Genomic DNA, 69,546 nt, shown 5'->3' with positions numbered 1-69,546 from the left:
TTTAGTGTCATTTCACATTGCTAATTAGAAGCATCCAGTGACCTGATCGGAACTCGTGCAACCTAACACAATTATGGTGCTTCATCTTCTTGATAAATTGCTAACCTTCATCGTCATCTGCTCACAAACAAATTCATAAGGAACGCATTTTTCATAACAAGACAGCTCAAAACTGACTTCAGCGAAAAGCTTCCTTCACCGAAGTACACAAATCTCCTGATCTTGGCAAGGTATGTGATAGAACGTAATCATAGGGGAACAGCACGAGCAGCGTTCAGCTCGGCAAAAAAAAAAAAAAAAAAAAAAAAAAAAAACGACATAAGGAATCGAAATCTGAGCTTAAAAAATTGCAGTTGCCTTGTGGGTTACCAGGAAAAAATCATGCGACTCATAGAAGATCTGAAGGATATGCTCACGCTTCTCTTCCAATGATAGACCTCGCTTCTTCGACTGAAAAAAAGAAAAAGAAAAGAGTTGGCTAGAAAATTAATGACAACCACAAACAGAAAAGGATCCTCGAGACAATGCCTTATCTGAGGTACAGGAACAGAAGGACTAGGAAAGAAAGCTTCAGAGCTAATGAAGATGAAAACGATAGAGGCACTAAAGAACTTATTTCCAAAAACAAAAGCAGAATCCCCTGCTTTCACCAACTCAATCAGGGAAAACAGAGGGTTCACATACAAGAATGAAGTTTGAGATAACTGGGAATTCGTTCCCTGATACCGCTCAAAAAATCAAAACGTAAACCCTCATATTCTGCGATTCTCGGAAATTTCCAGAAGGAAATGTAGACGGTTCAAACTTCCTGCTGGCAAGAAGAAAGACGATCCACCACAAAATGAAAAATAAGCAGAAGAGAATTTGGAAGACAAAGCGAAGGAAAATTAATGAGGCTTACCATATTTTCAGAATTTCCCAGACAGGTAGAGAGAGGAAAGCGAGCGGGAAATTTCGCTCGGCCTTGTGATTTGGAGGATGGGCCAACAAAAAAATGGGGCCCGGATGGACCTCAGACCCAGATTCGGCATCCGTTTCGGCTGGCTTTTTAGATTGTCCCGTTTCGATCACGATGCTCTCTCGATCGTGATCCTCGATGCTTAATTAATTTTGCAATATCTGATCTGTTTCCAACCCTTGGCCGCCCGTGATACGATCCAAATCATTTTCAATAAGAAAATTCGGATCGGCTGTGCAGGATTCCTTTACCGAATCCAATGAAGTATGATTTCTGTGGTTTTTTATATTTTATGGATTTGAAACAAACATCGAATCTGATTTTCGGCAGAGTCTGATTAATCAGATGTAGTAACTAAGCAGTTACATACGCGCGACCCGGATCCAGTCCATTTAATCGCACCCATAAACAAATATTTGTAAATTAAGTCTTTTATCTTTATATCTGCTAATCTCTCTCTCCTGTTTTTCCTTTTGCAGCCAGCGCTATAATGCAAAAGAGAAATTGGAGATCTGACCCATTCTTGCCGCGAAGGTTTCCATGTGTCCAGTCGCCAGTACCTGGCTAGATAAAAGCTGGCCGAATGCAAATTTTTATGGGCAGGCCTGTCCGCTGCGCTTAGAACCAGTGGATCTCCAAAACAGAAATCGTATCATAATTGTTTTGAAGTAAACATGTAAAAAATCTATATAGTAGACGCTGTATGTGTAGATAGACTCAATTTAAGGTGATCTAATAAATTTGGGTTTGTATCATCTCATTTGGTATAGATTATTTTTGTAAAAACCAAAGAAGATCCATATCCGATTTGTGAACCTTCATAAGTCTAGTTGTGGTTCAAGGCACAAAGGATAGGAAGAAATTCCATTGTGTGATCTCCTTTACCCCATCTGAGAGGATTTAATGTTATACCCTGCAGCCTCTTGAAGATTCACTGGACCCTCTTTCACTTGTGCGATCGATATCGGTATGCTTCCGCAAACTTCTTAATGTCTAACGTTATCGATCCTTATATGCTTTAGCATGTACAACATGTTTGCTTGTTTATGCCTTCAAAACATACAGCAAAGACATGGTTTACTAGAAATCTTATTTTATTACACAAGATAGTGTATTGTCTAAAAAGTCTCTACGGCAGCAGCAGGGGAGCACTTGGCCACACAGCTGAAATGTTGGTGGAAGCGTCTAAGGACACAATAAAGTTGATGTTGCAAAAACCATTCTTCGTGGAGAGGGAAGGCATTGACTATGGCGTTACCTTGCTGAAGGATGAGAAAAAGAATCCATGTCCAGGAGAGCTGGATTCGTTGACAGTAATATGGAGCCCAGTTCCTTAGATTGCCTTTTGCTTTGCAACTGGTGCTCAGTCCCGATATCTATGGCCTCCTCCAGTTCTCTCACAATTTCAGTCATGGTAGGCCGCGTGATTCCTTTCTTTGCGGTGCATGCAATTGCCATCTCTGCGACTTTCCATACGGAATTGATATCATATTCGCCCTGCAACCGACGGTCTACTATGCTCGCAACATCTCCGCTCATGATTTTGGGCATCACAAATTCAAGATTATGGACTCTCTGCGATCCTCGAGTGAGTACAGCATTCTGGCCTGTGATGAGCTCAAACAGGACGACTCCAAAGCTATAAACATCGCTCTTCTCCGTAAGTTTGTTTGTAGAGTAATACCTGGAAACGCAAACGAGAAAAGTTCCGGGGTCTTAGAAAAAAATAATACAGTATGCATCCAAATATGGATTCTTCTACCCTTGCATTATATCCTTTAGACTATCGTGCCTTTTTCCATCTACCAAATAAAAAATCCTCCATATATTCAGCATGTTTCTAGTTGGCTGTGTACAGAATGGGGCAGTTCATAGTTAGTATGCACAAGCATCTGTTACAGAAATTATCAATGGATTGATGGGTGTAACAATATGAGAAGCTACTGCTGGCAAAGGCTGGGAGATGACAAGGCTGATAGCAGTGGCAATCGAATCAGGTTCATATACGCAATCTGACTCATTTTCATCTTTAATCAAGGCCCCAGAGTGTTCCGTTCCACAAGACCAAAGTCTTTATTTACTTGTCCTTAAAAGGTAGGGGAAACTAATTTTAGATTTTTTCTATATTCTGAGAACCTGAGATGCTCTCAAGGGAAGGGTCTCTACAGATAGATGTTCAATATAAGCGAGACAGATTTGCAGTAGAAAAGTTGAACATACTCAGGGTCTATGTATCCAGGTGTTCCAGCAACTACAGTTGATACATGCGTTGTCTCTTCTGTAATGCATATCTTGGACAGACCAAAGTCTGCAATCTTGGCTTCCAATTTGTCATTTAAGAGGATGTTTTTCGTCTTGACGTCTCTGTGTATTATTGGTGGTCTACATCCGGCATGCAGATACTCCAATCCTGCGCTCCAACAGCTCCACAGTAAATATTAATTAATTAAACATATAATGAGAAGTGCTACAAAATGGGATCTGGCTCCGAAAGCGAACCCTTTGCAACGCTGTGAGCGATTTGCAGTCTTTGTCTCCAGTCCAACATATCTGATGTTTCTATTTCATCTGAAAAAGGCGCCCAAGTTCTAGTTAGATACTTGCTTTACACAATATATAACACACACATAGACACATGCATTTGTGAGAATGTGCTAGTGCATGTCCTAAAGAGTGTTAACCGGGAAAAGCTGTTATAAATTGCCTATGAAATTAAACAAAGAGTCGTGGTTTTTGTTATTCAGAGTTGTGCCCTGGCGTTTTAGCAAAAAGCTGTATAACAGGATTTGGCATTTTCTTTTTATTGTGTTCTAAAGCGGCATGAAATAAGCTAGTAATCTCACACCAAATCTTGGTCAGGTGGAAAGAAATGATCGCTTTTAGACCGTCCTTTTAGCTCCTAGATGCAAAGCTGTTTCCTCTCTGTTTCTCTCTGTCTCTCTCTGTTCTGCCTAATTTTCCATCTGTGTGGTTCTCCACCCAACTCTCGTTGGACGATTGTTTCTGTTGTGTATTTTGGCATCGTTTAACTTAGTTCGTTTTCTGCTCTCTCTCTCTCTCTCTGTGTTGCAGATGTAAGCTGTGAGTACTTTGAGCGGAAAACGTATACCTGAGAGTAACATCTGCAGGTCTCCGTTCTTCATGTACTCGTAGACCAGGATCATTTTCTGATCTTCATCACAGAACCCAATAAAAGAAACCAAACACTTGTGGTGAACTTTCATTAACAGCTCAACCTGAAATAAGATGCAAACGATGACCTCCAAATACTTCTTGTTACATAAAAATAAAGAAAAAATGTCATCTTTTGTCACACTATAATTAACCTCGGCAGTGTACTCCTTGATTCCTTGTGAAAATATGCCGGTCATTAATTTAACTGCAACTTCTCGGCCATCCCAAAGTCGACCATAAAAGACAGTGCAGGATCCCCCTTTGCCTATCACCCTTTCGAAGTTATTGGTGATTTCCACAATTTCATCATATGCGAAAGTGCACATTTTCCCACTAGGTCGTGAAGATTTTCGCCCTCGATTATTGTCTTCATCACAAAAATTAACTGTTAACTTTATGTATATATTGAACACAAAATTACAGTTCTAATTTTCATCATGATACGTTTTAGAAAATTCATTAAGGTTTATGAACATATAACTGAAGGTAGAAACAGACCTCGCCTCTTTCTCTTTGAGTTGACCGTGATGAACGCCAGTATTATTACACCTACAGCCACAACTGACGAAGACGCCACTGAGATTATAACTATCAAATTTCTCTTCTTATCACTTGCTTTTCCCTGGTTGCAGGGATCTTGTTGGCATATCTGGGGATTGTTGTCGATCCTTAGGAAGGCGCGGCCAAAGACTGTCTTTAGTATGCTTCAATTTAAGAAATAGAAGAGAAGAAACAAAAAAAAAAAAAAAAAGGTGAAGCCAGGGAGGGCAAGCCACAAAATTTTATCTGACCTCAATGTGAGCCCAGTTGCCTCCTTTTCCTTCAAACCACTCGGAATTGATCCCGACAAATTATTGCTCGACAAATCTCTGAATTCATTAAAAAAATCATATAACCTAGAAATACTTGTTAATTTGATTATGCACCTAGACAGTGTTATTGAAAAATACTCACATATCGGACAGGTACGGCAAGTCTGCTAGAAAAGATGGCAAAGATCCACGAATATTGTTCATTGATAAGTTCCTAGATTCATCAAACATAGAGATGAAATAAGAGATATGAGATAAAGTCGTAAGAAAATAGAACATTTTAATTCCAAACGAAGACGCGGTGTCTTACAATTTTCTGAGTGCTGTTAATTGCGAAAGATGGACGGAAATTGCACCACTTAGTCCAGCATTAGACAGATCCCTATAAATAACAGTTTCTGTAAGCACATCAGTCGAACCAGGCACGCACTAATCGTTCTTTGAAGGTGGGACCGAATGATCTCACATGAAAATAGCAAGCTTCTTTACATTTCGATATCAAACTACAAGTGTTACTGTTTATAGGTGGATCAAATGGTCTTTGGTCTGTAAACTGATCGTTGGTTCTGTGACCGGAGATCGGAAGGAGATACTAGATCATGTGCTTCCTCCTCGAACATATTAATTTCTAAGGAGTGGAAGTAAAATCTTACAGGGCTTCTATTCTTGGAGACGATTGATTGTCAAGGCTGCAGGTCAAGCCGTCCCAAGGAGCATCGAGAGGTAAGCATGGATCGGCGTTCCAATTCTTTTTTATCTGGTAGTAATCTTGCACGGCCTTGATAGCAAGAACTGTGTATAAAAGAAAAAGCTTTTCCGTTAAAATCCGATAGGCTGAAGCTCAAACAGACGCTCTACAATTTTATGGCAAGAGAGTCGCACCCTTGATCTAGGGCTTGTGGGTGATTGACTAAAAGAGAAAAGGAAAAGGGAAAGGTCAAAAGAAGCGCACCGTCTTGAGGAAAAGTTGCAGCGCCACCGGGCTGGACGAACCTGTAAACCTCAAAGGCGTTGAGGATGGGGCCATAGTCTGAACCTTGGCTGGCCTCCACCGTGAAAGAGTACTGGGCAAGGTGGAAAGGCCTTGTCGTGAAAACGGTGAATATGTCACGGTTGTTGAGGCTGAAGGGCCCATACCAATGGTCACCGTTCAACTTTATCGTCAAGTTCCTCTGGAGCGTCGACGCTAGCACCTCACCAAATCCCAAAACAAAATGGTAGCTGTCAGAGGGCTCACCTGACCAGGTGATGAGTATGGGATGTGCAGAGGCGACTGCAGTTCGCATTACTGCGGGCGGCAAACTGAAGCGAGTTCCCTGCTCGTTTAGAGTCGCAGCGGTGCTGACGGGAGTTCCGTATCGGGAAGAGCTTGGTGTCCAAATACGATCGTATGCATCATCGGGGAACCTGCCGGTAACCATCACGGATGAACCATGGTTGATCCAAATTTAAACAGAGCAGAAAAGCAAATCCAGATCATTATGTCAATGATGATTCTTGATCAGATGCGAGTTGCTTACCTCACAGATGCAGTTCCACCAACGTCTACCCTCTGGAAGGTCACAAGTGAAGAAGTGGCATTCACCTTGTAACCATTGATACCGCTGAGGGGACGGAGCTCCAAACCCGAAATAAAGGGCACGCCCATTGAAGTATTAACAAGGCACACGCTCATGGTTGCTGTTGTTGCACTGCTTAGCATCTCCGTCCAGTACATATGAGTTGCGTTGTCTAGCTTGACGGTATCCCAAAGATCAACTCCAAGGTAGAGATCGAAGCTGGGGGCCGTGTTGGCTCCGTCATAGTTGCCATACATGAAGGATGCCCGAACCAGATAGTTGGTGCCCTGGGTCACAGGCAGACTGTAGCAGTTCCTCTTGTAACGAGGGAAGTATCTAAGAGTCCGGTAGATCGTTGGCGCATCGTTGGGGATGCCAGAGTCGAGCTGCTTCTCGAACCCGTTGCTTGTGAATTTACTGTCGGAGACGTACTCGAGAGTGGTTTCACTTCTGTAGGTTGCATTGGCCGGAAGCCCGCAGTCGATGTTGAGGAAGCCTGACACAATAGATGTTTTAGACACTTATAAGAGTGGCATATATTCTTCCGGCGGGCCGGAAAATTAAACTAAGTATTTGCTCTAAATTTGGGTCAGATTTCATTACCACTCCGCGAACCTGGATTTTTGAAGATTTTCACATTTAAAATGCAGATCTCTGTTTTGTTTGTGCATGGTTTTATAACATTTAAATCCAAGTCAACATCTAAACACTGTGTCATGGAATGACCCACCACGCGTCATTCTTAAAAAAATTGGACACTCTCCGGCAGCATCAGATGCTGTTTAGCAGTAGCATGTTCTTGTAACAGGATTGCACAGACAAAAAAAACTTAACATTTATGACAGCGTTTAGCAAGTAAAATACTGTATTTTTTAAGCATGCGTTTTTATAACATATGATATACAAAAAACTTGTGTTCTCCTAATACATTACATACATATGATCTAAGCTGTTTAATTTGGACCGTAGGATAATTTTCTTTTTCTTCTTCAAACCTGCCGGTAAAACCTTCGAATCACTCTGACAGTTAAACCATGCTCTACTGTTAGGAAGATTGCTGATTGGAATGAAGCTATGAAATAGAATTCCATTTGTTTCACTCTGACGGTGCGGACAATATTCCCATGTGTTCGATTGGTTTTTTCTTTCTCTGTGCTCCCTAAAAAAAAAGGTAATCAAGTTATGACATGGTTCAGGAAACCAATAACAATTGCGATTCCCCTTGTTGGCTGCATCACAACTACACATGTTGAGAAATTAACTGACACTGCTTTTATTTTGTCAACATCTAAGCAGCATATTCAGTTATTCAACTGATATGATTCTTTTTTTGGTTTTAAGGAATTGCAATATTTTCTTATTCTATTGTCTTCTAAATCCATTCTGCGCTTTGCTAACTTGCCTAATCTAACCATCCAAACATAACTAATTCGCCCTTTCTCCAAGGTGAAAGATGGATTTTGAAGATTCTATTTTGTTGATGAAAACAAGCTTGACATTCTACATGTCAGAAGGTAGCTAACATCCCATAGTGTCAGATTTACAAGAATTCGTCCACCTTGGCCTGGCTCTATTTGGATATCAAACTATTAGTTGAATTATGTTTAATGACAAACCAATCATGATCCTTTGCAATGCAGCAATACTCCTTAATTTCATATTCATTTCCAACTGATGATCACACTCCAAAAAATTTACTTAGTAATACTTATGCAAGTTAAATAGCGTTATCCGTGAGAAATAAGCGCGTATGTTGATTGCTGGTTTGAATCTATAATTGTCTGATCTGGAATTTCATTTGCAAGGTTGACAAAGTATTACTTCTTCACGTCGTCAAGATATAAGTTTGTCGTGTGGCTTCATATTTCCGTTAAGAGTGGGCGCCGGGCCAAACAGGGGCCTGGGTCCAGGCCGAAAAAACCGGGATTGGTGGGCTGGCCCGGGCTAGGCTCGATCCGGCCTGTTAATATTTAAAAAATAGCTTTTATTTTTAATTTAATAATATATATTTTTTATTATTGAAAAATGCATTTGATATCAAAAAATACTTTATAATTAATTTTTTTTATCATAACGGGGTCTAACCCGACCCGGCCCGATGCCCACCCCTGATTTCCCTATCATTGTTTCTTTGGCATGTTGGAGAATAACCGACATCATTAGCTTTTTCAATATGTTATTGGTATTAAAGGCCAATTGTATGCTCGAAATGTTAAACGGGTCGAGTTCAAAGAACTCTACTCTGTTTAGACTTGACTTGGCTCAACTGCACAATAAATGTTAAATTATAATGACAGAATAGTTAAACAAGTAGCAACGACTAAACGAGCTAATGGAATTAAACTAGCTAAAAGAAATGAGATATGCTTAACATAAACGAGTTAAATGGATCGAGTTCGATGTTGTATCTCGAACTCGAATTTTCCAAGTCGAGTGAAACTCGAGTTGACCCAGCTCAAGCTTGACCGTGTGCAGCCTTGAGTCGAAAATTGGTCAGGTCGCCAATTCAGTCAATCTACCGATTCGAACCATTCAGCCGAATTGGTTATCAATGGGTAAACAAAAACTATTATACCAATTTAAAAAACTGAACTCCGTATACCAGACCACAAATTAAGAATAGGAAAAATAATATAAATGATTTAGGATAGATGATGCCCTTGGATTAACTGAATCGATTTACCTCCGACTCAATTCGAAGATTTTTACCCATGGCTGGCCTGGAAACATGCCTGGACCAAAGAATGCCTATTATGTGGCGTACCTTCATATGAAGCGAGAGGAGCACCAACGGGTACGCCGGTCAAATTGATTTAAGATTCACGCCTGATGCATGTCAGATAAATTTTCCTATCAAAAAGCTGAGACGCATTATTTGAGTAAATTGAGACAGAGAAGCTGGTTGCCAGTTTTTGATTCATGAGATAACTAATCATCCTCCAAAAACTTCATGAGCTGCCACATTTTTAAAGATAATTGAGATAGACAAGATGGATTTCTAAGGAGGAAATTTCATCGTTCCCTTGATTCATGAGAAAAATCACCCATATAAAAGTTGAGGCACCTTCGAGAGATGCCGTTCACCCTTGGGAACACAAGAATCACGATAACAGAACCCTAGCAAAACGCGAGTTTGTCCATTATCTCATAGTGGACGCAGTCACACAACAGAATCCTAATTATACGGGACAAGAAAAAGGAAGTAGAATTATGACAATAGCGTACGCGCGCTATATTCTCAATGGTTTCGGCAGATCTTCAATCAGTTGGCCTTCCAGTTAAGCAGCAAATTCTTTATAAGCGAGCGAGGGAGAGAGAGAGAGAGAGAGAGAGCCTGATCAAGAGTAGAAAGGAGAAGATCTAACCGACAGTACAGTGCGGAGGGATGGGAAGGGTCTCCTTACCTTTCTGGGCAGCAGCTAGGAGCAAAGTAGAGGACTGGCAGAGCAGAAGGAAGACACAAAAAGGGTTGATCATCATGAACATCGGCAGCATCAGATGCTGTTTATCTGATAACTTTCCTGTATGAACAGAAGTAACATCTTATAACCGACAGCCATTGGCGGCTAACATCTTATAACTGAAAGCCATCGACAACAGCTTGGAACAAGTCAAATGAGTTTTAAAAGATGGTTGGATGGACGTCACCATTCTGAGCGCCGCACGCAACTCGTTCTTCTTAATTTAACTTCGTCACATGGCTGTCAGGGGCATCTCTCTCTCTCTCTGTGTGTGTGTGTGTGTGTGTGTGTGCCTTTGTATGTGTGTTCCAGGTGCAAAATGTGACTGCTTTAAGAGGAACATGGATACCTGAGAGTAGCATCTGTAGTTCTCCTTTCTTCGTGTACTCATAGACCAAGATCACCTTCTGATCTTCATCACATTAACTCAATAAAGGACACTAAAGACCTGTGGTGAACTTTCATCAACAACTCGACCTGAAATAAGATCCAAATAGTGACCACCATGCACTCCTCTTTGTCACATACAAACAAACAAATGCCTTTCTCTCTCACAAATTAACTTCGCCAGTGAACTCCTTGATTCCTTGCGAAAATCTTCCAGTCATTAATTTAACTGCAACTTCTTGGCCATCCCGAAGTCATCCACAAAAGAGAGTGCAGGATCCCCCTTTACCTATTACTCTCTCAAAGGTTGTGGTGATTCCACTACTTCATCATAAAAGAAAGTGCAGATTATTCCACTAGCTCTTGAATTCCCTCTCTAGATTGTTGCCTTCATCATGTTCATGATTCTACTTCAGCAACATTTGGACCTACAGCCTCCTGGCCTGTTTCTCCTTGGCATTCAACAAAGAATATAAAATTCATCTCTTTTTCATAACATGGCATGGCACTTACATGGTAAACTTCAGAGTTCATATGTGGTTCTATCTAAAATAATTGCAAAGAATCAAAATATTTACAAAATGAATGTTAACTACGTCTTAGAAAAAAGGAGAAGAAACATTAACTACGAACCAGTATCATACAAAGTGGCACTCTTAAATGGCATACTTCTGTTGCATAAGCGATGAGCTTAGTTAAGCTGTTCGAGCTCTAAATCGAGTTTGTTTCACAGTAAATTGAGATTGGTAAGAAGGTTCGTGAGCGAGCCCTAATCACCATGCTTTACAAGGACAACAGTTTTTAATTTGATAGCTTTCCTATTTTTCTCTTATGTTCACCACCTTTGGTGGTAAAGTTTGATGAAAATGTTAAAAAGTTACTTCTTTTCTTTGTTAAACATACTTGTCCTTCCAGACTCATTTATGTAATCAAACAAGATGTAGAACTCCCAATATGCTGTATTAACAAAAGAAAGGAAGATGCATGGGGTCAATATAGAAAACTTAAAACGGCAAAAAAGACTCTAACAATAGCTAGTGTTATAAATACAACATTGGGGAAAAAAAGTCATGCACAAAGTAAAAAAAAAACATACTACAGAAAAATTTGGCAAGGCATTAACTCAAAAGAAACATAACTCCAAAACCAAAGCATGGAGGAGAAGATGAACGCCAGTGTACTTACTTACAGATGACATAAAAAGTAATTTGAACAAATGCAATCAAGAAAATGTGAGAGATATGGACCTCGTGAATGTGCAAGCGGAAATGATTGATCGTGAGAAAGAGTCATGATAAGTGAAATCAATCGACAAAGGAACAGATGTGAAGGGAAAAACCTATTGAAAGAGAAAGGGAGGCAAATCCTTGCAGTTGGGAGAAGTGAAAACATGAATGGATATAGACAAACACAAAGAGAGACCGAGAAAGGAACAAAGGTAAAGATGTAACTGCTGACCTGGCCTACTCTCCAATGGTTTAGGGTAAAGGTTATTCTCAAATGGTTAATGTGAGCAGTTTAAGGATCTAGGTCATTGAAACCCCTAACCACAAATTTAACCAACAATACCCTAAAATTGGTGCAAAGAATGGAATCCATGGCTTCTTTTCAATATTAATCCTCAAAGTTATGTGAAAGACAGGGTAGAAAGCAAACACATATATAAAAAATATTTTAAAAAAAGAGAATATCAACTTAATTTATTTGAAGCTGACAAAGATGCTTTTCCACAGGGCACCTCTAAGAGAATGAAAGAGAGTCATCTTCTTCATCTTCCTCCTCCTTTTGGGAATGGAGAGAGGAGGAGAGAGAATGTGCCTCTGTTCGAAGGATAATCAATGGGAAAAATGGTGAAACAACATAAGAAGAAATTGTCATGGGTTTTCTAATGACAGAAAGACTTAAGAATTGATTCTGACTCTACATCCCTCTGATCAATTCATCTCCATGCACAGTTCCTGTTCATCATAATGTATGAAATTTCCTGTAGGATCTTCTAGAGGTGGTTCAATCAGGGGATTAGATAAAGTGCAAACCGATCCACGAAGTTGCATATGTGCTGGATCAGAGAGAGAGAGAGAGAGAGGCATGCAATGGTGAAAAAAGTCAAAGAGAGGTGTGGAGGGTTAGGGTTGAAGGTGTGGAGGATGAGGGTTTAGAGTATGAATTTTGGTGGTGTAAAAGTTTCTTGGAATTGATTGAGAGGTCATAGGAATGGTTCTAAAACTGGTTTAGTGGACCTATTCCTACATCTAAAGATTGCTGTAGTGACTCAAAAGGGAAGGAAGGAGTTGACTATAGTGCGACTTTTGCTCCTGTCAGTAAGATGAACTATGTTTGCACCTTATTAATTGTTACAGCTACAAAAATTGGCACACCATGCAGCTTGATGTCTAAAATGCATTTCTCTATGGATATTTATAAGAATAAATCTATATGGAGGTACCTCAAAGTATTGAAAACAAACATATGTGTGCAAAGTCAAAAAAATCATTGTGTGGTTTCAAACAGTCTCCTCATGTTTGGTTTTCTAAGTTGATTGATGCCCTTATTAAGATTGAATTCATGAAAAGTATGGGCTCACTATACTATGTTTACTTTTCAAAAAAATTCTAAAACCACCATCCTCCTTGTCTATGTTGATTAGGCCTGGCTGCCCTGCCGGGACGCCACCGGGTACCCAGTACCCGGCCCGGTCGGGCCCGGGCTCGATGGTGCGGCCCGGCCCGGCTCGATCCAGCCCTAATCCTTGATAGCCATCCCCTCCTCCGCCTCTCCTTCTCCCCCCCCCCCCCCCTCCACCTCCTCCACCTCTCCTTCTCCTCCCCCCCTCTTCCGCCACCTCCCATAGTGGTCCCAGCACCATCGCCGTCAGCGGCATGGGCCACACTTAGGTAGTAGCTAGATTATGTGCTGAGGCTAAATCTAGACCAATGGCTACATGTACTTGCAAAATTGTTTGGTTGAAGGCTTATATAAATGATATGTGCATACACATCACATATCCAGTTGAGTTAAAATTTGGCAACATGAAAACTACATATATTGGGGTCAACCCTGTATATCATGAACGAATTAAATGATTGTCATTTTATTAGAAAAGAAATTCAAAATGAGGTCATCACTACACCTCAAGTTCCAAGTGGACTGCAACTTACAAATATTTTTACTAAGTAGTTGACCATTGAAAGGCATAGATTTATCACAAGCAAGTTGGAGCATATTGATATGTGCACACCAACTCGAGGGGGCGACTATTAGGAAGGAATCTGCTTGATTTTTGGTGGAGGATTTGATTCCTTTTTTATCACCTTGGAGATGCCGCTAGAGAGGGGAGAAGAATTTATTATGATCTTAAAGTTACCTATTTCATTCTATCCTTACCTCCTCTCCCCTGCCGTGTGGTCTACCAAGGCAATGCCTTTTGTAATTTGGTCGTGTGGTTCACATGGCTGTCAGGGGCTCATTCTACCGTGGCCGTAGGTGTCATGCCGAACCACGCAATTGCTTGAGTGTTCTCCTTTGTTTCTCTTCTTGCATGTTCAACAACATTTACAAAACTTATATTCAGAGAACACAATGTTTTTTCTTATTGATTAGATCGTTTTTATGTCAAACGCGTCCCATTTCGGTCATTATTTGTGAGATAAGGCATGACCGAATCAACGTTGACCATTCACAATCTGAGCAACTTTACCAAGTGCCAGGCAAAATGAGCACTGTTAAGTTTCCAATTACCAACTAAAAGTTATACTGTGACTAATTACCTGTATATATATGCAGGGTCTTAAGGCTAAAGTTTAATACAAAAAACTTGGAAAAATAATCCCCATGTTTTCGTCCCTGAAATTTGTTGGAACATGAACTCCCTTCTTTATTAAGTTTCTTTTAGTGATTATTCAAAAAATAGAGGTGACAATGGCTCGGATACATTTGATGTTCAGTTCAGTTGTATATTCAATTAGTGCGGCATTATACTAAATCCCGATTCATCAAATCAGATTGGGCACTGGATTTTCTCAATGATATACACTTTCCTTGGTATAGGTGGGGATTGTTGTCGATCCTTGGAAAAAAGCGTGGCCAATGAGACAAAGGTTTTTAGTGCACTTCAATTAAGAGATAGAAGCTACAAATAAAGCAAGCAGTATCCAACCTCAATTTGAGTTCCCCATTTACCTTCATTTCTTCCAAACCACTTGGAATTGATCAGACAATTATTGCTTGACAAATCTTTGAATTCATGAAAGGAAAAAAAAAAAATCAGGTAACTGAGAAAGGCTGTTAATTGACAACCTTGACCGTAATATTAAAAAATGAATTCACATACGGGACAAATATGGCAGATTTTCTAGAAAGGATGGCAACGATCTTTGAAGCTGCATGACAATTTCCTATTTCATAGATCAGACAGAAGTCATGGTGTTAATTAGCCCTCAGCAATTCTGCTGCTTCCACCCTCCTTTAAACTCCTCCTTCCTTGAAAAGTACGTACTGCCATAGAAGTTCCCATAGATGGAGACTGAATGGGATGTGGAACAGTCGGTCAAAGCTAGCGAACGTGAATTGTGGTGCAATACATTCAACCCGTCTTGGACGATGATGGTAGACCTGGACTTTTTCGAGCTTGTGGATAAACAGGCGACTGGAACAATAAAAGGAGAAACTTGTTTACAGTAACATACACAAATCTGTCTCCTCAAAGTTGTGAGAGTGAGTTGCGTGCGCCACATGTGCTTTTAGGCCGATGTTTGAGAAATTCAAAGAGTGCTCTACGGTGCTGCCGATGTCTACGATGATCAACCCTTCTGGTATCTTCCTTCTGCTCTGCCACTCTTTTACTCTGCTCCTAGTTGCTGCCCAGAAAGGTAAGAACGCCCCTCCCATCCCTCCCACTGTGTCGATTAGAACTTCATCAAACTCTCTCCCTCTCCCCTTGCTTATAAAGAATTTGCTGCTTCACCGAAAGGCCAAGTGATCTTCCGAAGCCACTGGCGAGCGCTAGTGTTCTAATTCTTTTTTTCGTTATAATGGACAAACTGAGATCGAGCTAGGGTACTCCTAACGGCATCTCTGGAATGACTGGCCTGCCTCAAGTTTTTATAGGTGATTTTTTTCCATGAATGAACGAATGACGAATATTGGTCCTCCTTCGACTTCATAAGAGCGCCACATGGTAGTCATTCTTTTAGTTAAAAGATCTATATGGTATGGTTTTTAATAATTTTCCTATTTCTTAATTGTTTGGCATGTATATATAGTTTAATTGAATTTCGGCCTTGAGTTCAAATCTGGTTATAAGAATGTATTTTGCATGTGAAGCCGATTTTATCTAATAATTAGAATGGAGTTTCTTGATCAATTTTGATTAAATGAATGGAAATCAGATCGACGATAGGATCTTCTCCACTTATTCACGTCTAGAGCTGTTCATGGGTGAGTTCAAGCCGAGTTGAGTCCGCTTGAACTCCACTCAAGTGTTTTGAAAGGAACTTGAAATAGGCTCGAGCTTGAGTCCGTTCAAACTCGACTCTACTGGTTTAAGTTGTCGAGTTCATTTCTTAACTCAAACTCAACTAGTTTAATAAACGAATCTTAACTCAAACTCAACTAGTTTAATAAACGAATCTAGTTTGAGTCAAGTTTATTGAGGGAGTTCGAGTCGATGTAGAGTTAACTCGCTTGGGTGCACAGCCCCATTCACATCCTCAATACGACTTGTATATATATGAAGTCAATAACAAACAGGGAGTCAAAAAGGGTATAGTTTCCCAAACTTTAACTTTTTTTATCTTCATTCGTAAGTAACAGGTTTTCTCAGCATCGATTGCGGTGTCCCGGACGGTTCAACCTATACCAGTGACATCGGTCTCTATTACGTCTCAGACGATGAATTCATAGACAGCGGAGTGAACAAGCAAATTGACGCTGCACTAAAAAATATTCCGAAAATCTACCAGACGCTCAGATATTTTCCTGATTACAAGAGGAATTGCTACACGCTGCCAGTGGACCAAGCAACCAGCTATTTGGTCCGGGCGTACTTCATGCACGGCAATTACGATGGAATGGCAAGTAACGCTGCGCTTAGCTTCGACCTCTACCTTGGGGTTGACTTCTGGGAGACCATCAAGTTGGACAATGCGACTCATATGTACTGGACGGAGTTTGGGAGCCGGGCGAACACGACGACCATGAGCGTATGCCTTGTGAAAACCACCGCCGCCGTCCCTTTCATCTCCGCTTTGGAGCTTCGACCTATCGCAGGGCATAACCTCCTTTATAATAACTACACAGACTTGGGCTCATTCACAACCTTCATGAGGGTGGACGTTGGAGCATCAGCAGAAGTAAGGTAATCTGCAAAGGGTTACGCATATAAGGACTTTCGATTGACATGACCAAAAGTTGTACTATAAGCTAGCCTCCTGGTTTAGGACATCCGATCACGAGTGCCCTTCCACAGGTATCCAGACGATGCATTAGACCGCATTTGGAGACCAGACAATGGCTTATACGGGAACCCAATTGGAACCAAGGCCATGCTAAGAGAAGAGAACGGGACGTTCTTCGTTTTGCCGTCGGCGGTGATGCAGACAGCAGCCAACTCCTCCGGCCCCATAGTCGTCACATGGCCCGGAGGGTCCGATGCTCTCTACCTTCCGGTATTTCACTTCGCCGAGCTGCAGCGGATAAACGGCCACAGGAATCTGACGATAAAGAACAACGGTGATACCTGGTATCACAAGATCTACCTCGACTACCTCAACAGCTTCTCTGTGTTTTCGACCAAACCTATATATGCAGCAAACTACTCGTTTACGGTCGAGGCAAGTAGCGACTCGAACTGTGCCCCCATTCTGAACGCGTTCGAGGTATTCAAGGTGGTTCGGCCCAGTGGATCGGCAACTCAAAGCCAGGATGGTAGGTTCTTTCTCGAAGCTTCCATGAGAAAATTAGTACTTGGCTTCTATTACAAGGCGAGGGCCATTGGTTCAAGTTATTAAATGTATAGTTCCTATCTAATCTAATGGCATATTTTGCACATTACCCGTCGAAGTCAGGATATCAAAAGTGCCAGTTTGGATACAGTGATCAGAGTATTGGCAGCCGCGGAAAGTTTGACAAAATCATTTTGTTTTCCGTTTTGTTTCTTACTTTCGGTTTCCTGTTTCCAGTTGACGCCATCAATGCCATCAAGACTTACTATGGTGTAAAGAGAAATTGGCAAGCCGATCCCTGTTTGCCTCGGATTTCTCCTTGGGATGGGCTGAATTGTAGCTACGAGAACTCTTCAGCAGCAAGAATAGTGTCTTTGTGAGAGTTCGTCTCTGTCTACAGAATGTTAATTTGCTGGAGCCTGGTTCTTCTTCACTACTACCAATGTTCATGACATAAGGTTTCATTTGCAGGGACCTTTCGAGAAGTAGGCTACAGGGTCCAGTTAGCAACTTCTTTTCTCAATTGACAGCACTGCAGAAATTGTAAGTTCACCAATGAACCTGATGGCCGTTTTTGCTCTTAGTAGTTTGTGATTCAACGTCACCATCATTATCATCATCATGACCCCTGCCACTCCTCCTTTAGGAACCTGTCAACAAACAACCTCGATGGACCAATTCCATCCTTCTTGCAAGAGCTGGCCAATTTGACCATTCTGTAAGTAGGCTATTGCCCGAGAGGAGCAAGATAGTTCTTAAATTATTACTGCTATATGAAACAGATGCGCTCTAGCATAATAAAAAATATTTAATCTACATGAACTATCTGTTCATTCAGCGATTTGTCAAGCAATAGTTTGTCCGGATCAGTTCCCAGCACATTGCAACAACGAGCGGATATTGGGCGCCTCAGATTAAGGTTGGATATGTGCTGAAAATGAATGCTTGGAATGCCATTTCTCTTATTTGAATGACATCAAATAACTTCCTTTTCTGCTTTCGTCAATCTGATTGAAGCATCGATAGCAACCCTCATATGTGCAAGCAAGAACCTTGCGACCAAGGTGGAAAGGGTGGGAAAAAGAAAAACATTATAATTGCGGGCGTAGTGGTGGCAATTTTGGTGGCGTTAATATCACTGTCCTCAGCGTTCCTTACGATGAAGAAAAACAGAAAGCCGCGAGGTGAGGATCTCCCTCCGTCTAAAATTTGCTGAATTTTGAATTATTGCAATCGTTTCCTTTGATGGTGAATAGAGCGAACGCAGTCCTGCATGAATTGCACCATTTTGGAAAATGCTCAAAGTAATTTTTTCCTGTATTACGTAATAAAAGCAACTTTTGGGAGCCAGATGATGTGCCGATCTCACAACATAAAAGAGAAGGAAGAGGCCGCACTTTCTCATATGCAGAAATTTCGCACATCACCAATGATTTTCAGAAAGCTATAGGCAAAGGAGGATCTGGTAGTGTTTATTATGGATGTCTAAGAGATGGCAAGGAAGTTGCAGTCAAGATAATGACAAGATCTCTTCCACAAGGAATCAAGGAATATACTGCTGAGGTCTGTATGTTTCCCTCTTCAAAGCAAAAGAAACAAGCTTCATTGCGAATCAATAGGGAAAAATGTATTGATAACTGCCGACAACTAACTGTTACTTGCCACCGCAGGTCGAGCTCTTAATGAAAGTTCACCACAGGAACTTGGCATCTTTTGTTGGTTTCTGTGACGAAGATGAGAAATTGATCCTAGTCTATGAGTACATGGACAGAGGAAATCTTCGGGGGCTACTCTCAGGTACTCTTAAATAGAAACAGCATATTCTGCTCAGGCTTGTTAAAACCAGCTAATATGTATACTTATTGATGAGGGGAAAACTCATCCAACGAGTTATTTAAGCATGTCGGAATTTGTTGTCCTTGAAGATGAATGTTTACAGTCCCACTTGTTCCCCATAATAAAATGTCAGATTATTATCCCCTGTTGCGCTTGTTCTTCAGCCGTCTCCCCAATTTCAGCAGAAAAGGCAAAAGAAAGAGTGCGGATACGGGTGTGCCATAGAGATATTTAACTTTAAATCCTTCTGCAGATGAAACATGTACACCAGACTGGAAGCAAAGATTGCAAATAGCTCTCAATGTTGCTACAGGTTTGACTAAAATATATCCAACTCTTCGCTTTCATTATCCACATTTGGATATACGTGTAAATTGGAATATTTTGGAGTGCAGGCCTAGACTATCTCCATTCAGGATGCAGGCCGCCCGTGGTACACAGGGATGTCAAGACCACCAACATCCTATTAGATAGTAATCTAGAAGCAAAATTGGCAGATTTTGGCTTATCGAAAACCGGTATTAAAGATGACATTACACATATGACAACTGCAGTCGCAGGGACGCCTGGATATATAGACCCTGAGTATGTCAAATTCTCTCTGTCGCTCTCTCTCTCTCTCTCTCTCACACACACACACACACAAACACACACACACAACTTGGATATTGATTGCTCAGCTTTCTCCTTTCTGCTGTAGGTACTACAACACAAATAAACTTACAGAAAAGAGTGATGTGTACAGCTTTGGGGTAGTCCTGTTTGAGCTCGTCACAGGTAGACAAGCTATATTCGCTCTGGGATCAAGCCGAGTTCACATCCTTCAATGGGTGACGCCTAAAATAGTGAGAGGAGAAATTGCCAGCATAATAGATCCCAGGCTACAAGAATCGTATGACACCAATTCCATATGGAAAGTTGCAGACACGGCACTGTCATGCACTGCGGATAAGGCAATCGCCAGGCCTACCATGACAGCGGTTGTGAATGAACTGATGGAGGCCATGAACATCGAAACTCACCGATTGAAAAGAAGTTCATCTATTGGATCAATGCCAAGATCAGTATCATTAAGTGGTGGTGCTGATCTGGACTTGGATTCTGTAGTTTATCCTTCAGCACGGTAATGCAACATCAGTGCTTCAAAGGAAATGCGCCTTGTCCAAGGTTTTATGAAATTATATTTGAGTAATTGTTTGCCTGGAAGTACCAGGACAGTAATTTCTGCATCCAAAATAATCTGATTCACAATAATTTGGACTAATAGGAAGAAGGGACAGTTGCTGCAGGACGAATCCGTCTCTTTTGCAGCGTAATCAGGGGCTGTCGTTGATGTACGTAGTATTACAATAAAATTTATGAGGTGATAACTATTTTCTTAGTATCTTTAAAACGATCTACGCGTAAAATGCTTTACTCAGTACATGCTTTATGTAATTATAAACACGTTTGCAGGTTTTAAGCCGAAAAGTAAAGAAGAACAAGGTCTACATAAACCGTGTCGAATTAAATGCATCACAACAATTGACAGCTGTATCCAGGTTTCGGCAAACTTGGTGAGCAGTGATGTTCTAAATCAGCCATTTTTTTGTTATGCTTATTCTGCGGTAAATTTTTTGGCAATGTCTAGTTTCTGATTCTCAATTTAAATCAGATGCACTTACAGCCCTTAACTGGCGAAAGTAGCGACTTACTTTTGCCGATATATAGACATTATTGGACAGGGATAATAATCAACCAACTTAACTGCACATATCTAAATTAGCTTCTTTAGTCCGATATAAAAATGAATTTTTTGTCCAAGCATGGAACTGGATGAACACATAATTTGCCATTTCAATTCATTCCTGCACAGTGCATGCCATTCCATCCCTTCCCCTCCTTCCAACCCACCTCCTCTGCCACTCGCATTAATTATTGTTTGAACCCCCCGTGACCCCCATAGCAATTCACTCATGTCCAAGATATAGGGCATTGTGTATCTTGGATGGAGATGGTCTGTGTTGTTTCTGGATTTGTATCCATGATTCTGTAAGTTTCAATTCAGCAATTCTTTCTGTGTTGTATCCACATGTCGTTTGTCTAAGGTTGAGTGGTAGGTCTGTAGTTATATTCGTCTATGTACATATGTGATTCTTGATTCATTTGGAATAAGAGGGAAGGAGGCCCATCACCAGCAGCCTTGCACCGGAACCCGCCGTGAATTTTGTCAAACACTTGAGTCTCACTTCTTCAGCAGCCTGAAATTTTGCTCTCACCTTTTCATTAAGCTGTACGAGAATGTCACTCTCTATCCATCTTGGGTTTGCATGAACAAAAGGCTAACGAGGAAATGAAGAGGAAGTCGTGCGTTAAGTGGTTAATGGGTGATGTACTAAATTCTTTCACCAAATGGCTTGTCATACGCATCGAAGCAGCAATATGATGTCCATCACATTGATGGATTAAGTTGATGCTACAGAAACAATTCTTCGTGAGTGGGAATTAAAGGCATAGACTGTGGCCCCCGGAACTATTGTTGATTACCTTGCAGAAGGATACGAAAAGGGATCCATGCCGAACAAAGCTGTTGATGAACTTGTCGTCGTCCTTGAGTGAGTATAGCATTCTGCCCTGTCATGAGATCGAAGAGGACGACTCCGAAGCTATAAACATCGCTCTTCTCCCTAAGTTCGTTTGTTGTGTAATACATGAAAAAGCAAAATTAAAAGCTTGAGAGACACAGATTAGCAATACTGCAGTCTGGATGGAAAGAAACATGATGTGCATCTAAATATGGGCTCGCCGCTTTTGCGGAATACAATTTAAAGTTTAAACCGTCGTGGCCCCAATGTCGAGCAATTACCTGCACATGTGTACAAGCATTCCCGTTCCTAGAGAGAGAAGTAAGATGCCTATCTTCTTTTATGATAAGAGAAATGGTTCATGGAAACAAAGCAGAATTTGCAGAATAACACCTGCTATTCTCATCATAGAAAATGACGCTCTCACTCTCGTGCCTGCTTTTGGATATATCACGGGATGAAATTCAACATTCATTAACACTGGAACTCATATACAACATAGATTAATTATACATTTCCCAATCAGACTGGCTATTGTCTTCTAAATAGAGATATTACTTTTTTATGACGCAATATAAACATAATTTTAAGATAATCAAAATAAAGCAAAACAAGGAAGTATGTCAAACCAAAATCAACTCAGCTGATAGCCCTTGCAGGCCCAAATTGACATATAGACACAAGCTAAGTTTCCAATTACGATAAATAATGTTAGGAACAACACACAATAAACACTCCTCTCACTCTCTCAAGAGGGGGTTAGAAGCAACAAGGAAGAAGACAACGATTTACGTGGTTCGGAGCAATAATCTCATACGTCCACGGTCGCACAGATCTCTTGTATTCTCTCTTCTATGAACACACAGAACAGACACTCTCAAGCGGCGGCCATCCTCAAAACATAAGGATTAAGGCAAACCCGCATTTGTACAAAATGACCCATATGCCCTTACATGAGTGTCCAGTATGGATCAACTTCCATACACCAACAATCTCTCACTTGGAATTTGATCCATCCAAGTGTTTGTACATCACATACTCAACCTGTGCAACGTCTCCTCATCAATCAACCTTGGAGACAAACTGAGGTTAAACATAACCTCAACTTCTCAGCAGTCACTGGCTTTGTCAACATGTCTGCAGGATTCTCTGTTCCACGAATCTTTTTAAGAGATAGTATCTTCTCTTCCAACAAATCTCTAATGAAATGATACTTCAACTCAATATGCTTTGTTCTAGCATGGAACACTGGATTCTTGGCTAAATGAATTGCACTTTGACTATCACAAGAAAGAACACTCTTATCTTTCTTTACATGCAATTCTTTTAGAATAGTCTTTAACCAAATCATCTCTTTGCTGGCTTCTGTAACTGCAATATATTCAGCTTCTGTGGTAGACAGTGCAACAACCTTTTGAAGCTGTGAAACCCAACTGACACAGGTTCCTCCTAGGGTATAAATGTACCCGGTAGTACTTCTTCTACTGTCAAGATCACCACCCAAATCTGCATCTACAAAGCCATGCAAAAGTAATTCATTTTTCTTAAAACAAAGGCTCATACCTGAAGTTCCTTTCCAATAACGTAATATCCACTTCACAGCCTCCCAATGTTTCTTCCCAGGCTCAGCCATGTATCTGCTCACTGCTCCCACTGCTTGTGCTATGTCTGGTCTAGTGCATACTATAGCATACATCAAGCTACCCACTGCTGAAGCATATGGAATCTTTGACATTTCTTCATGTTCTTCATCTGTCTTGGGTGACAAATCGTTGGACAGTTTGAAATGACTAGCAAGAAGCGTACTAACAGGTTTAGCATCTTGCATCTTAAACCTGCACAAGATCTTCTCAATATAATTTTATTGAGACAAATTTAACGTACCTGTCTTACTGTCCCTACTAATTCTCATCCCAAGGATTTGTTTCGCAGCACATAGATCTTTCATTTCAAACTCTTTTGATAGTTGTTCTTTCAGAGAATTAATCTCTTGCAAATTTGAGCCTGCAATAAGCATATCATTCACATATAATAGTAAAATGATATAACAACTATCAAGGTTCTTAAAATAACAACAGTGATCCATATCACACTTCTTAAAAGCATTTCTCCCCATGAAGTTATCAAACTTTTTGTACCACTGTCTCGGTGCCTGCTTTAAACCATAGAGACTCTTCTCTAACTTGCATACAAGACTTTCTTTTCCTAATACTTGAAAGCCTTCAGGTTGCACCATATAAATGTCATCCTCCAAATCCCCATGAAGGAATGCAGTCTTTACATCTAGTTGCTCTAAATATAAATTTTCAGCTGCAACTAAACTCAATACCAATCTTATAGTAGTTAGTTTTACAACAGGAGAGAAAATTTCTGTATAATATATACCTTCTTTCTGTTAAAAACATTTCACTACTAACCTTGCTTTATACATTTTCCTTCCATCTGCTTTTTCTTTAATCCTGTATACCCATTTGTTTTGCAATGCCTTCTTCCCACAAGGAAGCTCAGTCCACGTTTTGTTAGCATGTAGAGAGTCTATCTCCTCTTTCATAGCTAACTCCCACTTAACCGAATCTGTAACCTGCATTGCTTTATCAAAACACTCGGGTTCTCCAGCATCAGTTAACAACAAGTAATGTAAGTAAGGAGAATACCTTCGATTTGGTTTTGGCCTTCTACTTGATCTCCTTAATGGAGGTTGGGATGTGCTTGCTTCTTGTTCCATCTGACTGTTTCCATCTTGACTCTTAATTGCAACATCATCTTCAGAGACATCTTGAAGTTCTACAATGTCTTCACTTGTGTCATGATGTTCATTCTTCTCAGACATAAGACTATCCTTGTCTTTGTACAGAGCCATCTCATTAAACACTACATCATTGTGTCTAATAATCTTCTTCGCTTTATCATCCCAAAAGCGATACCCAAACTCATCATTTCCATAACCAATGAAATAACATTTCCTGGACTTAGGATCTAATTTATCTCTTTTATCCGAGTCTATATGTATGTAAGAAACACAACCGAAGACTCTTAAGTGTGCAAGATTTACCTCCTTGCCGGTCCAGGCTTCTTCAGGTATTCCGTAGTCCAAAAGAACAGAAGGCCCACGATTTATCAAGTATGCAGCTGTACTAATTGCATCCGCCCAAAACATTTTTGGTAAGCCTGAATGCAGTCTCATGCTTCTTGCTCTTTCACAAAGGGTTCTGTTCATTCTTTCAGCAACCCCATTTCGTCGTGGCTTTTTAGGGACCATTCTTTGTGTTTGAATCCCATGATCTGCACAAAAATTTTTAAACTCTTTGCTGTCATACTCACCTCCATTATCTGACCGCAGACATTTAATCTTCTTTTCGGTCTGATTTTCTACTTCTGCTTTCCACCTTTTGAAAACAGTAAACACGTCAGATTTATATTTGAGAAAGTAAACCCATACCTTCATTGTACAATCATCAATGAATGTGACATAGTATAGGGATCCTCCAAGAGAACGAACTGGAGCTGGTCCCCAAACATCAGTATGCACCAACTCTAGCTTTTCCTTTTTTGGAGGCCGTCCAACTTTGGAGAAAGTGACCATTTTCTGTTTTCCGAAAACACAGTCTTCACATAGCCCAATGTCTACAGATTTCAAGTCATGCAACTTGTTATTTGTTGTCATGATCTTCATTCCCTTCTCACTCATATGCCCAAGCCTGTAATGCCACAACAATGATTTGTTCTCACATTTCGCCACAGCCACTGTGTCTTTCACATCTGCAGTCATGTACAAAGTGCCAAGTTTGTGACCTCGTGCTATAACCATAGCACCTTTGGTTATCTTCCAAGATCCGCCAACAAAGGTAGTGACATAGCCTTCGTCGTCTAACTGTCCGACCGAGATGAGATTCCTCTTCAACCCTAGGACATGTCTGACATCTTTTAATTTCCATACATGCCCATTCTGCATTTTAATGTGAACCTCACCTTTCCATACAATATCCAGAGGTTCATCATCTGCAAGGTATACTCTACCAAATTTTCCTGCAACATAGTTATGCATACTTTCATTAGAATACGTTGAATGGAAAGATGCGTCAGAGTCTAAAATCCAAGACTCTATAGAGCTGTGTACACTCAAGGCAAGTGCATCAGCTATATCTTCTGTTGCTGCATTTGCTGAATCATCTTCACGATTTGGGTTCTGTTCATTATTTGCTGACCCATATGCCCTTACATGAGTGTCTAGTATTGATCAACTTCCATACACCAACAAATAAATGTATAATCTACATCTACAACTAAGACGTCTGTACTTTCAGTCACAAGATTACAGGAGCTGCAACTAAATGAATATATTGTGCTGAAGGTGTAGACAGAATGGGGCAGTTCGTAGCTAGTACGCGCATTTGTTACAGTATCAGTGGATTGGTGGGATAACTATCTGAAAAATTAGTGTTGGAAATGGCTCGTCTATGATAAAATTGGCAAAGGGGGTTCGAGCAGGTTCAGTTACAGAATCTGGCTCTTTTTCATCTTTACTCAAGACCAGAGAGTTCCTTTTCCATGACATCAAAATTTTCTATGTTTTTCAAAAGGGAAGGGAAGCTAAATCAACACTTGTATTTCTGTTGTAGAGTTGAACTCAAGGGTCTCTGTAGATAGGCGTTAAAGTATATACAAGCGACAAATTTGTAGCAGGAAATTTTAACATAGTCAGGATCTATGTATCCAGGTGTTGCAGCAACTACAGTTGGCAAGTCCAATATCTCGTCTGCGACGCGGATCTTTGACAGGCCAAAGTCTGCAATCTTTGCTTCCAATCTGTCGTATAAGAGGATGTTTCTCGTCTTCACATCCCAGTGTATTATTGGTGGTTTGCGTCCTACATGCATATATTCTAGTCCTGCATTCCAGAAACACCAAAATAAATACTTAAACAAACAATTAGTAGGGCTACAAAATAGAAGTAGTTCGGAGTGTGAACCGGTTGCAAAATTGTGAGCTATTTGCAGTCTTCGTCTTCAAATTCAATATTTCTGACGTTTCTGATGTTGATCGTCGAATTCAATTCAATATTAATTGAATTTAAATACAGATATGAGAATGTATTTTAAATCAATGAAATGGATTTAAATCAGATCCACGACAGAATGTATCCCATCTATTTACATCCTAATGTTAATCGTAACAGGGTTCCTCAGCATCGATTGCGGTCTCCGGGACTCTTCAGACTATTAACAGTGATACCAGTCTCTACTACGTCTCAGACAATGAATTCATAGACAACGGACTGAACAAGCAAATTGATGTTGCACTCAATGGCATGAAAGATATCCACCGGACAAAGAGAAATAAATTGGAAAGCCGATCCCAATTTTGAATTACAATCGTTCTCCCTATTATACAACAAAAATTGAGAACGTTTCAGCAATTGCCTTAAATAAAAAGGAACGTCAGTTCAACATTCAAAAAATTGATTGACGCACCTTCCTTATTCATTTAATTAAAGAATAAGGCAATTGATCTCTCAACGACATTTTATCATAGAGCGAATGTATTGTTGCTGAATGAATGAATTTGCAGAAATGCTCAAGTTATTTTTCCCCGTATTGAACGGTAACTTTTGGAACCAGATGATGTGCCGATCCCACAAAATAAGAGTTGAAGGAAGAGGCCGCACTTTCTGATATGCATAAATTTTGCAGATCACCAATGGCTTTCAGAAAGCAATAGGCAAAGGCGGATATGGTGGCATTTATTATGGACGTCTAAGAGATGGCAAAGATCTTGCAGTTAAGACAATGACAAGATCCCTTCCACAAGGAATCAAGGAATATACTGCTGCTGAGGTCAGTATGCTAAAATTTTCTTTTTTCTTCTCAAGGGCCCAAAAATAACATTTTTATTGTAAATATATGGGAACAAATGCATGTATAACTGCCAGCAACTAATGGTTACTTGCCACCTTAGGTCGATCTCCTAATGAAAGTTCAACACAAGTACTTGGCATCGTCTGCTGGTTTTGATGATAAACCCTTAGTTTATGCTTACCGCAGCTAAAAAAAAGCCCTTGTTTGAATCATGTCATCTTAGAGCACGTGCAAATCGCAGTGTCATTTCCTTTCCACATTGTCCATGTAAGCTAAAAAAATGTTTTTAATTTTACCCGAAACTAAAGGGCACCATTGCCATTTCCTTTTTCTTGTGTAACACTTTAACAAGAACTGGAAGAAATTGATTTGGCAAACAAGGGACGTGGATTAATCAAGTGGATTCCAAAACAAAAATCATATCATAGTTGTTTTGAAGTAAACATACAACAGAGATATGGTCTACCTTAACTTTTGCTTTGTTACAGAAGTACGCCTTGTCTAAAAAGCCTCTTAAGTGAGTGTGAAGAAACTGCAATGGGGCAGAACAGAGTAGAGCAGAACAAAGTAGAGAAAAAAGAAACGCACAGAAAGAGGTGAGATGTATTCTTCACACAACAGTTGAGGGCTATGAACACCCTTTTATGGAGCATCGATACAAGAATAATGAATTATAATGAAAAACAGAAAAAATCAGAATATAAAACCAATTCTGTTAAAACGTAACCACTTAGCTGTCTTCGCATAAGGTGAGAACCTTCTAGACTCTTGATCCAAAACAGCCTGCTAATAAATTCAGAATTAGTGGCTAGGCTGAACTTAATTGCTGAGAGCCTCATAACTTAACACACCCCCTTCAAACTGGTGCATGGAGATTGCTCATGCCCAGTTTGCCTCTTAGAAACATGAATCTGTCCTTTGGGAGAGCCTTGGTAAATAAATCTGCCACTTGCAAGTTAGAAGGTATATATTTGGTTGCTACAGTTTTGTTTTTCACCAAGTCACGGACTAAGTGACAATCCAACTCAACATGTTTGGTCCTTTCATGATGCACAGGATTGGCTGCCATTTGTATGGCTGATTTGTTGTCACACATTAGCGAGACTGGAGAAGATTGTGTAACTTTTAGGTCTGACAGAAGATTTTTTAACCATAGAACTTCACAACACACATTGGCTAGAGACCTGTATTCAGCTTCAGCTGATGACCTTGAGATGGTGTGCTGTTTTTTGGTCTTCCATGAGACAAGACTTTGGCCCAGGAAGACACAATACCCAGTAATGGATCGACGAGTGTCTTTGCATGCTGCCCAATCAGCATCGCAATAAGCAATTATCTGATCATTGTCATTGCTTGAGAAAAGAAGACCTTGTCCAGGACTGTTCTTGAGGTAGCGTAAGACCTTGAGTGCTGAGTTGAAATGAACTGTGGTGGGATTTTGCATATGGCGACTGAGTGAGTGTACAGCAAACATGATGTCGGGCCTGGTAATGGTCAGGTAGATCAAACGCCCAACCAATCTTCTAAATGTTGAGCCATCTTTTAGGGGTTCTCCACAGCTTGCTGACAGGTTCTGTTTGAACTGCATTGGTATATCAGTTGGCTTAGCATTGATCAATCCAGCTTCATCTAAAATGTCGCATGTGTATTTTCTTTGTGAAAGGAAGATTCCCTGCTTAAGGGTACCCAAGTCTTTCATACGAAATTGTTGGTTTAAATAATTCTTGAAGTCATCAATTCTTCCTTGATCATTTCCTGCAATGATTAAGTCATCTACATATACCAGCACAGCTAAGAACACTGACCTTTGATGCAATGTGAACAGCGAATAATCACTTTTCGATTGCTTGAAGCCATATGTGGCAATGGCTGAAGAGAATTTGGCAAACCAGTTGCGGGGAGCTTGTTTGAGTCCAAAGATGGACTTGTTCAGTTTGCAAATTCTATTTTCCTTTTTGCTGCCATACCCTGGCGGCAGCATCATGTATATATCTTCTTCAAGATCTCCATTTAAAAAAGCGTTGTATACATCCATTTGATGAAGCAGCCAATTTCTCTTTGCAGCTACTGATAGCAGGCATCGTACAGTTGTCAATTTTGCTACAGGAGCGTATGTTTCATCGTAATCAATTCCTTCAATCTGTGCAAATCCCTTTGCCACTAATCTGGCCTTGAATCGCTCTATTTCTCCATTTGATTTATATTTGATGCGATATATCCATTTGCAGGGAATCGGTTTGGCACCTTCTGGCAGTTGAGTGAGTGTCCAGGTATTGTTGCTCTCCAATGCTTTTAGTTCATCTCGCATAGCATCTGTCCACCTAGAGTCCTGTATTGCTTGACTGTAGGATGAAGGTTCGGTGTAGCGAGAGATATTTAAAAGGTAGGCAGTATGACAATCAGAGAAATTAGAGAAAGATAATGAGTTGGAGAGAGGATACCTTGTGCTGGACCGATTTCCAGATGAAGATTGGTTGAGTGACTTTAGGACAGTTGCATTGCAGTAAAAATCTCTCAAGAGTACTGATTGTCTGCGTAGCCTGGTGGAGCGTCTCAGTTCACAAGGTTGGGCAGTATTAGGATGAGTTAATGAGTTTGGTTCAGGTTCAGTTTCAGTTCCCACAGCTTGAGGGTTTTCGATGGAGTCGATATCATGATGGTTTTGGTTTTGTGATTGAGAATGTGATTCTGATGAAGGGAAAGTTGTGTCAAACTGAGGTGGTTGGGCCCTTGGGTTATTGGTGTCTAAACGACCATCAATTGTCTCCATGTGATCATCTGTAAGAGGCAGTGAAATAACAGGTGATACTTGTGGTTTTGCAACAAGTTTAAATGGGAATATATTTTCATAAAATATAACATCACGACTAGTGAAAACTCTTTTGGTTTGCAAATCACACACCTTGTAGGCTTTTTGTCCCTGAGGATAGCCCAAGAAAATGCATCGGATGGCTCTCGGATCAAACTTGGATTTGGGATAAATGTTAGTTGCATAGCAAAGACAACCAAAAGATCTGAGGTGAGAATATTCTGGTTTCTTTCCCATTAAGATTTCATATGGTGTTTTGTTCTGCAGTAACAGGGATGGTGTTCTATTTATTAAGTATACTGCTGTGAGAACACACTCATCCCAAAAGATTAGCGGAACACTTGATTGGAATTTTAGTGCTCGCGCAACATCAAGAATGTGTCGATGTTTCCTTTCGACAACACCGTTCTGTTGAGGGGTATAAACACATGAATGATGATGTTCAATCCCCTTTTCAAGTAAGAAAATTTTCAGATTTTCAGAAAAAAATTCAGTGCCATTGTCTGATCTGATTTTCAGTACATTGGCGCTGAACTGATTTTTGCTCAAGTTTATAAAATTTTTCAGATGATAGGAAGTCTCACTTTTGTGTTTCATAAGGAAGACCCACACAGCACGGGAGAAATCATCAACCAAAGTCAGAAAGTATTTTGCACCAGAGTGTGATGCTTCAGTGTATGGACCCCAAATATCGCAATGGACAAGTTCAAAGATGGCTGTAGAAACAGTTTCACTTGAGTTAAAAGGTAATCTGGTCTGTTTTGCCAGTTTACAAGTGTCACAATGCTTGTTCAACTTCTCAATACCAGAGTCACATTTCAAGAAGGGATGGCCTTTGGATATTGACGGGTGTCCTAGCCTTATGTGCCACGTTTCTGGTGAGATGAACCTACTACTATGGAAGGCCATAGAGTTCAAGGAGTTGTTGAGGAAATTTGTAACATACAGTCCATTCCGCAAGTCACCCAGACCAGTCTTCATCATGGAGTTCTGGTCCTGCAAAAAACAACACTCACCAGAGAAGGTAATAAGGCAATCAAGCTGTTTGACAAGTTTGTTTACAGAAATTAGATTGAATTTGAAGTGAGGCAAGAAATAAACATTATCAAGTGTTAAACTGGGCGAAAGGACAGCTTGACCTATATGAGTTGCAAAGGTGATTTTATCATTAGGTAATCGAATAGGAAACAGAGTAGTCAAAGGAGTGACGTTGGACATCAGTTCTAACGAAGATGACATGTGGTCGGTTGCACCACTATCAACGATCCAAGAATTGGTTTGATGAAGAGACATACCTGCAAAGTTTACTTGAGGTAGAAAATTGTCTTTCAGGAGTTGCCTAATTTTGAGACACTCATCCATAGTCAGTGATTGGGCAGGCTCTTTGGCAGCTTCAATGCCAATTTGAGATGAACCAGCAGCATTGGATGCAGTACCATATCCACCGTTCTTTTCTGAATCAACAACAACGTTGTTCGCAGTCGCACCCTTGTCAGCCCTCAGCTTTGTTCCTTTTGGGTTAGTGGGATAGCCCACTAATTTGAAGCAACAGTCTCTTGTGTGTCCAGAGATGTGACAGTATGTGCAGAAGTATTGGTTCTTCCTGATCCCTTTGCTTCTCATTGATCTATTGTCTGAATTTGACAACAAGCTCACATGTTCGACAGGATTGAAGGAGTTTCTCGCTTCACGCTACTTCTCCTCTTGGAGAACCAGTGAGTAAACTTTAGAGATTGATGGCAGAGGGTCGATTAAAATGATCTGACCACGGATTGTGTTGTAGGAGTCATTCAGACCCATGAGAAACTGAATGACTTTGTCTTCTTGCTGCTTGACAAATATTTTACTCAGAGCACCACATGAACAGTTAGGTAAAATATCATAAGAGTCCAGCTCGTCCCACAATGCTTTCAACTTGGTATAGTAGACAGCAACAGTCATAGATTCCTGATTCAGTCGACAGATGGCAGATTTGATTTGGTATTTTCTGGGAGCAGTGCTTTGGGTGAATCTTTCTTTGAGGTCGTTCCAGACTTCTACTGCCGTTGAGGCATATATAACACTGTGCATAAGATCAGGAGAAATGGAATTTAAGAGCCAGGAAAGTACCATGTGATTGCAGCGATTCCACAGACAATACTCAGGTGCCATGGTTTTCGGTTGAGGAAGACTGCCATCTACAAACGAGGTCTTGTTCTTGGCTGAGAGAGCCATGAGCATTGCACGGCTCCAAGTTGCATAGTTCTCACCCGTCAGAAGTTGAGAGACCAATACAGTCCCAGGGTTGTCCGAGTGATGCAGGAAAAAGGGGCTTGAGAAATCGACAGAATTGATTTCTGTTGCAGCCTCAGAAATTGGTTGGACAGGAGGCATTTGTGCGTTTGCCATGGATCAATGCTCTGATACCATGTGAAGAAACTGCAATGGGGCAGAACAGAGTAGAGCAGAACAAAGTAGAGAAAAAAGAAACGCACAGAAAGAGGTGAGATGTATTCTTCACACAACAGTTGAGGGCTATGAACACCCTTTTATGGAGCATCGATACAAGAATAATGAATTATAATGAAAAACAGAAAAAATCAGAATATAAAACCAATTCTGTTAAAACGTAACCACTTAGCTGTCTTCGCATAAGGTGAGAACCTTCTAGACTCTTGATCCAAAACAGCCTGCTAATAAATTCAGAATTAGTGGCTAGGCTGAACTTAATTGCTGAGAGCCTCATAACTTAACAGTGAGCAACAGGGGAGCACTTAGAGAGTCCAAGGACACAATAAAGTTGATGCTATAGAAACGATTCTTCGTGGTGCTGAAAGCCATTGACTATGGCCTTACCTTGCTGAAGGATGAGAAAGAGAATCCATGTCCAAGAGAGCTGCACCAGCTGATAGCAATCCGGAGTCCAATTCCTTAGATTGCTTTTTGCTATGCAACTGGTGGTCAGTCTCCATATCTATAGCCTCCTCCAGTTCTCTCACAATTTCAGTCATGGTAGGCCGCGTGATCCCTTTCTCTGCGGTGCATGAAATTGCCGTTTCTGCGACTTTCCATACCGAGTTGACATCATATTGGCCCTGCAACCGAGGATCTACTATGCTGGCAACATCTCCGCTCATGATTTTGGGCATCGCAAAGTCGATATTATGAACTCTCTGCGATCCTTGAATGAGTACAGCATTCTGGCCTGTTATCAGCTCAAACAGGACGACTCCAAAGCTATAAACATCGCTTTTCTCTGTAAGTCTGCTTTTAGAATAATACCTGGAATAGCAAAAGGCCAATCATTTGCGGGGACTTGGATAGCAAGAAACACAGTATGCATCTAAATATGGACTCTGCTTTTGAAGAATATCATTCAGACTATTGTGCCTTTCTAGCATTTATCAATTAAAAAATCCTCCATATATTCAGAATGGGGCAGTTCGTAGCTAGCTACGGTACTTATCAGTGGATTGGGTGGGTGTAACAATATGAAAAATGAAAACTATTGCTGGCAAAGGTTGGGAGATGGCAAAGCTGATAGCAGTGGCGATCGAATCAAATCTGACTCATTTTCATCTTTAGTCAAGGCCCCAAAGCGTCCCGTTCCACAAGATTAAAGTCTTTCTCTATCCTTAGAAGGTAGGGGAAGCTAATTTTAGAATTTTTTTGTATGCTGAGATGATCTCAAGGTCTCTACAGATAGATGTTCAATATAAACGAGACAAATTTGTAGTAGAAAGTTGGACATACTCAGGGTCTATGTATCCAGGTGTTCCAGCAACTACAATTGTTACATGCGATGTCTCTTCTGTGATGCGTATCTTGGACAGGCCAAAGTCTGCAATCTTGGCTTCCAATTTTTCATTTAAGAGTATGTTTTTTGTCTTGACGTCTCTGTGTATTATTGGTGGTCTACATCCGTTGTGCAGATACTCCAATCCTGCGCTCCAACAACTTCACAGTAAATATTTAAATCGAACATATAATGAGAAGTGCTACAAAATGGGATCCGGCTCTGAAAGCGAACCCGTTGCGACGCTGTGAGCGATTTGCAGCCTTTGTCTCCAGTTCAACATATCTGATGTTTCTATTTCATCTGAAAAAGGGGTCCAAGTTCAAGTTAGATATCTTGCTTTACACAATCTATAACACACACACGTTTGTGTGTGTGTGTCTGTGTCGGCTTCCTGCCTAATTTTTCCATCTGTGTTGTTCTCCACCCAACTCTCGTCGGACGGTTGATTCTGTTATGTATTTTGGCTTACTTTAACTTAACCGAATTCGTTTTCTTCTCTCTGTCTTTTTCTCGCCCCCCCTCCCAGATGGAAGTTGTGAGTGCTTTAAGAGGAAAATGTATACCTGAGAGTAGCACCTGCAGATCTCCTTTCTTCATGTATTCATAGATTAGGATCATTTTCTGACCTTCATCACAGAACCCAATAAAAGATACCAAACACTTGTGGTGAACTTTCATTAACAGCTCAACCTGAAATAAGATTCAACAAACGGTGACCACCATGTACTTCTTGTTGTCACATAAAAACAAAGCAAATGCCTTTTTGTCACAAATTAACCTCGGCAGTGTACTCTTTGATTCCTTGTGAAAATCTTCCAGTCATTCGTTTAACTGCTACTTCTTGGCCATCCCGGAGTTGGCCATAAAAGACGGTGCAGGATCTGCCTTTGCCTATTACTCTCTCAAAGTTGTTGGTGATTTCCACTACTTCATCGTAAGTGAAGGTGCAAATTTTTCCACTGGCTCTTGAATTCCGCTCTTGATTGTTGTCTACATCATGAAAAGTAACAGTTAACTTTAATACACATATGGGAGAAGCAATTACACTCTTAATTTTCATTCTTCAGGGAACTGCTTAGGATTTATAGGCACATCATTGAAGGTGGAGACAGACCTTGCAGTTTTCTCTTAGAGTTGATTGTGATGAATACCAATAATACTACTATAACCGCCACAACTGACGAAGACACCACTGAGAATATAAGTATCCGATTTCTCTTCTTACTACTCGCTTTACCTTGGTAGCACGGATCTTGCTGGCATAGGTGGGGATTGTTGCCGATCCTTGGAAAAAAGCGCGGCCAAAAAGGCAAAGAGTGTTTTTTAAGAGAGAAGTTAGGAAAAAGAAAGGGGAAAAGTTAAAAAGAAAAATATCCAACCTCAATGTCAGTTCCCCATTTGCCGCCTTTTGTTGCATACCACTTGGAATTGATCCTGACAAATTATTGCTTGACAAATCTCTGAATTCATGAAAGAAAAAAAAAATCATGTAACTGAGAAAAACTGTTAATTGACCACCTCGACCGTAGTATTAAAGAAATGAACTCACAAGAGGGATAAATATGGCAGATTTTCTAGAAAGGATGGCAACAATCCTTCAATTCTGTTCCCTAATAAGTTCCTAATTGATAGATCGTAGATGAGGAACAATTATGAGAAGGATGGGATTACTTAAGAAAAGGAAAAAGTTCCAAGCCGAGATACTTTGCCTGCATACACTTACAATGCTCGGAGTGCCGTTAACTGGGAAAGATAGCTGGCAACTGCACCACTAAGTCCACCATTAGACAGATCCCTGCAAATAACAAAATTTTGCAATCTCACCATTGAAGGTCGGACCAAATGATCGCATGTCAACCACCAAGCTTGCTTCGTTGCAAGTGGTAATCAACTATATGTGGATTATTTAGTGGATCAAACTGGTGTCTGTGTGTAAATGAGTGGAATTAAACACTTACAGGGATTCTATTCTTGGAGATGATGGATTGTCAAAGTTGCAGGACAAGCCTTCCCAAGGAGCATCCGTAGGTAAACAAGGATCCGCATTCCAATTCTTCTCTATTTTGTAGTAGTCTTTCACAGCCTTGATAGCAGCAACTGCCAATAAAGTACATAATGTGTAAGAGAAGGGAAATGGGAGCAGCAGCTAGGTCACTGCAATTGGGACTTGGTGGCGGAATGTTTATGAAAGAGGGCCTAGCTAGTAATTAGTCAGAATACTTGTCAAATAGAAGTTAGCATATCAAGCTTCAGAACAAAAACTTAGAAAAATTAATCAAAAAAGATACAAAAAAAACCGGCAAAGAAGAACTCTTGTGCAAACATTACCATCTTGAGGAAGAGTTGCAGCGGCGCTGGGCTGGACGAACCTGAAAACCTCCTAGGCGTTGAGGATAGGGCCGTAGTCAGAACCGTTGCTTGCCTCCACCGTAAAAGAATACTGGTCAGACCGACCGGGAAACCTTGTGAAGATGGCCATAATGTCACGGTACTCCAGAGCGATGGGCCCGTACCAGTCATCACCGTTCAGCTTTATGGTCAAATTCCTATGGCCCGTGCCGTGGGCGGCAGTACCTCGGCAAAGTAGAATACCCAATGGTAGGAATCGTCTGGCTTACCTGAAAAAGTTATAGGTATGGGGCTGGAAGAGTTTACTGCGGTTCGCATTACGGTAAAGGGCGGGTAGAACCGAGGGTACAGCTGCGGCTTTAGAGCCATGTTGGTGCTGATGCGGGTGCCGTTTTTGGCAGAGTCAGGGCTCCATATTCTGTCAAATTTATCGTCAGGGTACCTATAGAATATAAACTTTAATATACCGATCCTGGATGGCAACTGAAGCAGAAATGGTTTGTATAGGGCTTTGTATGGTTATAGATATTAGAACTCAAAGAGAAGATAATAGATTTATCGATGAAATCAAGTATGCCTTATTTGTAGAAAAAAGTATTTTGTTATTGGGGAACAAGTAATATACCTTTAATGTCCAATCAAGATAAACTAGGACAGAAATTAAGTAGGTGTGCGTGTGTGCTCAAGCAATCTCATTTTGGATCTTAGAAAAACAAAAATACTTACAATCAAGCTAATTTGAGAATATATGTGTGTGTGTATATATATAGCTAAATGTTTGATTTATGATGAACAACAACTCCCTATTCTTTAAAAGAAAAAGAAAAGAGAGACTGAGATGGAAGTTGCTTAATTAGTTACCTCACGGGTTCCCTTCCTCCAACGTCTATTCTCTGAAAGGTAACAAGTGAAGATGTGGCATTCACCTTATAACCATCGGCACCAGTGAGCGGACGGAGCTCCAAGCCAGAAATGAAGGGCACGCCCGTTGAAGTGTTAACGAGGCAAACACTCATGTTTCCCGTTACTGCGCTGCCGAAAATCTCGGTCCAATACATTTGAGCTGCATTCTGTAACGTGACGGTCTCCCAAAGATCAACTCCAAGGTAGAGTTTGAAACTCGGGGACATGTTTGATCCATCATAGTTGCCGTACATGAAGGATGCTCGGACGAGATAGTTGGTGCCCTGGGTCACTGGCAGACCATAGCAATTCCTCTTGTGATCGGGGAAGTATCTAAGCGTCTGGTAGATCTTTGGCAGATTAATGTTGGGGAGTTGCTTGATGATCCCATTGTTTATGAATTTACTATCAGCGACGTAATCGAGATTGATTTCACTTGTGTAGGTTGAATTAGCCGGCAGCCCACAATCGATGTTGAGGAAACCTGGTGCAGCAGAAGTTTGATATGTCAGACAATTATAAAAGAGGAATTAATATTTCATTAACTGGGCATGCATTTCGTCAAGATTAGGATCAGAAATCCAGTTCAATCTACTAACCTGGATTTAATTTATTCACATTAAGTGTGGATCTATGTTTTGTTTGTTGTTTTACGTAAGCGCCTCTAAAACTATGGAGTCATCTCACTTTTCTGATACTGAGATGGATTGTTGGTGTTTCACTTTCCGTCGTGAAATTGAATTAGATATTCTATTTTGATCAGCCTGTACCTGATGCACTGGATTGATATGATAGGGGAAACACTCTATGAGTGTTCTACAATGAGTGATTTATGAATATGCTTTATTGATTGAGGCAGATTTATGGACGCCTAGTTTCAGTGTTCTGCTCCAATCTTTAAAGTAAAAAAAAAAAAGAGAAATGCGACTATATGCACATGATTGCCAACTAATTGCAGAAAAAACAAGTGATTACATTTTAAAAAGGTTAATCATCTTGAGGCGTTTTTCAAAATTTCAATGCATGAACTCCATGGATAAATTCTCTGCGGTCTAAGTTGAACGCATTGATGTACTCTAAAATTAATTTGCTCCAATGAAGTAGATGATATTTCGTTTGTTGGGCATTCGATCCTTATAAAGAACTTTAAAAAAACAAGTCAATTTCTAGGTTCGCACAATGAAAGGCTGCATATGTAAGCTTAGAGATTTGTGAAAAAAAAAAAAAAAATCCAGGATAAGCCTTTTGAAAATTAGGTTTGATGGGATCTAGTTCACCCACATTGCTATCTTTGTACAAAGTACTGCGGGATGCTCGCCAAATTTATTGACAAAATTAAAAAGAGAAGGAAGACTTCCTTAATTGAGGCATCCGAGAGAGGAGGATAAAAAAGAACAAGTACCTTGTTGAGCAGCGGCCAGGAGCGGAGCAGAAGCAGCAGAATATAAAAGCCAAAGCAAGAAGCCACATAGGTTGCTCATGGTGTTAATTAGCCCTCAGTACTGCAGCTTCTTCCACCTTACTTTAAACCCCTCCTACCTTGGGAGCGTGCTGCCATAGACGTTCCAAAAGAGGGAGACTGAATGGGATGTGGAACAAGTCGGTCATGCTAACGTTGAATTGTGGTGGAACACATCCAACCCGTACTTGTCCATATATACGGGTTCTAGAAAGCTAAAGGTTTAATACAAAAAATTTGAAAAATATGACCCCACATGTTCGGGGCCGTTCCGAAGCCTCTTCAAAACCTGGTTTTGGAGACAAAACTACTAAGCCATTTTCTTTTTCTTAATGTATTTTGTTGACGAGAAAAAGCATGGGCATTCACCTACCAGCATTTCCACATGAAGATGAAAAACCTGGTTTGATTCTAAAATTGTCTGATCTGGAATTTCATTTGCAACGTTGATAAAAGTGTTACTTCTTCACGTCGCCAAGATACAAGTTTGTCATGTAGCTTGATATTTCCCTTTCGTTGGCACTTTGCAGAATAAAACCGACATCACTAACTTTTTCACTACGCCTGATGTATGCCACACAAATTTTCCTATCAAAAAGCTGAGGCGCATTATTTGAGTAAATTGAGACGGAGAAACTGGTTCCCAGTTTTTGATTCATGAGATAACTAATCGTCCTCCAAAATCTTCATGAGCTGCCACATTTTTAAAGATAATTGAGATGAGACGAGATGGATTTCTAAGGGGGAAATTTCATCATCCCTTGATTCATGATAAAAATCACCCATATAAAAGTTGAGGCAGGGCTGACTTTCGAGAGATGCCGTTCACCCTTTGGAACACAAGAATCACGATAACAGAACCCTAGCTAAACGCGAGTTTGACCATTATCTCATAGTGGACACAGTCACACAACGGAATCCTAAGTGGTTTCAGCAGATCTTTAATCAGTTGCCTTCCAGTGAAGCAGCAAATTCTTCTTTAAGCGAGCGAGTGAGAGAGAGCAAGCGAGAGAGAGAGAGACAGTACAGTGGGGAGGGATGAAAGGGGTGTCCTTACCTTTTTGGGCAGTAGCTAGGAGCAGAGTAGAGGAGTGGCAGAGCAGAAGGAAGATACCAAAAGAGTTTACCATCATGAACATCGGCAGCATCACATGCTGTTTCTCTGATACCTTTCCTGTATGAACAGAGGTAACATCTTATAACTGACAGCCATTGGCGGCTAACATCTTATAACTGAGAGCCACCGACAACAGCTTGGATCAAGTCAAATGAGTTTTAAAAGATGGTTGGATAGATGTTGCCATTCCGAGCGCCGCACGCAACTCGTTCTTCTTAATTTAACTTCGTCACATGGCTGTCCTGGGCATATCTCTCTCTCTCTGTCTCTGTATGTGTGTTTCAGATGGAAGATGTGACTGCTTTAAGAGGAAAATGGATGCCTGAGAGCAGCATCTGTAGATCTCCTTTCTTCCTGTACTCATAGACCAGAATCATTTTCTGATCTTCATCACATAACTCAAGAAAGGACACTAAAGACTTGTGGTGAACTTTCATGAACAACTCGACCTGAAATAAGATCCAAATAATGACCACCATGTACTCCTCTTTGTCACATAGAAAAACAAACGAATGCCTTTCTCTGTCACAAATTAACTTCGTCAGTGAACTCCTTGATTCCTTGCGAAAACCTTCCAGTCATTAATTTAACTGCAACTTGTTGGCCATCCCGAAGTCGGCCACAAAAGAGAGTGCAGGATCCCCCATTACCTATTACTCTCTCAAAGTTGTGGGTGATTTCCACTACTTCATCATAAAACAAAGTGCAGATTATTCCACTAGCTCTTGAATTCCCTCTCTTGATTGTTGCGTTCATCATATTCATGATTCTACTTCAACAACGTTTGGACCTACATCATCCTGGCCTGTTTCCCCTTGGTATTCAACAAAGAATATAAAATCATCTCTTGTTTCACAACATGGCATCGCACTTATGTGGTAAACTTCATAGTTAATATATCGTTCTATCTAAAATAATTTCAAAGAATCAAGATATTTGCAAAATGAATGTTAACTACGTCTAAAAAAAAAGGAGAAGAAACATCAACTAGAAACCAGTATCATACCAAGTGGCACTCTTAAATGGTATACTTCTGTTACACCAGAGATGAGCTTAGTTAAGTCGTTTGAGCTCTAAATTGAGTTTGTTTCACACTAAATTGAGATTTGGTAAGAAGGTTTGTGAGTGAGCCCTGACCACCAAGCTTTACAAGGACAACAGTCTTTAATTTGACAGATTTCCTATTTTTCTCTTATGTTCACCACCTTTGGTGGTAAGTTTGATGAAAATATTAAAAAATTATTTCTTTTCTTTGTCATTTATAAACACATTTTTCTTTCTAGACTCATTCATGTTATCAAACAGGATGTAGAACTCACAACATGTATTAACAAAAGGAAGGAAGATGCACTGGGTCAATATGGAAAACTTAGAAGGGCTAAAAAGGCACTAACAATCAGTGGGGACAAATTGTCATACACAAAGTAAAAAAACATACTACAGAAAAATTTAGCAAGGCAATAACTTAAAAGAAACATAACTCGAAAACCAATGCATGGAGGAGAAGATGAATGCCTGTGTACTTAGAGATGACATAAAAAGTAACAAAATTGTGGCATCTTATTGAGAAGAAAGGGGGAAAAGGAAAGCTGGCTTAGCTGAAAAACACCTAGACCTTGTCCTATACATTGTTGAACTAATAAAAATAAAGACAAACAGAACAAGATATCAAAAGGAAAGCTGATTTCAAATAGTTGAAAGCCTTAAACCAACCACAATACCTTCCCCTTGGTTCGAGCAATTTTTCATCCCCAACTGGGTTATCATATAGATTGTTCATCTCTGCCTTGTCCATTTCAAACTGCACCCGACACATTTCAAACGGAGTCTAGTTCTTCAACATGATATCTGCACCCGACACATTTCAAACGGAGTCTAGTTCTTCAACATGATATCTACAACAAGCACAATCGAAGATTCGGCCAATAATTTTCCTCCTAGACAAATTGTAAAGAAACATGTAGCCATTCAGAAACAATCATTAATAATTGGATTTTTCGTGATAAACAAACATGACCTGTTAGTTGGACTTTTTCTGAATACTTATTTGCATTTGCAAGTTAACTATCTTGTGGATTGGTATATGGACCTTCACTGACTTGGGAAAAGATTATCTGTAATTTTTGTGATATATCAGGAATGTGAATCGTGATAGATCATGTGCCGAGGCTAAGTCTAGAACAATGGCTACATGTACTTGCGAAATTGTTTGGTTGAAGGCTTAAATAAATGATATGTGCATAGACATCACCTATCCAGTAGAATGAAAATGTGACAACATGACAATTGTATATATTGGGGTCAACCTTGTATATCATCAGCGAACAAAACATATAGAGGCTCATTTTATTAGAGAAAAATTTTCAAAATGAGGCCATAACTACACCTCAGGTTCCAAGTGGACAGCAATTTAAAAACATTTTTACCAACTCGTTGAGCATTGAAAGGCAACTACAAGTAGATACAAGTTGTGAGAACTCCCCGTTTCCTATTGAAGTCTTCTTACCTACATAATTTATGTCAATTGGTGACACTCAGTACAAGGTCGATTGATTTGAGAACAAGAAGCGACTACTCCACAGTTTCTTTCTTCGTAGAAGGTTTCTTGTGGCCCAACTCTAAATGACTATTCTACAATTTCACTGGTGGAAGTCAACCTTAGAAGTTCACCACCAATAATGAAGCAGGATTGATTCTGAGCTCTCGAGAGCTCAAGTCAATGCTCGGGTGGCAAATGACTAAAATATCTCTGAACCATGAAGAGATGAAAGGAAAATAGGAGACTTGTAAGGTTAAAGTTTAAAAAAAAAAGTACATTTAACGGAAAATAAAGCCCCTGACAGCCATGTGACGAAGTTAAGGCCTTATTACTGGATGGTAATGTTAATGGTAAAGGATAATGCTTAAGGAGAGACTAGAATATCTTGATTTCTTTACAAGAAGGTACAAGAGATATTTAAAGAAAGAAACAAGAGATAACGTCTATATCCCATACAACTGGCAAGTAGCAACTTGCTAAAGATAAAGAAAGAATTGTTATCGCTACTCTTATAATTGAGGGATTTGCAATCCATGGAGATAAGTAACCCCAACAGCTAAATCTATGGAACCATCTTTAAAAACTCATTAACTATTTCCAAGCTGTCGTCAATGGCTCTCTGTTATGAGATGTTAGTCGTCAATGGCTCACAGTTATAAGATGTTAGTCGTCTCTGTTCACACAGGAAAGGTCGCAGATCAACAGCATCTGGTGCTGATAATGTCTATGATGATCAACCCTTTTGGCATCATAGCTTCTGCTCTGCCACTCTTCTTCTTTGCTCCTAGATGCTGCCCAGAAAGAGAGGACACCCCTCTCTGTTAGGAACAACACACAAAACTCTCATCTCACACTCTCAAGAGGAGGTTAGAAGCAACAAGGAAGAGTCAGAGTAACAATCTCTTACATCCACGGTCGCAAGCATCTTTCACTATTCACACTCAGATGAACACAAACACTTTCGTCGGTGGCTAATGCCCACGAACCACCATATGCATATGAGTGTCCAGTATAGATCAAGTTCCATACACCAACACTCCATTCCCTCCCCACTGTATCGAATAGGTCTTCTCGTTTTCACTTTCGATCAGGTTCTCATCTCTACTCTTGACCTTCATCAAGAGATGTCGTGCCACGTAAAAGCGGCCATTCATGAATGTTACGAAGTGGACAACTGAAGATGTTTTAGACCATAGCTGCAAGGCATGTGAAATGGATTCGGAGGGTGATACGGGAAGTAAAATCCATTTAATGAGCATAAAAGAATGTTTAGGAAGCAGGGATGTGAATGCGTTTATGAAGCAATCTTATAAGCAAAAGAGAATGTAAAACAGTGAGTACATAGAGACTAACAACAAGGTTGAATACATGCTTACATGATGTGTAAAAAAGCAAAATATATTGTCAAGGATGGGCCAGTGAAAAAAATGAAGGAATCGACTATGAAGAAAATAAAGTATCTAAATTAAAAGTGTGTTTTTCCATTTCAAAGGAAACAAATTCCTTTCCTAGAGGTGTTTATCGGAAAATGAGATTTTCGTTAACGAGGTATTCAAATCTAATGAAAATATATACAGGTGCAGGACATGTAAGATCTGAGATTTAAATAAAATAGGCTATAGAATTGGGCAGCGACACCTTGAAGCTTGTTTTAAGTGTGTTAGATACCCTCAGATCCTACAACTGAAGCTGATCTGAAATCCCTTTTATGTGGCATCCACATAGGTAAACAAACGTTAGATTTCACTATTGTGTAATGTTGAGGATTTGAGATGCTTCATTATGTGGCAGATAAAGAGGGGACCTCAATTCGTCGGATCTGAGATCCGCATATCACAACGGGAATCAGATCCAACGTAAACAGCTGCCCCTTCAGGAAAAAATATATGGGACCCGATCGACGATCGAGGTCCAACCCGCAGAGCCATGAACACATGCCAACAAGCTCAGCCGAGAAAGGTCCTTGTTAACCTTTTCCTACCACTTAAAATCTAAATCGAGAAGAAGTTATCTCATATGCGTAACTCATGATTCGAAGCATGTTGTACATATAGGCCTCGGACTCATATCCAAAACCTTAGAAAAATGACAACTTCTTGGCCATCCGGCTGTCGGCCATAAAAGACGGTTTAGGATCCGCCTTTGCCTATTACTCTCTCAGAGTTGTTGGTGATTTCCACAACTTCATCGGAAGTGAAACTGCAGATTTTTCCACTTGCTCTTAAGTTCGGCCCTTGATTGTTGTTTTCATCATAAAAAGTAACAATTAACTTTATATATATATATATATATATATATATATATATATATATATATATATATAGGAGAAACAATTGCACTCTTAATTCTCATTATGATGCGCTTAAGAGAACTGCTTAAGGCTTATAGGCATATAATTGAAGGTAGAGCTTGCAGTTTTCCCTTTGACTGATTGTGATGAACACCGATGATCTACTATAGCAGCCACTACTGACGAACACACTTATAATTGTTCGATTTCTCTTCTTACTAGCTTTTCCTTGGTAGCAGGGATTTTGTTGGCATAGGTGAGGATTGTGCTCGACCGTTGGAAAAAAACGTGGCCAATGAGGTAAAGGTTTTTAGTGCACTTCAATGAAGAGATAGAAGCCAAATAGAAAAAAAAAAAGCAAACAGTATCCAACCTCAACTTGAGTTCCCCATTTACCTTCATTTCTTCCAAACCACTTGGAATTGATCTGACAAATTATTGCTTGACAAATCTCTGAATTCATGAAAGGAAAAAAGGAAAAATTAAGGTTACTGAGAAAGACTGTTAATTGACCACCTTGACCGTAATATTAAAAGATGAACTCACCACGGGACAAATATGGTAGATTTTCTAAAAAGGATGGCAACGATCTTTAAAGCTGCTTGACAATTTCCTAATTTCATAGATCAGACAGAAGTCATGGTGTTAATTAGCCCTCAGCACTTCTGCTGTTTCCACCCTCCTTTAAACTCCTCCTTACTTGAGAAGTACGTACTGCCATAGAAGTTTCCAAAGATGGAGACTGAATGGGATGTGGAACAGTCGGTCAAAGCTAGCGAACGTAAATTGTGGTGCAATACATTCAACCCGTCTTGGACGATGATGGTAGACCTGGACTTTTTCGAGCTTGTGGATAAACAGGCGACTGGAACAATAAAAGGAGAAACTTGTTTACAGTAACATACACAAATCTGTCTCCTCAAAGTTGTGAGAGTGAGTTGCGTGCGCCACATGTGCTTTTAGGCCGATGTTTGAGAAATTCAAAGAGTGCTCTATGGTGCTGCCGATGTCTACGATGATCAACCCTTCTGGTATCTTCCTTCTGCTCTGCCACTCCTTTACTCTGCTCCTAGTTGCTGCCCAGGAAGGTAAGAACGCCCCTCTCATCCCTCCCACTGTGTCGACTAGAACTTCATCAAACTCTCTCCCTCTCCCCTTGCTTATAAAGAATTTGCTGCTTCACCGAAAGGCCAAGTGATCTTCCGAAGCCACTGGCGAGCGCTAGTGTTCTAATTCTTTTTTTAATTTTTTCGTTATAATGGACAAACTGAGATCGAGCTAGGGTACTCATAACGGCATCTCTGGAATGACTGGCCTGCCTCAAGTTTTTATAGGTGATTTTTTTCCATGAATGAACGAATGACGAATATTGGTCCTCCTTCGACTTCATAAGAGCGCCACATGGTAGTCATTCTTTTAGTTAAAAGATCTATATGGTATGGTTTTTAATAATTTTCCTATTTCTTAATTGTTTGGCATGTATATATAGTTTAATTGAATTTCGGCCTTGAGTTCAAATCTGGTTATAAGAATGTATTTTGCATGTGAAGCCGATTTTATCTAATAATTAGAATGGAGTTTCTTGATCAATTTCGATTAAATGAATCGAAATCAGATCCACGATAGGATCTTTTCCACTTATTCACATCTAGAGCTGTTCATGAGTGAGTTCAAGCCTAGTTGAGTCCGCTTGAACTCCACTCAAGTGTTTTGAAAGGAACTTGAAATCGGCTCGAGCTTGAGTCCGTTCGAACTCGACTGAGTCGACTCTACTGGTTTAAGTTGTCGAGTTCATTTCTTAACTCAAACTCAACTAGTTTAATAAACGAATCTAGTTTCAGTCAAGTTTATTGAGCGAGTTCGATGTAGAGTTAACTCGCTTGGGTGCACAGCCGCATTCACATCCTCAATACGACTTGTATATATATGAAGTCAATAACAAACAGGGAGTCAAAAAGGGTATTGTTTCCCAAACTTTAACTTTTTTTATCTTCATTCGTAAGTAACAGGTTTTCTCAGCATCGATTGCGGTGTCCCGGACGGTTCAACCTATACCAGTGACATCGGTCTCTATTACGTCTCAGACAATGAATTCATAGACAGCGGACTCAACAAGCAAATTGACGCTGCACTAAAAAGTATTCCGAAGATCTACCAGACGCTCAGATACTTTCCTGATTACAAGAGGAATTGCTACTCGCTGCCAGTGGATCAAGGAACCAACTATTTGGTGCGAGCATACTTCATGCACGGCAATTATGATGGAGTGCCGGCAAGTAACGCTGCGCTCAGCTTCGACCTCTACCTGGGTGTTGATTTCTGGGAGACCATCAAGTTGGACAATGCGACTCATATGTACTGGACGGAGTTTGGGAGCCGGGCGAACACGACGACCATGAGCGTATGCCTTGTGAAAACCACCGCGGCCGTCCCTTTCATCTCCGCTTTGGAGCTTCGACCTATCGCAGGGCATAACCTCCTTTATAATAACTACACAGACTTGGGCTCATTCACAACCTTCATGAGGGTGGACGTTGGAGCATCAGCAGAACTAAGGTAATATGCAAAGGGTTACGATATCGGTACACTACACCGTGCACAGCTATGTGGACCCCTGGCCCACTTTAGAGCAGGTGTCAAGCGTTTTCACCTTTCTATTATATTGTGTACAAGCGAACGCATGTAACTACTTTCGATTAACATGTCTACAAGTGTGGGAGGGAGAGACAGCGTGTGCTTTTTCAAATCTAACCAGTTTATGGACAACAAAATCCTCTAAATTTTCACTTTTTTTCCTAAAGAAATGACTACCATAAACTGGATCGGAGTAACTCATATTTCAATAAATTCAAAATATATGTAAATAGTCATTTTTTTGCCCGTTGCACTCGAATGCAGCCCATGGTGGGACGCAGGAACTAGTGTTCCCATGGCTAAGTGGCAGTAACTTTGAGTCTGATCATGACTAGTTGTACCATAGGCTAGCCTCCTGGTTTAGGACATCCAATCACGAGTGCCCTTTCACAGGTATCCAGACGATGCATTAGATCGCATTTGGAGACCCGACAATGGCTCATACGGGAACCCAATTAGCACCCAGACCGTGGTAAGAGAAGAGCGCCAGACATTCTTCCGCTTGCCGTCGGCGGTGATGCAGACTGCAGCCAACTCATCCGGCCCCATAGTCGTCACATGGCCCGGAGGGTCCGATGCTCTCTACCTTCCGGTATTTCACTTCGCCGAGCTGCAGCGGATAAACGGCCAGAGGAATCTGACGATAAAGTACAACGGTGATACCTGGTCTGACTGGTTCTGTCCCGACTACCTCAACAGCAACTCTGTGTTTTCGATCGCACCTATATATGCAGCAAACTACTCGTTTACGGTCGAGGCAAATAGCGCCTCGAACTATGGCCCCATTCTGAACGCGTTCGAGGTATTCAAGGTGGTTCAGCCCAGTGGATCGGCAACTCAAAGCCAGGATGGTAGGTTCTTTCTCGAAGCTTCCATGAGAAAATTAGTACTTGGCCTCTATTACAAGGCGAGGGCCATTGGTTCAAGTTATTAAATATATAGTTCCTATCTCATCTAATGGCATATTTTGCACATTACCCGTCGAAGTCAGGATATCAAAAGTGCCCGATATGGATCCAGTGATCAGAGTATTGGCAGCCGCTGGAAAGTTTGCCAAAATCATTTTGTTTTCCGTTTTGTTTCTTACGTTCGGTTTCCTGTTTCCAGTTGACGCCATCAATGCCATCAAGACTTACTATGGTGTAAAGAGAAATTGGCAAGCTGATCCGTGTTTCCCTCGGATTTCTCCTTGGGATGGGCTGAATTGTAGCTACGAGAACTCTTTAGCAGCAAGAATAGTGTCTTTGTGAGAGTTCGTCTCCGTCTACAGAATGTTAATTTGCTGGACCTTGGTCCTTCTTCACTACTACCAATGTTCATGACATAAGGTTTCATTTGCAGGGACCTTTCGAGAAGTAGGCTACAGGGTCCAGTTAGCAACTTCTTTTCTCAATTGACAGCACTGCAGAAATTGTAAGTTCACCAATGAACCTGATGGCCGTTTTTGCTCTTAGTAGTTTGTGATTCAACGTCACCATCATTATCATCATCATGACCCCTGCCACTCCTCCTTTAGGAACCTGTCAACAAACAACCTCGATGGACCAATTCCATCCTTCTTGCAAGAGCTGGCCAATTTGACCATTCTGTAAGTAGGCTATTGCCCGAAAGGAACAAGATAGTTCTTAAATTATTACTGCTATATGAAACAGATGCGCTCTAGCATAATAAAAAATATTTGATCTACATGAACTATCTGTTCACTCAGCGATTTGTCAAGCAATAGTTTGTCCGGATCAGTTCCCAGCACATTGCAACAACGAGCGGATATTGGGCGCCTCAGATTAAGGTTGGATATGTACTGAAAATGAATGCTTGGAATGCCATTTCTCTTATTTGAATGACATCAAATAACTTCCTTTTCTGCTTTCGTCAATCTGATTGAAGCATCGATAGCAACCCTCATATTTGCAAGCAAGAACCTTGCGACCAAGGTGGAAAGGGTGGGAAAAAGAAAAACATTATAATTGCGGGCGTAGTGGTGGCAACTTTGGTGGCGTTAATATCACTGTCCTCAGCGTTCCTTACGATGAAGAAAAAGAGAAAGCCAAGAGGTGAGGATCTCCCTCCGTCTAAAATTTGCTGAATTTTGAATTATTGCAATCGTTTCCTTTGATGGTGAATAGAGCGAACGCAGTCCTGCATGAATTGCACCATTTTGGAAAATGCTCAAAGTAATTTTTTCCTGTATTACGTAATAAAAGCAACTTTTGGGAGCCAGATGATGTGCCGATCTCACAACATAAAAGAGAAGGAAGAGGCCGCACTTTCTCATATGCAGAAATTTCGCACATCACCAATGATTTTCAGAAAGCTATAGGCAAAGGAGGATCTGGTAGTGTTTATTATGGATGTCTAAGAGATGGCAAGGAAGTTGCAGTCAAGATAATGACAAGATCTCTTCCACAAGGAATCAAGGAATATACTGCTGAGGTCTGTATGTTTCCCTCTTCAAAGCAAAAGAAACAAGCTTCATTGCGAATCAATAGGGAAAAATGTATTGATAACTGCCGACAACTAACTGTTACTTGCCACCGCAGGTCGAGCTCTTAATGAAAGTTCACCACAGGAACTTGGCATCTTTTGTTGGTTTCTGTGACGAAGATGAGAAATTGATCCTAGTCTATGAGTACATGGACAGAGGAAATCTTCGGGGGCTACTCTCAGGTACTCTTAAATAGAAACAGCATATTCTGCTCAGGCTTGTTAAAACCAGCTAATATGTATACTTATTGATGAGGGGAAAACTCATCCAACGAGTTATTTAAGCATGTCGGAATTTGTTGTCCTTGAAGATGAATGTTTACAGTCCCACTTGTTCCCCATAATAAAATGTCAGATTATTATCCCCTGTTGCGCTTGTTCTTCAGCCGTCTCCCCAATTTCAGCAGAAAAGGCAAAAGAAAGAGTGCGGATACGGGTGTGCCATAGAGATATTTAGCTTTAAATCCTTCTGCAGATGAAACATGTACACCAGACTGGAAGCAAAGATTGCAAATAGCTCTCAATGTTGCTACAGGTTTGACTAAAATATATCCAACTCTTCGCTTTCATTATCCACATTTGGATATACGTGTAAATTGGAATATTTTGGAGTGCAGGCCTAGACTATCTCCATTCAGGATGCAGGCCGCCCGTGGTACACAGGGATGTCAAGACCACCAACATCCTATTAGATAGTAATCTAGAAGCAAAATTGGCAGATTTTGGCTTATCGAAAACCGGTATTAAAGATGACATTACACATATGACAACTGCAGTCGCAGGGACGCCTGGATATATAGACCCTGAGTATGTCAAATTCTCTCTGTCGCTCTCTCTCTCTCTCTCTCTCACACACACACACACACAAACACACACACACAACTTGGATATTGATTGCTCAGCTTTCTCCTTTCTGCTGTAGGTACTACAACACAAATAAACTTACAGAAAAGAGTGATGTGTACAGCTTTGGGGTAGTCCTGTTTGAGCTCGTCACAGGTAGACAAGCTATATTCGCTCTGGGATCAAGCCGAGTTCACATCCTTCAATGGGTGACGCCTAAAATAGTGAGAGGAGAAATTGCCAGCATAATAGATCCCAGGCTACAAGAATCGTATGACACCAATTCCATATGGAAAGTTGCAGACACGGCACTGTCATGCACTGCGGATAAGGCAATCGCCAGGCCTACCATGACAGCGGTTGTGAATGAACTGATGGAGGCCATGAACATCGAAACTCACCGATTGAAAAGAAGTTCATCTATTGGATCAATGCCAAGATCAGTATCATTAAGTGGTGGTGCTGATCTGGACTTGGATTCTGTAGTTTATCCTTCAGCACGGTAATGCAACATCAGTGCTTCAAAGGAAATGCGCCTTGTCCAAGGTTTTATGAAATTATATTTGAGTAATTGTTTGCCTGGAAGTACCAGGACAGTAATTTCTGCATCCAAAATAATCTGATTCACAATAATTTGGACTAATAGGAAGAAGGGACAGTTGCTGCAGGACGAATCCGTCTCTTTTGCAGCGTAATCAGGGGCTGTCGTTGATGTACGTAGTATTACAATAAAATTTATGAGGTGATAACTATTTTCTTAGTATCTTTAAAACGATCTACGCGTAAAATGCTTTACTCAGTACATGCTTTATGTAATTATAAACACGTTTGCAGGTTTTAAGCCGAAAAGTAAAGAAGAACAAGGTCTACATAAACCGTGTCGAATTAAATGCATCACAACAATTGACAGCTGTATCCAGGTTTCGGCAAACTTGGTGAGCAGTGATGTTCTAAATCAGCCATTTTTTTGTTATGCTTATTCTGCGGTAAATTTTTTGGCAATGTCTAGTTTCTGATTCTCAATTTAAATCAGATGCACTTACAGCCCTTAACTGGCGAAAGTAGCGACTTACTTTTGCCGATATATAGACATTATTGGACAGGGATAATAATCAACCAACTTAACTGCACATATCTAAATTAGCTTCTTTAGTCCGATATAAAAATGAATTTTTTGTCCAAGCATGGAACTGGATGAACACATAATTTGCCATTTCAATTCATTCCTGCACAGTGCATGCCATTCCATCCCTTCCCCTCCTTCCAACCCACCTCCTCTGCCACTCGCATTAATTATTGTTTGAACCCCCCGTGACCCCCATAGCAATTCACTCATGTCCAAGATATAGGGCATTGTGTATCTTGGATGGAGATGGTCTGTGTTGTTTCTGGATTTGTATCCATGATTCTGTAAGTTTCAATTCAGCAATTCTTTCTGTGTTGTATCCACATGTCGTTTGTCTAAGGTTGAGTGGTAGGTCTGTAGTTATATTCGTCTATGTACATATGTGATTCTTGATTCATTTGGAATAAGAGGGAAGGAGGCCCATCACCAGCAGCCTTGCACCGGAACCCGCCGTGAATTTTGTCAAACACTTGAGTCTCACTTCTTCAGCAGCCTGAAATTTTGCTCTCACCTTTTCATTAAGCTGTACGAGAATGTCACTCTCTATCCATCTTGGGTTTGCATGAACAAAAGGCTAACGAGGAAATGAAGAGGAAGTCGTGCGTTAAGTGGTTAATGGGTGATGTACTAAATTCTTTCACCAAATGGCTTGTCATACGCATCGAAGCAGCAATATGATGTCCATCACATTGATGGATTAAGTTGATGCTACAGAAACAATTCTTCGTGAGTGGGAATTAAAGGCATAGACTGTGGCCCCCGGAACTATTGTTGATTACCTTGCAGAAGGATACGAAAAGGGATCCATGCCGAACAAAGCTGTTGATGAACTTGTCGTCGTCCTTGAGTGAGTATAGCATTCTGCCCTGTCATGAGATCGAAGAGGACGACTCCGAAGCTATAAACATCGCTCTTCTCCCTAAGTTCGTTTGTTGTGTAATACATGAAAAAGCAAAATTAAAAGCTTGAGAGACACAGATTAGCAATACTGCAGTCTGGATGGAAAGAAACATGATGTGCATCTAAATATGGGCTCGCCGCTTTTGCGGAATACAATTTAAAGTTTAAACCGTCGTGGCCCCAATGTCGAGCAATTACCTGCACATGTGTACAAGCATTCCCGTTCCGAGAGAGAGAAGTAAGATGCCTATCTTCTTTTATGATAAGAGAAATGGTTCATGAAAACAAAGCAGAATTTGCAGAATAACACCTGCTATTCTCATCATAGAAAATGACGCTCTCACTCTCGTGCCTGCTTTTGGATATATCACGGGATGAAATTCAACATTCATTAACACTGGAACTCATATACAACATAGATTAATTATACATTTCCCAATCAGACTGGCTATTGTCTTCTAAATAGAGATATTACTTTTTTATGACGCAATATAAACATAATTTTAAGATAAGCAAAACAAGGAAGTACGTCAAACCAAAATCAACTCAGCTGATAGCCCTTGCAGGCCCAAATTGACATACAGACACAAGCTAAGTTTCCAATTACGGTAAATAAATGTATAATCTACATCTACAACTAAGACGTCTGACAGGAGCTGCAACCAAATGAATATATTGTGCTGAAGGTATATATATGCAAAGCAAAATCAATTTGGTGCATTCTGGAAAGATATCCTTTTACTTCTGTTTATAGCAAACACTGAATCACATTCATTGCATTTGTAAATTAAAGATATTCTAGATATACTCAATATGTTTCTGGTTGGCTGTAGACAGAATGGGGGCAGTTCGTAGCTAGTACGCGCATTTGTTACAGTATCAGTGGATTGGTGGGATAACTATCTGAAAAATTAGTGTTGGAAATGGCTCGTCTATGATAAAATTGGCAAAGGGGATTCGAGCAGGTTCAGTTACAGAATCTGGCTCTTTTCATCTTTACTCAAGACCAGAGAGTTCCTTTTCCATGACATCAAAATTTTCTATGTTTTTCAAAAGGGAAGGGAAGCTAAATCAACACTTGTATTTCTGTTGTAGAGTTGAACTCAAGGGTCTCTGTAGATAGGCGTTAAAGTATATACAAGCGACAAATTTGTAGCAGGAAATTTTAACATAGTCAGGATCTATGTATCCAGGTGTTGCAGCAACTACAGTTGGCAAGTCCAATATCTCATCTGCGACGCGGATCTTTGACAGGCCAAAGTCTGCAATCTTTGCTTCCAATCTGTCGTTTAAGAGGATGTTTCTCGTCTTCACATCCCGGTGTATTATTGGTGGTTTGCGTCCTACATGCATATATTATAGTCCTGCATTCCAGAAACACCAAAATAAATACTTAAACAAACAATGGCAAGGGCTACAAAATAGAAGTAGTTCGGAGTGTGAACCGGTTGCAAAATTATGAGCTATTTGCAGTCTTCGTCTTCAAATTCAATATTTCTGACGTTTCTGATCTTGATCGTCGAATTCAATTCAATATTAATTGAATTTAAATACGGATATGAGAATGTATTTTAAGTCAATGAAATGGATTTAAATCAGATCCACGACAGAATGTATCCCATCTATTTACATCCTAATGTTAATCGTAACAGGGTTCCTCAGCATCGATTGCGGTCTCCGGGACTCTTCAGACTATTAACAGTGATACCAGTCTCTACTACGTCTCAGACAATGAATTCATAAACAGCGGACTGAACAAGCAAATTGATGCTGCACTCAATGGCATGAAAGATATCCACCGGACAAAGAGAAATAAATTGGAAAGCCGATCCCAATTTTGAATTACAATCGTTCTCCCTTTTATACAACAAAAATTGAGAACGTTTCAGCAATTGCCTTAAATAAAAAGGAACGTTAGTTCAACATTCAAAAAATTGATTGACGCACTTTCCTTATTCATTTAATTAAAGAATAAGGCAATTGATCTCTCAACGACATTTTATCATAGAGCGAATGTATTGTTGCTGAATGAATGAATTTGCAGAAATGCTCAAGTTATTTTTCCCCGTATTGAACGGTAACTTTTGGAACCAGATGATGTGCCGATCCCACAAAATAAGAGTTGAAGGAAGAGGCCGCACTTTCTCATATGCAGAAATTTTGCAGATCACCAATGGCTTTCAGAAAGCAATAGGCAAAGGCGGATATGGTGGCATTTATAAAAAAAGCCCTTGTTTGAATCATGTCATCTTAGAGAACGTGCAAATCGCAGTGTCATTTCCTTTCCACATTGTCCATGTAAGCTAAAAAAATGTTTTTAATTTTACCCGAAACTAAAGGGCACCATTGCCATTTCCTTTTTCTTGTGTAACACTTTAACAAGAACTGGAAGAAATTGATTTGGCAAACACGGGACGTGGATTAATGAAGTGGATTACAAAACAGAAATCATATCATAGTTGTTTTGAAGTAAACATACAGCAGAGATATGGTCTACCTTAACTTTTGCTTTGTTACAGAAGTACGCCTTGTCTAAAAAGCCTCTTAAGTGAGCAACAGGGGAGCACTTAGAGAGTCCAAGGACACAATAAAGTTGATGCTATAGAAACGATTCTTCGTGGTGCTGAAAGCCATTGACTATGGCCTTACCTTGCTGAAGGATGAGAAAGAGAATCCATGTCCAAGAGAGCTGCACCAGTTGATAGCAATCCGGAGTCAAATTCCTTAGATTGCTTTTTGCTATGCAACTGGTGGTCAGTCTCCATATCTATAGCCTCCTCCAGTTCTCTCACAATTTCAGTCATGGTAGGCCGCGTGATCCCTTTCTCTGCGGTGCATGAAATTGCCGTTTCTGCGACTTTCCATACCGAGTTGATATCATATTGGCCCTGCAACCGAGGATCTACTATGCTGGCAACATCTCCGCTCATGATTTTGGGCATCGCAAAGTCGATATTATGAACTCTCTGCGATCCTTGAATGAGTACAGCATTCTGGCCTGTTATCAGCTCAAACAGGACGACTCCAAAGCTATAAACATCGCTTTTCTCTGTAAGTCTGCTTTTAGAATAATACCTGGAATAGCAAAAGGCCAATCATTTGCGGGGACTTGGATAGCAAGAAACACAGTATGCATCTAAATATGGACTATCTGCTTTTGAAGAATATCATTCAGACTATTGTGCCTTTCTAGCATTTATCAATTAAAAAATCCTCCATATATTCAGAATGGGGCAGTTCGTAGCTAGTTACGGTACTTATCAGTGGATTGGGTGGGTGTAACAATATGAAAAATGAAAACTACTGCTGGCAAAGGTTGGGAGATGGCGAAGCTGATAGCAGTGGCGATCGAATCAAATCTGACTCATTTTCATCTTTAGTCAAGGCCCCAGAGCGTCCCGTTCCACAAGATCAAAGTCTTTCTCTATCCTTAGAAGGTAGGGGAAGCTAATTTTAGAATTTTTCTGTATGCTGAGATGATCTCAAGGTCTCTACAGATAGATGTTCAATATAAACGAGACAAATTTGTAGTAGAATGTTGGACATACTCAGGGTCTATGTATCCAGGTGTTCCAGCAACTACAGTTGTTATATGCGATGTCTCTTCTGTGATGCGCATCTTGGACAGGCCAAAGTCTGCAATCTTGGCTTCCAATTTTTCATTTAAGAGGATGTTTTTTGTCTTGACGTCTCTGTGTATTATTGGTGGTCTACATCCGTTGTGCAGATACTCCAATCCTGCGCTCCAACAACTTCACAGTAAATATTTAAATCGAACATATAATGAGAAGTGCTACAAAATGGGATCCGGCTCTGAAAGCGAACCCGTTGCGACGCTGTGAGCGATTTGCAACCTTTGTCTCCAGTTCAACATATCTGATGTTTCTATTTCATCTGAAAAAGGGGTCCAAGTTCAAGTTAGATATCATGCTTTACACAATCTATAACACACACACGTTTGCGTGTGTGTGTGTCTGTGTCGGCTTCCTGCCTAATTTTTCCATCTGTGTTGTTCTCCACCCAACTCTCGTCGGACGGTTGATTCTGTTATATATTTTGGCTTACTTTAACTTAACCGAATTCGTTTTCTTCTCTCTGTCTTTTTCTCGCCCCCCCTCCCAGATGGAAGCTGTGAGTGCTTTAAGAGGAAAATGTATACCTGAGAGTAGCACCTGCAGATCTCCTTTCTTCATGTATTCATAGATTAGGATCATTTTCTGATCTTCATCACAGAACCCAATAAAAGATACCAAACACTTGTGGTGAACTTTCATTAACAGCTCAACCTGAAATAAGATTCAAACGGTGACCACCATGTACTTCTTGTTGTCACATAAAAACAAAGCAAATGCCTTTTTGTCACAAATTAACCTCGGCAGTGTACTCTTTGATTCCTTGTGAAAATCTTCCAGTCATTAGTTTAACTGCTACTTCTTGGCCATCCCGGAGTTGGCCATAAAAGACGGTGCAGGATCCGCCTTTGCCTATTACTCTCTCAAAGTTGTTGGTGATTTCCACTACTTCATCGTAAGTGAAGGTGCAAATTTTTCCACTAGCTCTTGAATTCCGCTCTTGATTGTTGTCTACATCATGAAAAGTAACAGTTAACTTTAATATACATATGGGAGAAGCAATTACACTCTTAATTTTCATTCTTCAGGGAACTGCTTAAGATTTATAGGCACATCATTGAAGGTGGAGACAGACCTTGCAGTTTTCTCTTTGAGTTGATTGTGATGAATACCAATAATACTACTATAGCCGCCACAACTGACGAAGACACCACTGAGAATGTAAGTATCCGATTTCTCTTCTTACTACTCGCTTTTCCTTGGTAGCAGGGATCTTGCTGGCATAGGTGGGGATTGTTGCCGATCCTTGGAAAAAAGCGCGGCCAAAAAGGCAAAGAGTGTTTTTTAAGAGAGAAGTTAGGAAAAAGAAAGGGGAAAAGTTAAAAAGAAAAATATCCAACCTCAATGTCAGTTCCCCATTTGCCGCCTTTTGTTGCAAACCACTTGGAATTGATCCTGACAAATTATTGCTTGACAAATCTCTGAATTCATGAAACAAAAAAAAAATCATGTAACTGAGAAAAACTGTTAATTGACCACCTCGACCGTAGTATTAAAGAAATGAACTCACAAGAGGGATAAATATGGCAGATTTTCTAGAAAGGATGGCAACAATCCTTCAATTCTGTTCCCTGATAAGTTCCTAATTGATAGATCGTAGATGAGGAACAATTATGAGAAGGATGGGATTACTTAAGAAAAGGAAAAAGTTCCAAGCCGAGATACTTTGCCTGTTCATACACTTACAATGCTCGGAGTGCCGTTAACTGGGAAAGATAGCTGGCAACTGCACCACTAAGTCCGCCATTAGACAGATCCCTGCAAATAACAAAATTTTGCAAGCTCACCATTGAAGGTCGGACCAAATGATCACATGTCAACCACCAAGCTTGCTTCGTTGCAAGTGGTAATCAACTATATGTGGATTATTTAGTGGATCAAACTGTTGTCTGTGTGTAAATGTGTGGAATTAAACACTTACAGGGATTCTATTCTTGGAGATGATGGATTGTCAAAGTTGCAGGACAAGCCTTCCCAAGGAGCATCCGTAGGTAAACAAGGATCCGCATTCCAATTCTTCTCTATTTTGTAGTAGTCTTTCACAGCCTTGATAGCAGCAACTGCCAATAAAGTACATAATGTGTAAGAGAAGGGAAATGGGAGCAGCAGCTAGGTCACTGCAATTGGGACTTGGTGGCGGAATGTTTATGAAAGAGGGCCTAGCTAGTAATTAGTCAGAATACTTGTCAAATAGAAGTTAGCATATCAAGCTTCAGAACAAAAACTTAGAAAAATTAATTGACATAGATAAAAACAAACCGGCAAAGAACAACTCTTGAGCAAACATTACCATCTTGAGGAAGAGTTGCAGCCCCGCTGGGATGGACGAACCTGAAAACCTCATAGGCGTTGAGAATGGGGCCGTAGTCAGAACCGTTGTTTGCCTCCACCGTAAAAGAGTACTGGCTATACTGCTGCGGCAACTTTGTGAAGATGGCCATAATGTCACGGTACTCCAGAGCGATGGGCCCGTACCAGTCATCACCGTTCAGCTTTATGGTCAAATTCCTGTGGCCCGTGGGCGGCAGTACCTCGGCAAAGTAGAATACCCAATGGTAGGAATCGTCTGGCTTACCTGAAAAAGTTATAGGTATGGGGCTGGAAGAGTTTACTGCGGTTCGCATTACGGTAAAGGGCGGGTAGAACCGAGGGTACAGCTCCGGCTTTAGAGCCATGTTGGTGCTGATGCGGGTGCCGTTTTTGGCAGAGTCAGGGCTCCATATTCTGTCAAATTTATCGTCAGGGTACCTGTAGAATATAAACTTTAATATACCGATCCTGGATGGCAACTGAAGCAGAAATGGTTTGTATAGGGCTTTGTATGGTTATAGATATTAGAACTCAAAGAGAAGATAATAGATTTATCGATGAAATCAAGTATGCCTTATTTGTAGAAAAAGTATTTTGTTATTGGGGAACAAATAATATACCTTTAATGTCCAATCAAGATAAACTAGGACAGAAATTAAGTAGGTGTGCGTGTGTGCTCAAGCAATCTCATTTTGGATCTTAGAAAAACAAAAATACTTACAATCAAGCTAATTTGAGAATATATGTGTGTGTATATATATATAGTTAAATGTTTGATTTATGATGAACAACAACTCCCTATTCTTTCGAAGAAAATGAAAAGAGAGACTGAGATGGAAGTTGCTTAATTAGTTACCTCACGGGTTCCCTTCCTCCAACGTCTATTCTCTGGAAGGTAACAAGTGAAGATGTGGCATTCACCTTATAACCATCGGCACCAGTGAGCGGACGGAGCTCCAAGCCAGAAATGAAGGGCACGCCCGTCGAAGTGTTAACGAGGCAAACGCTCATGTTTCCGGTTACTGCACTGCCGAAAATCTCGGTCCGATACATTTGAGTTGCATTCTGTAACGTGACGGTCTCCCAAAGATCAACTCCAAGGTAGAGTTTGAAACTCGGGGACATGTTTGATCCATCATAGTTGCCGTATATGAAGGATGCTCGGACGAGATAGTTGGTGCCCTGGGTCACTGGCAGACCATAGCAATTCCTCTTGTGATCGGGGAAGTATCTAAGCGTCTGGTAGATCTTTGGCAGATTAATGTTGGGGAGTTGCTTGATGATCCCATTGTTTATGAATTTACTATCAGCGACGTAATCGAGATTGATTTCACTTTTGTAGGTTGAATTAGCCGGCAGCCCACAATCGATGTTGAGGAAACCTGGTGCAGCAGAAGTTTGATATGTCAGACAATTATAAAAGAGGAATTAATATTTCATTAACTAGGCATGCATTTCGTCAAGATTAGGGTCAGAAATCCAGTTCAATCTACTAACCTGGATTTAATTTATTCACATTAAGTGTGGATCTATGTTTTGTTTGTTGTTTTACGTAAGCACCTCTAAAATTATGGAGTCATCTCACTTTTCTGATACTGAGATGGATCGTTGGTGTTTCACTTTCTGTCGTGAAATTGAATTAGATATTCTATTTTGATCAGCCTGTACCTGATGCACTGGATTGATATGATAGGGGAAACACTCTATGAGTGTTCTACAATGAGAGTGATTTATGAATATGCTTTATTGATTGAGGCAGATTTATGGACACCTTCTGCTCCAATCTTTAAAGTAAAAAAAAAAAAAAAAGAAAGAAAAATAAAAAGAGAAGTGCGACTATATGCACATGATTGCCAACTAATTGCAGAAAAAACAAGTGATTACATTTTAAAAAGGTTAATCATCTTGAGGCGTTTTTCAAAATTTCAATGCATGAACTCCATATATAAATTCTCTACGGTCTAAGTTGAACGCTTTGATGTACTCTAAAATTAATTTACTCCAATGAAGTAGATGATATTTCGTTTGTTGGGCTTTCGATCCTTATAAAGAACTTAAAAAAAACAAGTCAATTTCTAGGTTCGCACAATGAAAGGCTGCATATGTAAGCTTAGAGATTTCTGAAAAAAAAAATGAAAATCCAGGACAAGCCTTTTGCAAATTAGGTTTGATGGGATCTAGTTCACCCACGTTGTTATCTTTGTATAACGTACTGCGGGATGCTCGCCAAATTTATTGACAAAATTAGAAAGAGAAGGAAGACTGACTTAATTGAGGCATCGAGAGAGGAGCATCAAAAAGAACAAAGTACCTTGTTGAGCAGCGGCCAGGAGCTGAGCAGAAGCAGCAGAATATAAAAGCCAAAGCAAGAAGCCACATAGGTTGCTCATGGTGTTAATTAGCCCTCAGTACTGCAGCTTCTTCCACCCTACTTTAAACCCCTCCTACCTTGGGAGCGTGCTGCCATAGACGTTCCAAAAGAGGGAGACTGAATGGGATGTGGAACAAGTCGGTCATGCTAACGTTGAATTGTGGTGGAACACATCCAACCCGTACTTGTCCATATATACGGGTTCTAGAAAGCTAAAGGTTTAATACAAAAATTTTGAAAAATATGACCCCACATGTTCGGGGCCGTTTGGAAGCCACTTCAAAACCTGGTTTTGGAGACAAAACTACTAAGCCATTTTCTTTTTCTTAATGTATTTTGTTGACGAGAAAAAGCATGGGCATTCACCTACCAGCATTTCCACATGAAGATGAAAAACCTGGTTTGATTTTAAAATTGTCTGATCTGGAATTTCATTTGCAACGTTGATAAAAGTGTTACTTCTTCACGTCGCCAAGATACAAGTTTGTCATGTAGCTTGATATTTCCCTTTCGTTGGCACTTTGCAGAATAACCGACATCACTAACTTTTTCACTACGCCTGATGTATGCCACACAAATTTTCCTATCAAAAAGCTTTGGCGCATTATTTGAGTAATTTAAGACGGAGAAACTGGTTCCCAGTTTGTGATTCATGAGATAACTAATCATCCTCCAAAATCTTCATGAGCTGCCACATTTTTAAAGATAATTGAGATAAGACGAGATGGATTTCTAAGGGGGAAATTTCATCATCCCTTGATTCATGATAAAAATCACCCATATAAAAGTTGAGGCAGGGCTGACTTTCGAGAGATGCCGTTCACCCTTTGGAACACAAGCATCACGATAACAGAACCTTAGCTAAACGCGAGTTTGACCATTATCTCATAGTGGACACAGTCACACAACGGAATCCTAATTATATGGGGAAAAAAAAAGTAGAATTAGGACGATAGCGTACGAGCACCATATTCTCAGTGGTTTCAGCAGATCTTTAATCAGTTGCCTTCCAGTGAAGCAGCAAATTCTTTTTTAAGCGAGCGAGTGAGAGAGAGCAAGAGAGAGAGAGAGAGACAGTACAGTGGGGAGGGATGAAAGGGGTGTCCTTACCTTTTTGGGCAGTAGCTAGGAGCAGAGTAGAGGAGTGGCAGAGCAGAAGGAAGATACCAAAAGAGTTTATCATCATGAACATCGGCAGCATCAGATGCTGTTTCTCTGATACCTTTCCTGTATGAACAGAGGTAACATCTTATAACTGACAGCCATTGGCGGCTAACATCTTATAACTGAGAGCCATCGACAACAGCTTGGATCAAGTCAAATGAGTTTTAAAAGATGGTTGGATAGATGTCGCCATTCCGAGCGCCGCACGCAACTCGTTCTTCTTGATTTAACTTCGTCACATGGCTGTCCGGGGCATCTCTCTCTCTCTCTCTCTTTCTCTGTATGTGTGTTTCAGATGGAAGATGTGACTGCTTTAAGAGGAAAATGGATACCTGAGAGCAGCATCTGTAGATCTCCTTTCTTCCTGTACTCATAGACCAGAATCATTTTCTGATCTTCATCACATAACTCAAGAAAGGACACTAATGACTTGTGGTGAACTTTCATCAACAATTCGACCTGAAATAAGATCCAAATAATGACCATGTACTCCTCTTTGTCACATACAAACAAACGAATGCCTTTCTCTGGCACAAATTAACTTCGTCAGTGAACTCCTTGATTCCTTGCGAAAATATTCCAGTCATTAATTTAACTGCAACTTGTTGGCCATCCCGAAGTCGGCCACAAAAGAGAGTGCAGGATCCCCCATTACCTATTACTCTCTCAAAGTTGTGGGTGATTTCCACTACTTCATCATAAAACAAAGTGCAGATTATTCCACTAGCTCTTGAATTCCCTCTCTTGATTGTTGCGTTCATCATATTCATGATTCTACTTCAACAACGTTTGGACCTACATCATCCTGGCCTGTTTCCCCTTGGTATTCAACAAAGAATATAAAATCATCTCTTATTTCACAACATGGCATCGCACTTATGTGGTAAACTTCATAGTTAATATATCGTTCTATCTAAAATAATTTCAAAGAATCAAGATATTTGCAAAATGAATGTTAACTACGTCTAAAAAAAAGGAGAAGAAACATCAACTACGTCTAAAATGAATGGTATACTTCTGTTACACCAGAGATGAGCTTAGTTAAGTCGTTTGAGCTCTAAATTGAGTTTGTTTCACACTAAATTGAGATTTGGTAAGAAGGTTTGTGAGTGAGCCCTGACCACCAAACTTTACAAGGACAACAGTCTTTAATTTGACAGATTTCCTATTTTTCTCTTATGTTCACCACCTTTGGTGGTAAAGTTTGATGTGACAACATGAAGGTACAAGAGATATTTAAAGGATAATGCTTAAGGAGAGACTAGAATATCTTGATTTCTTTACAAGAAGGTACAAGAGATATTTAAAGAAAGAAACAAGAGATAATGTCTATATCCCATACAACTGGCAAGTAACAACTTGCTAAAGATAAAGAAAGAATTGTTATCGCTACTCTTATAATTGAGGGATTTGCAATCCATGGAGATAAGTAACCCCAACAGCTAAAACTATGGAACCATCTTTAAAAACTCATTAACTATTTCCAAGCTGTCGTCAATGGCTCTCTGTTATGAGATGTTAGTAGTCAATGGCTCACAGTTATAAGATGTTAGTCGTCTCTGTTCACACAGGAAAGGTCGCAGATAAACAACATCTGGTGCTGCCAATGTCTATGATGATCAACCCTTTTGGACCAGTTGAGAATAGACATGTTGTAATCACATTGCATGTAATTCTCATGCTATACATCCATATCAGATCTATGTCATTGATTATGTTAACATTTGTGATCATTGAAGGTTTAGCTAATTTTATTATAGCGAAAGCTGCTTTGGTTCTATGTTGATATGGTCATGGACAAGATTGGTGAAAATGACGTTTAATAAGATAGCAATTATGAGCTCTTAAGGTTTTGTGTAATGTCTGAATGTATAAAGACATATTTGGCTTAAGTGAGAGATTGTAAGATCATTTGGTGGACCGGCATATGTCTATGAGGAATTTCAGACATATGGCTGTCTTAAAGTAAATATCTGCTTAAGTGATTACATTTTGGGATATTACGTCACTTTAGAGGGTATGGGGTAATTTTGAAATGTATAAATACCAGTACGCAATTACAGACTCTTTGATGGGTGAAATCCGTAATTGTCCTCATTATAAAATGGTAGTGGTCCTTGGGGTCGTGTGTACAGTTGCTTTTGGTTTCTAGGGATTTCTTTTCCCCATTTGAGAGAGACTTGACGCGCATTGCACGTACCCTGGAAGACCTTGCTGCGATCTTCCCATGCACCAGATCAGATGAATTCAGGTACGCTTCCGCTTCAGTTTAAGGTTTTGTTTAATTCAATGATTTAGCATGAGCATGATCTTGTTATTTATGGCATATCGTTTGTGTATGCATCAAGGGGAGAAATCCCAACACACCCTCCTTTAAACTCCTCCTTACTTGAGAAGTACGTACTGCCATAGAATTTCCCAAAGATGGAGACTGAATGGGATGTGGAACAGTCAGTCAAAGCTAGCAAATGTGAATTGTTGTGCAATACATTCAACCCGTCTTGGACGATGATGGTAGACCTGGACTTTTTCGAGCTTGTGGATAAACACGCGACTGGAACAATAAAAGGAGAAACTTGTTTACAGTAACATACACAAATCTGTCTCCTCAAAGTTGTGAGAGTGAGTTGCGTGCACCACATGTGCTTTTAGGCCGATGTTTGAGATATTCAAAGAGTGCTCTATGGTGCTGCCGATGTCTACGATGATCAACCCTTCTGGTATCTTCCTTATGCTCTGCCACTCCTTTACTCTGTTCCTAGTTGCTGCCCAGGAAGGTAAGAACGCCCCTCCCATCCCTCCCACTGTGTCGACTAGAACTTCATCAAACTCTCTCCCTCTCCCCTTGCTTATAAAGAATTTGCTGCTTCACCGAAAGGCCAAGTGATCTTCCGAAGCCACTGGCGAGCGCTAGGGGTGGGTATCGGGCCGGGCCGGCCCGACCCGTTTAGACCTGGCCCGGGTCGGCCCGATAATATTGACGGGCCGGGCCGGGTACCAGGCCAGGTCCACCATACCAAGGCCCAGCCCGACTCGTTTTGCCGGGCCGTCGGGCTGGGTCGGGCCTTGAAAAAAATCCGATATCAAGCTTGGTTTTTCATAAACAGCAATATCAGGCGCAGTGAACTTTGATTGAGAAATTTATAGAGCTATTGGATATTCAGACTTCAGAACAGTCACCAAAGGCAATTAAATAACCTTAATTTACCCAAAAAAGGTAACCTAAATAACCTGACTTGTGGGGTCTAGGGAAGGAAACTTCTCCATTTCTGAGGCAGTAAAAGAAAAAAGAGACACCACGATAAAACAAAAAACATATAAATTAATTTCAAGATTAGCACAAATAACCAGAACTTAAAGTTCTGGAAAAATGGAAAGAAAAAACTGCACAGTGTAACATCTATTTGATCCATTATACAAATTATATATTTCCATGTTATAACGAGGATATCACCTGTAAAACACCAAGCCAACGTATATGCCTTATGTTGACCCCATAAGTCAAATTATTAAGCCCATGAAAGTATCCACCTAAAATCAAACATATATCACTAAGTAGTTAGCCTTCTGTGTAGCAGCAGGTTTGTTGGATGCATTCTGCATGTCATTTATATGCCAACTGAGTTGCAGAAAATAACACATAGAATAAAGAAACCAGTGCGCAGCCAAAAAAGTAACAGAAGCAGAACTCTTAGCCTAACCAATAAACTGAATGAAATAACTAGCTCTAGCTAGATCTCTTCCATCAAAACTTTCAGTACAGCATAACAATGTCACCCTTGATGTATAATAAAGGAGAACACGTGTTTGTTAACAAACATAGAAAAACCATGAAATACACCCTATCAAACATCGATGTATAGATCCTGTAAACTGCAATAATGTTCAACATAGTTTAAGTTTGACATGAACTTCAAGACTCTGCACAAGATATTATACAAAGATGTCACACCCATATCTGAGAGCAACAAAAAAATGCAAAGAAATGATAACGTCAGTCGTCAGTAGAGAATTCATGGTTGTAGCTTGAAATGTCCACCTGCAATTTAACATGAAAAAGAAATGGTAATAAAAATTAACATGTGCTTGTCAACATAGAATACGAAACATTAATTAGAAAAATTACCATAATAAGCATGCACTCGATTAACATTCCTCGTCATAATGGTGCTCTGCATCATGAGAACTGTAACAAAGACACTTATTAATTTAAGCACACTATTAAGTTAATATGTATAAACTATGAAGCATGAACATCTTACCTTTCACACAAGTTGCTTGCATCACGAATCCAGCTTTGTGTGCAGATTAATGACTCTACATTTTCGGGAGCAGTTGAACTTCGATAATTATTAATAATTCTTCTCGATGTACTGAATGCAGATTCTGAAGCAACTGTAGATACAAGAATAGCTAACACATCTCGAGCCATCCTTGCTAAAGTAAAAAAGACTTTAGCAATCAAACCATGTACAACAATACATGTGACTAGAGGCAGGTCATCACATTAGAGAAAAAGTTTCATGAACTAGGTTCAGCATATAATAAGATACTAATTTCCAGTTTACTCACAATGATACATAAAGTTAGTTAAAGATGCTACTTAAATCATAAACTCAAAGCACGGTAGCCTTGACATAGATACTAATATAAGAAGACATTATATTTCATTCATCATACAATATAAATGTTAAAAATGAGATTAACTTTCCTCCAATACATTACTTCTCCAACCTGATAAGGTAGGGAAAAAACTGGAAAGAGTTCAAGAAGATTGACAAAAAGTGTTGTTCCTTAAACAGCTATGCTCTGCAAGTTAAAATGGTTCATCCAAAGAGATGGCATAAACAATTAGATTACAATAACCAAAGATCATGGGACAAAAACCAGTAAAACTATTGATGGTTTGATAATTGACACTATTTTAGGCCCTCAAAACTAAATGAATGAAATAATTTTACCTCAGTGGAATGAGATGGTGTTCCAAGCAGCACCAGCAACTTCTTTTGGAGTGAGTTTCCAGAAACCTGCAATATCACCTATGAGGTAGGTATAAATGATAGCAAAATTGAACTTGAGTTATTGAACATATATGTGCATGTGTGTGCTTCTCGAGATACAGAAAATTATATATGCAAGTCTGCGCTTCAATTGAGAAGGGAACATGCTGTAAAAACATGAATTCCAAACTTAGAAAACCATGATCCCGGACAAGCTGCAGCCTCCACCCCTCTCTTCAACTTTTTGAATCAGAAAATAAAATGTAAAGGAGAGGAAGATTCAGTAGTAACAGTAATCATCAAATGACAGAAGAGAGTGGACATTGTATAGCAGAAAAGCCATTAATATGACCATTAAGATGTTTAATCATGGACCATATTATGGCTGAACAAGCAACTTGTGCAACTATATGGAATTGTATGTATCGGTTTCACTCATTTTGTATTTCTGAGATGTGCATGTTTGCTGGGAAGGCAATAGTCAAAATTTTACATGACATCAATTTCTTCTATTTGCTCGTAAATGTGGAGTTTTAAACAAAGGCACCATAATGATGTCAGGTCTTGGCATTGTTCTATGCTGTTTCTTTCCCATATGTTTCACATTTTTATCTTAAAAAGGAAACAAGTTTTTCCCACAACCAAACAAAAAGACTAACCGATGGGCATCAGCCATCATCACCTCTGAAACATGCCCTCTTGGCCTCTTATTGAATCCTGCAATTGACACCGATTGGTAAAACAGGATTACTGATATGGAAGTAAGTCACTTCACAGCCAACTATAGAACGATCATCACTGATATGAAAGGATACAAAGATACAAAGAGTGACGAGAGAATGACAAAGCCCTAACTAAGTTTTGCAACTTGCAAGAGCAGCGTGTACCCCCAATCTGGGCGAAAGGCAATAACCCCTAATCCCCCATTATCCCTGTATCGTGTAAGAGTAGCATGTACCTTCAAAAGGGCGACAGTGGACAAGTGGCGGAGCGGCGAAGGGCGACGGTGGCCCAGTGGTGGTCTGGTGGAGCGGAGAGAGTGGCGGTGGTGGACTGGTTGAGTGGCTGGGTATCAGGGATTCAGGTATTGACTGTAGAACAGTGGAAACGGCTCTACGGCTCTGCGAGTCTGCCTCCCTCGAATCCTCGATGGACGATGGAAAACAGGAAAAGGAAAACCGAAAGCGAAAAGGGGAAAATGTGAAAGTGAAACAAGGGGAGCCGCGTGGGAAGATTGTTGACCTAATTTCCTAAAGGGCCGTCGGGCCGGGCCGGGCCAGAGAAGTGATAACCAGGCCCGGCCCGTTAAGATCTCGGGCCGGGCCGGGCTCACTAAAGTTCGGCCCGATAACCAAATTCCTCAGCCCAAACCCGGCCCAGCGGCGGCCCGGCCCGACGCCCAGGCCTAGCGAGCGCTAGTGTTCTAATTCTTTTTTTATTTTTTTCGTTATAATGGACAAACTGAGATCGAGCTAGGGTACTCCTAACGGCATCTCTGGAATGACCTGGATGACGAAATTCAGCCCTCAAAAATGTGTCTAGTCTGTCCCAATTTTCTTTAAAAAAATGAGGCAGACCATGTTTTCTTTTTTTGGAGGATGATTAGTGATCTCGGGACTCAAAAACTGCGAACCAGTTTCGAAATAATGTCTCCCAGCTTCTTGATAGGAAATACAGCCGTGAAACTTTGATTGATTTGACCGCCGTGCCGGTTGATCCTCCTTCGACTTCATAAGAGCGCCACATGGTAGTCATTCTTTTAGTTAAAAAATCTATATGGTATGGTTTTTAATAATTTTCCTATTTCTTAATTGTTTGGCATGTATATATAGTTTAATTGAATTTCGGCCTTGAGTTCAAATCTGGTTATAAGAATGTATTTTGCATGTGAAGCCGATTTTATCTAATAATTAGAATGGAGTTTCTTGATCAATTTTGATTAAATGAATCGAAATCAGATCGACGATAGGATCTTTTCCACTTATTCACATCTAGAGAGTGAGTTCAAGCCGAGTTGAGTCCGCTTGAACTCCACTCAAGTGTCTTGAAAGGAACTTGAAATTGGCTCGAACTTGAGTCCGTTCGAACTCGACTCTACTGGTTTAAGTTGTCGAGTTCATTTATTAACTCGAACGCAACTCGTTTAATAAACGAATCTAGTTTGAGTCAAGTTTATTGAGCGAGTTCGAGTCGATGTAGAGTTAACTCAGCTTCGGTGCACAGCCCGATTCACATCCTCACCACGACTTGTATATGAAGTCACTAACAAACGGGGAGTCAAAAAGGGTATA

At 40.3% G+C, this 69,546-nt stretch overlaps 6 protein-coding genes and 1 long non-coding RNA gene across 22 annotated transcripts in view; 3 read left to right on the top strand and 4 right to left on the bottom strand.

The window, feature by feature from the left end:
* The window catches only part of LOC116252538 (meiotic nuclear division protein 1 homolog), a 5,059-nt gene extending 4,019 nt beyond the window's left edge, over window positions 1–1,040 (bottom strand). For both annotated transcript variants that reach the window (XM_031626884.2, XM_050076627.1), the window contains exons 1-2: window positions 902–1,040; window positions 370–450 (exon numbers count right to left, since the gene is read on the bottom strand). In XM_031626884.2, the coding sequence (XP_031482744.1) occupies window positions 370–450; window positions 902–904 (84 nt within the window). In that variant the 5' untranslated portion in view covers window positions 905–1,040. The remainder of the gene's footprint in view (window positions 1–369; window positions 451–901) is intronic.
* Window positions 1,041–2,089: 1,049 nt separating this feature from the next.
* Window positions 2,090–10,201, bottom strand: LOC116267735 (probable LRR receptor-like serine/threonine-protein kinase At1g05700). The gene is made up of 13 exons (XM_031649614.1): window positions 9,908–10,201; window positions 6,465–6,999; window positions 5,897–6,351; window positions 5,598–5,736; window positions 5,255–5,326; window positions 5,087–5,158; window positions 4,924–5,001; window positions 4,631–4,800; window positions 4,285–4,499; window positions 4,068–4,194; window positions 3,458–3,526; window positions 3,179–3,368; window positions 2,090–2,642 (listed from the first exon to the last, which is right to left on the bottom strand). Exons 1-13 carry the CDS (start codon window positions 9,996–9,998, stop codon window positions 2,213–2,215), a joined length of 2,643 nt encoding a protein of 880 aa, XP_031505474.1. The 5' UTR covers window positions 9,999–10,201; the 3' UTR covers window positions 2,090–2,212.
* A 4,897-nt stretch (window positions 10,202–15,098) lies between these two features.
* LOC126409576 (probable LRR receptor-like serine/threonine-protein kinase At1g05700) lies at window positions 15,099–16,625 on the top strand. Its single transcript, XM_050075507.1, has 3 exons — window positions 15,099–15,219; window positions 16,163–16,555; window positions 16,603–16,625. The coding sequence occupies exons 1-3, from the start codon at window positions 15,099–15,101 to the stop codon at window positions 16,623–16,625; spliced, it is 537 nt and encodes a 178-aa protein (XP_049931464.1).
* A 30-nt stretch (window positions 16,626–16,655) lies between these two features.
* On the top strand, window positions 16,656–20,584 carry LOC116245633 (probable leucine-rich repeat receptor-like protein kinase At2g28990). Of its 2 annotated transcripts, XM_050075886.1 has the most exons (13): window positions 16,656–16,706; window positions 16,818–17,275; window positions 17,530–17,668; window positions 17,764–17,835; window positions 17,939–18,010; window positions 18,131–18,211; window positions 18,310–18,476; window positions 18,644–18,855; window positions 18,963–19,089; window positions 19,382–19,441; window positions 19,524–19,713; window positions 19,829–20,295; window positions 20,396–20,584. In XM_050075886.1, exons 1-12 carry the CDS (start codon window positions 16,672–16,674, stop codon window positions 20,253–20,255), a joined length of 2,040 nt encoding a protein of 679 aa, XP_049931843.1. In that variant the 5' UTR covers window positions 16,656–16,671; the 3' UTR covers window positions 20,256–20,295; window positions 20,396–20,584. The 2 variants fall into 2 exon arrangements, with proteins under 2 accessions (XP_049931843.1, XP_031472956.2); XM_031617096.2 differs by having other exon boundaries at window positions 19,829–20,584.
* Window positions 20,585–28,128: 7,544 nt separating this feature from the next.
* On the bottom strand, window positions 28,129–62,690 carry LOC116266321 (probable LRR receptor-like serine/threonine-protein kinase At1g05700). 13 transcript variants are annotated; one of them, XM_031647494.2, is made up of 15 exons: window positions 62,202–62,614; window positions 61,032–61,208; window positions 59,577–60,102; window positions 58,701–59,158; window positions 58,332–58,470; window positions 58,097–58,168; window positions 57,921–57,992; window positions 57,751–57,831; window positions 57,486–57,655; window positions 57,150–57,361; window positions 56,938–57,064; window positions 56,604–56,672; window positions 56,327–56,516; window positions 55,428–55,853; window positions 53,836–54,142 (listed from the first exon to the last, which is right to left on the bottom strand). In XM_031647494.2, the coding sequence occupies exons 2-15, from the start codon at window positions 61,108–61,110 to the stop codon at window positions 54,007–54,009; spliced, it is 2,757 nt and encodes a 918-aa protein (XP_031503354.1). In that variant the 5' UTR covers window positions 61,111–61,208; window positions 62,202–62,614; the 3' UTR covers window positions 53,836–54,006. The 13 variants fall into 13 exon arrangements, with proteins under 13 accessions (XP_049931826.1, XP_049931831.1, XP_049931837.1 ...); XM_031647503.2 differs by having other exon boundaries at window positions 61,032–61,180; XM_050075869.1 differs by lacking the exons at window positions 53,836–54,142; window positions 55,428–55,853; window positions 61,032–61,208 and adding exons at window positions 28,129–28,333; window positions 33,192–33,617 and having other exon boundaries at window positions 62,202–62,636.
* Window positions 47,135–51,587, top strand: LOC116267914 (probable leucine-rich repeat receptor-like protein kinase At2g28990). Of its 2 annotated transcripts, XM_050075885.1 has the most exons (13): window positions 47,135–47,347; window positions 47,819–48,276; window positions 48,533–48,671; window positions 48,767–48,838; window positions 48,942–49,013; window positions 49,134–49,214; window positions 49,313–49,479; window positions 49,647–49,858; window positions 49,966–50,092; window positions 50,385–50,444; window positions 50,527–50,716; window positions 50,832–51,298; window positions 51,399–51,587. In XM_050075885.1, the coding sequence occupies exons 1-12, from the start codon at window positions 47,145–47,147 to the stop codon at window positions 51,256–51,258; spliced, it is 2,208 nt and encodes a 735-aa protein (XP_049931842.1). In that variant the 5' UTR covers window positions 47,135–47,144; the 3' UTR covers window positions 51,259–51,298; window positions 51,399–51,587. The 2 variants fall into 2 exon arrangements, with proteins under 2 accessions (XP_049931842.1, XP_031505698.2); XM_031649838.2 differs by having other exon boundaries at window positions 50,832–51,587.
* A 3,399-nt stretch (window positions 62,691–66,089) lies between the features above and the next one.
* On the bottom strand, window positions 66,090–66,645 carry LOC126409704 (uncharacterized). The gene is made up of 3 exons (XR_007572305.1): window positions 66,518–66,645; window positions 66,382–66,441; window positions 66,090–66,294 (listed from the first exon to the last, which is right to left on the bottom strand). It is a non-coding gene; the product is annotated as an uncharacterized LOC126409704 (long non-coding RNA).
* Window positions 66,646–69,546: the final 2,901 nt, after the last annotated feature.

Source organism: Nymphaea colorata, chromosome 1 (genome assembly GCF_008831285.2).
Source record: "Nymphaea colorata isolate Beijing-Zhang1983 chromosome 1, ASM883128v2, whole genome shotgun sequence".
Classification (NCBI taxonomy): domain Eukaryota; kingdom Viridiplantae; phylum Streptophyta; class Magnoliopsida; order Nymphaeales; family Nymphaeaceae; genus Nymphaea; species Nymphaea colorata.
The sequence above is the reverse complement of the archived record's forward strand: the minus strand, read 5'-3'. Positions and strand labels throughout refer to the sequence as shown.

What these genes read in the sequence shown, in the direction of transcription:
- LOC116245633 (XM_050075886.1), top strand. Translation starts at nt 16,672, where the DNA reads ATGAGGGTGGACGTTGGAGCATCAGCAGAAGTAAG. An exon ending in TCTTCGGGGGCTACTCTCAG is followed by an intron (nt 19,090 to 19,381) that starts GTACTCTTAAAT and finishes ATCCTTCTGCAG; the next exon opens with ATGAAACATGTACACCAGAC. An exon ending in CCTGGATATATAGACCCTGA is followed by an intron (nt 19,714 to 19,828) that starts GTATGTCAAATT and finishes TTTCTGCTGTAG; the next exon opens with GTACTACAACACAAATAAAC.
- LOC116266321 (XM_031647487.2), bottom strand. Translation starts at nt 62,292, where the DNA reads ATGCTGCCGATGTTCATGATGATAAACTCTTTTGGTATCTTCCTTCTG. An exon ending in TGCAACTCTTCCTCAAGATG is followed by an intron (nt 58,471 to 58,700) that starts GTAATGTTTGCT and finishes CTTTATTGGCAG; the next exon opens with TTGCTGCTATCAAGGCTGTG. An exon ending in AATGGGGAACTGACATTGAG is followed by an intron (nt 57,656 to 57,750) that starts GTTGGATATTTT and finishes CTTTTTTCCAAG; the next exon opens with GATCGGCAACAATCCCCACC.
- LOC126409576 (XM_050075507.1), top strand. Translation starts at nt 15,099, where the DNA reads ATGTTTGAGAAATTCAAAGAGTGCTCTACGGTGCTGCCGATGTCTACG. An exon ending in CCTAGTTGCTGCCCAGAAAG is followed by an intron (nt 15,220 to 16,162) that starts GTAAGAACGCCC and finishes CGTAAGTAACAG; the next exon opens with GTTTTCTCAGCATCGATTGC. An exon ending in CACGACGACCATGAGCGTAT is followed by an intron (nt 16,556 to 16,602) that starts GCCTTGTGAAAA and finishes TCCGCTTTGGAG; the next exon opens with CTTCGACCTATCGCAGGGCA.
- LOC116267914 (XM_050075885.1), top strand. Translation starts at nt 47,145, where the DNA reads ATGTACTGGACGGAGTTTGGGAGCCGGGCGAACACGACGACCATGAGC. An exon ending in GGAGCATCAGCAGAACTAAG is followed by an intron (nt 47,348 to 47,818) that starts GTAATATGCAAA and finishes GCCCTTTCACAG; the next exon opens with GTATCCAGACGATGCATTAG. An exon ending in GGCAACTCAAAGCCAGGATG is followed by an intron (nt 48,277 to 48,532) that starts GTAGGTTCTTTC and finishes TCCTGTTTCCAG; the next exon opens with TTGACGCCATCAATGCCATC.
- LOC116267735 (XM_031649614.1), bottom strand. Translation starts at nt 9,998, where the DNA reads ATGCTGCCGATGTTCATGATGATCAACCCTTTTTGTGTCTTCCTTCTG. An exon ending in GGTGGAACTGCATCTGTGAG is followed by an intron (nt 6,352 to 6,464) that starts GTAAGCAACTCG and finishes GGTTACCGGCAG; the next exon opens with GTTCCCCGATGATGCATACG. An exon ending in TCAAGGAGTACACTGCCGAG is followed by an intron (nt 4,195 to 4,284) that starts GTTAATTATAGT and finishes ATCTTATTTCAG; the next exon opens with GTTGAGCTGTTAATGAAAGT.